Genomic DNA, 72,089 nt, shown 5'->3' with positions numbered 1-72,089 from the left:
TTAGCTGGAAACACCAAAACAATTTAGACAAGATATCCTTTATAGTGCAACAAAAAGAAACATTCTTCAGTGCATCATTACTGCATATGATGCTGAAAGGGAAGTGGACCTAGGACAAATCCTTAGCTGAACTGATTAATGTCCCTGTACTGTAGTTATTGCAGATAGCGATGGTTATTTGTGAAGTGGAAATAAGTCTATCCTCACTCAAGTGCTGTCTAGCAATGTGGAATGTCCAGTAGTGATCACTGCAAAAACTGCTCATTCAACACTGGTAATAGATGCTCAAGATCTAGTTATGTCTTTAGGACACCCATCTGACTGCAGCACATTTAAGAAGTATGCAGGAAAGTTTGTAAGAAACTTTTGTATTGTTATTTGGTATTTGTTATGTGGGAGCAAATTATGTTAACTATCAAAGAAATAGACCTAATGTAGGAATGCACACAGATATTGCAACAGATAATGGTGTAGGCCTATCTGATTAAGACCTGAGTGGTTGAAACATACTTATTAAATTACACTGGGAGCAAAGAAGACTATCTTCACTTTGCAACTGTCTAAGAAATCCCATAAACACAGGAAGGCCTAGGGTAGCCTACATCAGATGGCCTAAAGATTAGGCTCTTCTGCATAAGTGATTTGCATGCAGTAATTTGAACACTGACCTTGATCTAGCCTACTTTGGCTATTTAAAGGTAATTTATTGCCAAAACACCACACAATATAAATGAGCTATAACAAACAATAAAGGACTTAAAGGTGCCATGTGTAAGAATTGAGGTAAAAATATCTAAAAAATGAACTACACGCATCAAAAGAATGAGAAGAAATTAGGACGATGATGTCATTTAAAAAATGACAAGGTATAGTGCTGCAGAGATATCAACCTGAATTAGCATGCTAAATTACTAGCCACAGCCCGACAGGTGTCATAATACCAGTTTCGGCCATGGGAGGCGGTATGCGGGCAACATAACCACCAGCCAAACTGCAATACACGTGTCTCGGTTGTTACTCTAGGGTAGACCAACTCACTTTCTGGAGGTATACTGCCCCCATCTTTTATGGAATGTGGAGTATGAATTGATTTTTTGGCGGACATTACACATGGCACCTTTAATCACACACAAACTACTATTTTACTGACTACAAAAATAATAATTATGTAGGAAGTTTAGAAGTTTAAAACCTAGAATTGACCAAAAGTGCACCAAATTCAACACAAATGACTCAATACACTTGGAGGATTTTAGGATTTTGATATCGTTTCAGTATCGAGTATGAAGATGTTTATGGCAGGTAGTGTATTGAAGTTATAATTTTGGTGACATCGTGACAACACTATCGTGACAACACTATGCCAGAGCCACACTGAATTGCATTATGCACACTAAATTCACACTGCTCAATGGCATATTAGAAGAGCTCATTATCAAGCTCTAGTATGGAAGCAAGCACATACCAAATCCAGTGTTACTAGAAGTAAAATGTTTTTTACTTGTCGGTTGTTGCTGACGGTAGATGCAGTTCTGCATTAGGCTTATTCCCACTATCTAAGTTCATATGTAGGAGAGTTTATTACATGTTAACTGTAATCATGTTCCCATTAAATACATTAATAAACTATAGTATGGTTTCTTTAATGCTCAAACATGTATTTAGTGTATTTAGAGAACACTTTTATTTGGTTTTAGTGATTACTTTTGAAATTTAGGGAAAAATAAGCAAAGAAAATCGCTATTTTATGTTAAAATGCTGATTATGTGGCTTAGAACTCAGAATTAAGCTTGGTAAACAAAATATTCAGAATCAGCACCCTCAAATTAGGTAAGAAGGGTGGTTTACCAACTTTTCCTCAAATTTGCCGTCAGAAGTTCTCTTCTGTGAAGCTGCTCTCCCTCTACATAGGGCCTACATATGCACATACTGTTTGTACAACAGGGCAGGACCACGCAAAATACATCATTCAATCTCTCGAAATTCTCGCTTGACCCACAGGCAAACGCGCTGAGACCAGGTCGGGGGCCCCCTAGCGGCTCAGGGCTCCAAGCAGTTGCTTGGTTTGCCTGTTGACAAGGTGCGCCTCTGCCTATAAGGCTTTTTTCCTTATCAAAAGTGAGGGGGACGACTGATCTCTTCAACACTGCAGGGGATTTGGCCCTTGTCGCTGCAGTGTGTGACAGAAGCAGAATGGGAGAATGCGTGTAACAAAAAAAAAAGAAGCTTACGAGCGATTTACGCGTAAATGGGAGTATCCAATGAAAATGACAATGAAGCACTAAACAGATGCTGAAAACAGCACTGGTATTTCGCACGGCAAAAGTGGGGGGGTCCAAACTAACAATTTTAAAAAGTCGTGTAATGGCTCTGACGCCCATGGCTATGTGCCTCATCTTTTGCTTGTTTTATTTCTCCTAAGGCAAAATTAGGAGAAATTAACTGTGACAAAAGTAATACTTAAATGATCCTTAAAAGAGAATCACCATTTTGCCTCCTTAGCAACAGAAGGGATACAAATGAGAAGCAAAGGTTTCAAGCAGGTGGTGTACAAAGATGATCTGAGTGAGACTAATAAAGCTACATGCCACCAATTTTCAACTTTGTACTGACAGGAGGTACTGTAAAAGTGCCTTATCTCCATAGAGTATTGCTGTCATATTCCATGGTGATAATCAGTGTGAACTGAAGGTTCCATTATCATAGCACATACAAATGTTTCTGTTAATGATTAGTTACAATACACTATTACAGTGGTCCCTTAACTACAGCCCGCCACCTCATTTTGGGTGGTCCCCCAAAACATGTCCGTGGTATATAGCATCCGACCCACACAGGAGTACAACACTGTCAAACTATAACCTCCTTAATTCTCCCCATTCATCAATTCTGAAACAATTACCAGGTGTACCTATGTTACCCAGGAGACACACTGTAAAATTACTCTTATGTAAGATCAATACTTTCCAAGATACAGCCAGTTTTACAGGGGGAGGGGGGTGTCGATTTTGTTCGGCCTCTTTTTTTTGTCAAAGTTCACAAGCCCACAGCGCAAGAACTAAACCATGTAGGAGGCTCAAATTTTGCATGCTGGTACATAAATAGGAATAGTATGTAGCAAAATCATCTCGTTTGGTCTGGATGATCCTGCATGGTCATAGCTGTCCCTCAAAGTTGATACAAATTTTATTGGAGTTTTTGGCTGGGCTCTGTTTAGGCCTTCAGAAGACATTATTTGTACTCAACATAGGCTCTTGATTTATTTTCCTTACTGAGATCAGTAGAAACACTCTCACAAAAAGCAATGAACAGAAAATAAATTCCTTCAGGGTCTGAACAGCAGACCTTACAAGTCTGAAAAATCATTTTGGTTCTCATTTTCAGAGCACCCAAACACCTTGTGGGAATATGCAAATATTTTTTTAGATTTTTTTCTTTATTCTCCATGATCCCTTCTTTTTAAAAACACCAATTTGACTTGTCTTATGCAAATCTTTCTTCTTTACTTTCCACCCTGAACATGGGCAAAATACACCATTGAGATCAATATGTTTTGTATAGAGTCACCACAGGTTACTCTATACGTTACTCTATACAACCACAGGTGGCACTGTGGTAACTCTATATAAAACATATTGATATCAATGGGGCATTTTGCCCATGTTCAGGGTGGAAAATAAAAAAGAAAGATTTGTGTCTTCCACCAGTCGTAGAACCACGGTTACATATGTAACCAGCTCTACTTCCTTGTCTCCAGACCGCCAGATGGCGCAGTTTAGACTGTGTGGAAGACTTATGTCCAAGCTGTCACGAGGGCCCAAACACATGTACGGTGTCACTATTCACATGGCATAGGGCAAAGAACAATAAAAACAAGGAATACTTCAGTTTTGTACTTTTTGTTTTATTTACTTTTTTTGTAATTTTACATTACATTTGTAATAGTCTCTGTAATCCAGTGAGCTAATCTATCCTTTGACAAAGCTGCCCCTTTACATCGATCACTGAAACACACAAACAATTGGTCAGTGGCCCGCCAAGCTCCCGTGGCTGCCACATATCGCGTAAGTGCTCTGACAGGGCAAAGGTCTGTGTTTTGCGTATTGTCAAAAGAGCACAAAGCAGGAATCGTAACGGGTCGGTTGACATAATCTGGACCTAAGACTTTTGGCAGGAATGCAGGATTTGGCCACAATGTTACTCGCGAGTACTCTGGCCCCCACTGCAGACACTGTGGGCTGACAGAGAGAGCATGCAACTCACTAACTCTTTTTGCGGAAGCAACTGCAAGCAGGAAAGCTGTTTTCATTGAGAGTCATTACGTCTGCCTCTTCCAAAGGTTCATAGGGGAAGACAAGTAAGATGTTCAACACAGTATTGAGGTCCCACTGAGGAACAAAACATTTACGAGGTGGGTTCAAACGCCTTGCACCTTTCAGGAAGGCCACTATCATCCTATGCGTTCCTACTGTAGACCCTTCAATTGAGCCCCTGTAGGCCGACATTTTTGCCACATAACCTCTCAGGGTGGACGCAGAGCGACCAGCCTCCAATAGACCCTGCAGAAAATTTAAGATGTCTGCAAATGAGCATGTTTGTGGTACAATGTTACGCTCAGCGCACCAAGTTGAAAAGTACCTCCATCTATTACTATACAGTAAGCGCGTAGACGGGGCATGGGCATTTAGAATAGCATCCCTGACCCCTTGTGAATAGTCCAGTACGTTGCATGACCTCCCAAGGGCCAGACCCAAAGCTTCAGTTTCCGCGGTTGATGATGCCACAGACGGCCATTCAACTGGGTCAACAAGACTGCCCTGACTGGTAGTGGGCTGGGCGGCCCCGTCAGGAGCACTTTGAGAACGTAAAACCAAGGGCTGTGGACACGATATAGTGCAACTAGAAGTACTGGCTGGTTGGTCATCCGTATTCGCTGGAGCATCTGCCAAAGCAACGGAAACGGTGGAAATGCATACAGCCTCAGATTTGGCCAATGTTGGGCTAATGCATCTTGTCCCAGGGACCCTGGTTCGTCCCGCAGTGAGAACCACTTCAGACAGTGAGTCGTGTCGCTGGTGGCAAACAGATCTACCTCTGCTTACCCATAGGTGTTCCAGATCATCTGAACAACCTCCTCGTTCAGACGCCACTCCCCTATGAGCGGCCCGCCCCGGGACAAGACATCGGCCACACAGTTCTTTTTCCCGGGCACATAAATCGCCCTCAGCGACAGCAGGTGTGCATCTGCCCACAGCCAGATCTGTCTGGTCAAGCGGTTCAGCATTGGGGACCTCGTCCCCCCTTGGTGATTTACATGGTAGACTGTCGATGTGTTGTCGGACCGAACAAGAACATGTTTGTGTTCCAACTGTTCTTTGAAGTGCTGCAGTGTAAGCCATACTGCATGTAGATCCAGATAATTGATGTGGTAGGCCTGAAGCCTGCCCCGCCATACACCGTGTATTCCCTGATGGTTCCAAACCCCGCCCCAGCCGTGCTGGCTGGTGTCTGTGGTGATGACCTCCCTCCTTGCTGGAGGTGGCCCCAGCGGAACCCCCCTGAGGAGAAAAGACCTCAGCGCCCACTGGTCTAGAGAGGCAGCCCCCTTGGGGGTGATGCTTAGTAGCACCCGTTTTTGTGTTTGAGCTGAGAGTCTCCTGGTCTTTAGCCAGTATTGGAAGGGGCGGAGATGTAGCCTCCCCAGTGTCACAACAGGCGTTGCGGCAGCCAACATGCCTGCAAGGCATAGTAGCACGCAGTACCGCACAGTCCGGCTTGACCTGACATGCGTCACCAGCCCCATTATATTGCGAACTCTTTCCTGAGTAAGGCAAGTACGTTCGGTGGTCGAATCCAACCGGATACCTATGAAGTCTATAGGCTGGGAGGGATCCAGTTTGCTCTTTTCGAAGTTCACCGTCAGACCAAGAGCTAAGACATGGCGGAGTAGCGTCCGAGCATTCATACTGACCTGATTTGGGGACCCAGCGCAAAGCAGCCAGTCGTCCAGGTAAGGGAGGATACAAATGCCTTGGCGGTGTAAGGGTGCCAGGGCCTCGCGTATGCATTTTGTGTATATCCGGGGGGCTAATGATAGCCGAAAGGTAGTACCTTGAACTGGAACGAACGACCTTCGAAGTGAAAACGAAGGAAAAGACGGTGCTGAGGGGCGATGGGTATATGGAAGTAAGATCAGATCTATCGTAATGAACCAGTCTCCTGGTTCCACTAAATGAAGAACATCTGACGTGCGCAGCATACGAAAGGGCAGCTGCTTGAGGTAAGTGTCGCCGCAGGTCTAATATCGGTCGAAGACAGCGTCTTTCTTGGGCACAATAAAGTAGGTGGAGAACATTCCCCGTTGTTCTTGGGGGTCTATTTCCTCAATAGCGTCCTTGTAGGAGACACTGTATCTCCGAGTATAATGCGGAGCGTGTTTCCGGACTTGACGCCCGTGTGGGGCGTATGCCAGAGTTCAGAGGGGGCCGGCGGCGAAACTGAAGATGATAGCCATTTGCAAGTGTGTCGAGGACCCATGGGTTCGTTGTTGTGGAGCCCCAGCACTCCAGTTGTTGAGGAGTGAAACACCCTGCCGCTGGCCGCGCACCCTCAGTCTCGGTAAGAGGGGGCGCACCCTCATGTCGGCGGTAAGAGGGGGCGCCACGAAACGTAGGTGGTGGCGGCGGTGGACGCTTGAAATCTACTCTCGGTTTCACATGCTGAGAGCGAGTTTCAGATGCAAGTTTGCGGCGGTTCAAAGCCTCCTGCGCAGCTGGGCCGAACACCTGGCCGGGGGCCAGAAGCAGCTGGCGCAACACATTCCTAGCTGCATCTGGAAGAGGGGACCGTGCTACCCAAATCTGCCTGCGGGCTTGAAGTAGCAGCCCCATTGATTTCCCACACTGCTTAGCCAGGGCTCCCACACCCTGAAGTGCTGTATCAACTAACTCAGAAGCTGCTGCATCTGAGGATGGCTGCAGTGTTGTCTGCAGAGCAAGCAAGACATGGGCCATGGTGTCAAGGACCCGTCCAATCATCGCCTGTGTATTATACGCTCTGCACACTAAGGCAGCCTACATTCAGGGCTAGGGCACCGTGGGTCAGCGCGAAGAGCCTCGTCAGGTGAGACGACCAAGGAGACCACTGCCGCTTCCACTGGAGGCATAGGGCTCAGGCCTGCAGAGACCGGTTCTGTCATGGACGCTAATAGTCTAGTGGGGTGATCCATACTGCTAGCGTTCGCATCCTTCAAAGCCTCAGCAAACATCTTTATAAAGTCCTCACAGTGTGGAACAAACAGGTCATTGCTGCGCGCGGAGAGGTGGCAGAGGCGGTTCGTCTGTATCATAGCCTGGGGAAGAGGATCCACATTGAGCTTCGCCAGAGCCATACGGATGGCTCCTGTTGAAGTGGAGCTGAGCGCCGAAGCCTCCGCTTCATCCTCTGACTCCCTGCCACTCCCTGTTGCAGAAGAGTCAAAAGCATGATCCTCTGGAAGCGAAAACTCATCTGTGGCAGCAAGAGAAACCACATCCACCTCCCTGTTCAGAGGAGAGGTAGGAGGGTCCGGCTGCGATGCAAGTAGAGAGGCATCGTCACTTTTCTGAGAATTGGGCTGCAGATATGGTGGCTGCATGTTCAGAAGTAAGTCCTTAATTTGTGTAACACTCTCAGTGAGTTTGTCGACCCTACACGTCAGAATGTCTGAGTGTTTGGTTTTTTTTTGTTCTCACGAGGGCATGTGACACCGCTGTGCGTTTACCTCCACGCTCATGGACAGATTGAGAGGAAAGGAGGCAGTATTAGAGTCTACTTGGAGTGTCATTTGTCTCTCTGTCATACTCATATATATACACACACACACACACATACTGTACTACCACATTCTTCTGCATCCATCTACTTCCAGCCCTTGACATTTAGCAGCCCCCCTCCTCACACTCACACAAGCTAAAACCCCTGAAAAAGCACTGTTTTGCAGAGCTTCTTTCTTGTGCTCCCTTTCTGCAGTTCAAGAGAGGGGAGCTTGGCAATGTGGTGCAGCCTTATCTTGAGAAACACAGACACAACCAATGACAACAGGTCAGAATGATGGTTGTCAATGCCAAACTGTGTCTCCTCAATGTGTTCCCCAAGCAGAAAAACATCCTCCGTTCCAATCTCCTCCCGGACGATGTGTGTAACTGTCGACACCTTGGGAGCCTGCATTGCTGAAGCTTGGCAGATCACCCTCTCTGCAGCTCTCAGCACCTTATAATAATAACAATAATAATAATAATAATTAAAAAATAATAATACATTATATTTATAATTATATAGCACTTTACACAGTGCTTAAAGACACTTTATAGAACAGAGGAAATAAGAACAAATCAACCTTAATATACAAACATAAAAAAAACAAGATAATAAAATCAAACCTTCACTGTGCCTTGTGATGGAATCACTAGGCCGCCGTTGTTTTTCAGGGCTAGAAGGTGGTAGCTCTTGTCAAATGAAGATGGTACAGCCTCACCGACCAAGCTTACACGGCACACATCACAGGACAGATTTCGTAGAACCTGCCGGACTACAAACCCTGCTATGTAGACCAGAGCATTTTCCACCAGACCACCAAACCGAGTGGGGAGATAACTGTGGTCACACACAAGGGCTGAAATGTTAGCGAATGGAGATGGGTGCTCTTCAGCAGTTTCAGCAGATGACATCTCCACAGCAGACAGGGACACACTGCTGTCTTGGGCAGCCACATTGCCTGTCTCACCAGGTAAGACACCACACCGAACCATCAGACGGCGGAAGATGGCCTGGAACTGGCGTGCCAATGGATTGTTATTCCAGCCGCCTTGTATGGAAAACAGGCACACAAACATACATTACTCAAGATAAAACAAAGACATACAAGATATAACAAAGATATTCATTAGGTATATTTTCAGAATGTATTGTAATTAAACACCAACCCTACCTGACGCTCTGATTGAATTAAATAGGAGCTCCAAGTGATCCTGGCTGAACTTGTACGTGAGCACATACCGCTGAACTTGGAGCAGTTCAGGAATCATCAGCGTCAATGTGTCAATATTGATGACAAATCCGATGACCGACAAGTACCTGCAAAATTTTTTAAAATAAAATAAAAAAAAAGGTTTATTACTCTGATCATGGCGAAACAAGACACCCAGGGGTTGCAGGGTTCCCACTCTAAGTCAAATGTAAACTGCTACATTAAAATTCCCTGATATTCCATGACTTTGCTCCAAAAATGATAGAAATTACCTATATGCTCCGCATATCCATCTGGGAACTTTTCATTGAAGAACTTTTGGGAAGGGGCGGAAATACTGGTTAGCTGATTGGATAAACCATTATCGACGGGCCAAATCAACCAATTAGATGAACAAAGTGTTCTAATGCCTTCGTTTAACATACAATTAAGTTAGGTAACGTAACTAACGTTAAGATGTTTTAACTTACCATTTGTATGTGACATGAACCTAATCAACGACAATTCCCATCAAGTTTTCACGGTAGGCCCTACACTTCTGAAGAAAGTATATTCCTCCATTATGAACTGGAATCGGCCGTGGAGGATGTCTGTGTCATTCATTCCTCCCAGCTGCATGGCTGAGACTCATAGCTTCACAGCTTACCCAGGAATACTTTCTAATTTGAATAAAACTTGCGCGATAGCTATGCTCATCTCATCTGTGGATGCCGTCATGTTGTTCGTTGTTTCACACCTCAACCCGCCTCAAAGCCAACGCTGATTGGACATTCGTTTGGTGAACTGCTCCAAATTCTCTTTAACGAAAAGTTGCCAGACTGATCTGCGAGTGAAACCCTGAAGTTCGCGAGATCAGGATGGTCTCACGAGGCTACACTTTGACACCACCGCCAGCACTGTGTGTGTGTGTGTGTGTGTGAGTGGCAGCAAACAAGTGAGATTTTAATATGTCCAGGAACATTATGATGTTTAAAGTAGAATTATTCACATCATTAGGCTGAGGTTGTGGGTGTGAGGTTGCCATTTCTTGGTAATCCTGAGGGGCCATGGACAGGCTTTCTTCAGCTCTTCTGGAGGTAGACGTAGCCTGCCCTTTTCCAACTAAAATGAAGAAGCATAATACATAACACAATATAAAGGGATAGGTATCTCAACCTGCCCTGTGATTGATAATAGAATATTTACATTTATTAATGCTAATAGCCTTATGATGATGCACCTACTCTTTAGAGGTGAACCGGGAAGCTGAAGACTGATGGAATAATACCATCTCGGAGTCGGACAATCTGACCCGTCCTATCAAAATCGTCCTGCTTAAATTTTTCACTGCAAAGCACTGATGAAGTAGCCTGGCGGGCCATCCTATATCATTGAAATGTATAGTCTGGAATCGAATCATTCACCTGCTTAATCCAAGGGGCGGGCAGAGAATTGTCTTTCAAACTGCCTAGGCATGCAATAGGCCAGCGCTACGACCGTATCCGGTCGGCAAAACGCCAAATACATCCTTCTTCGAAAGGAATGACTTAAGTGCATTGTGTTGCTCTACTTTCAAAGAAAAGCACAAGTCCAACTCCTCCAAAGTAGCCTGGTAAACCAGACCCTGGAATCTTTCAGATTAAGGGTCTGGCCACGAGTAATGAAAATGGCCCAATTCGAGGGGCGGCACCAAGCATGCATTTGAAACTCTCACTGCACGCAGTTGGATAACGCTACGACCAATCACAACAATTCACGGTGTGACGTATCCAGTTCTTGCAAAGGAACGATTTGAGGGCGATTTTCTGCTCCTCTTTTAGTTGAAAAGCAAAATCTAAATCCTTTATTGTAGCGGCCAAAGCCGTTTCAAACAACTGGTGTTCATCGGTAGCTATCTTGCAATGTTTTCTAGATGATTCCGGACGTCGCAGCACCGTCGTCATCAGTGCAGCTCGCCTTTGTCCCGCCTACACCGATTTGATTGGTCCCTCTCGCTCGAGAGGTAGAAGAAATTTGGATCATTGCTCGTGGCCAGAGTATCTTGCGGGCACAATTCAAATTGTGCTCTCGCGAGAACTCTGGATTTCCAGGGTACCTCCAAAGTTGACGCTAACGCCGATTCAAACAACCGCTCTTCGTTCGCCATAGCCACCTTCCTTGTTGTTCACCGTCGCAGGATGTCGTTATCCTGTTAAGCCCGCCTTAAGACTCTCTAACGAAATAGAGCGCTGTGATTGGAGAACATCCACGGTGTTAAGCCAATAGAAATTCCTATGGTTCGATACTAGACGTACAGGCTGAGCAAATTAATTTGCCGCCGCTAGAGTGCGTCTAGATTTCTAGGCTACTGATGAAGCACTTGCAGTGAATCGGGAGGTTACTTAACGTAACTGTGGTTCTCTGAGAATATGAGTGAGGTATCTCACTATGGGAAGCGCCCTCTGGCGTGACCAACCACGGAAGCACCTATTGCACCACGTCTGTCTATAGACAGACCAATTGCAGCCCAGAGGCGGAGCCCTTACGTCACCCCTTTATAACCGGCTGCGCAACCCTCTTCACTCATTCTCTGGCATGCTTTCTCCCGTGCAGTAATGCAAAACGGGCGTATTGGTGAGATACCTCACTCATATTCTCAGACAACCACAGTTAAGTAACCTCCCGTTCTCTGTCGAACATTCGTTCGGTATCTCACTATGGGAAGATATAGACAACTCCCGTATTGCATGCCTTCCGAAGCAAATACGTTTGATATGATGAGCTCTGAGGGTTCATTTTACTCGTCTGCGGTCCCCACACTAAGCACTGTATGCGCCAGAGTCGGTGCCGTTACATCCAGCCTATAATAACGAATAAATGTGTCGGGGTTTGTCCAGCAGCCCGCTGCACATACGTCTTGAACAGAAATTCCTCGGAAAAATGCCCAAGAAGTGCCCATGCCCCGAGTAGAATGTGCTCTAAGTTGCTCGGGAGGCTGAACGCCCCTGGCTTCATACGCCAACGTAATTGCGTTAACTAGCCAGTGAGAGACACGTTGCGTAGATATGGGTTTCCCTGTGTGGGGAGGCGCCCATGACACAAAAAGCTGGTCACTTTTCCTAATATTTCTCGTTCTGTCTACGTACATCTTTAGTGCACGGACAGGGCACAAGCAATGCAGCCTCTGCTCCTCTGACGAGGAGAAAGGAGGAGGGTGAAAGGATCGTAACTCTATGGCCTTGCCAACATATTTCGAAACGATTACCTTTGGAATGAAAGCGGGATTCAGTCTCAACGTTACCGCTGTCAGATCCTCGTTAAACTTCATACACATCGGGTGAATCGAAAGTGCATGCAGTTCGCTCACTCTCTTTGCTGAGACCAAAGCCAAAAGCAAAGTCGTCTTCAGCGTGAGGTGTTTCATATCAATGCTACCCAAAGGCTCGAAAGGGGCTTCTGACAGAGCTTTCAGGACCATGGGCAGGTCCCAAGATGGCATTGTAGGCTTCGGTGGCGGACGTAAACGCCGTACACCTTTCATGAACTGCTTAACCAGTGGATGGCAACCCACCGAGAGTTTGCCGAACCCCACATGACAAGCAGATATAGCGGCCAAATAAACTTTAATAGTCGTGAAGGCTTTTCCTTTGTCTAAAAGTCCTTGCAAAAAACACAACACATCAGTAACTGAGCACTGGAAAGGGATGGCCTCCCTGTCCACACACCAATTTTCAAACACACGCCATTTACGGTCGTAAAGTGTTCGCGTCGATGGGGCTCTGGCATTTTGAATAGTTGCAATGACCTCGGGAGGAAGACCGGCAGCATTCAGGTTTAACCGCTGACGGGCCAAACCCAGAGTGCCAGGCGATCTGGCCTGGGATGTAGAATTTGTCCCTGGGCCTGAGATAGTAAGTCTCTGCGGAGAGGAAGAGGCCAGGGTTCTCCGGCTAGCATCTGGCTGATCTCCGCTAACCACAACCTCCCGGGCCAATTTGGGGCTATTAACAGGAGAGATAGTCCGTGCTCTCTTACTCTGGCGAGTGCCGGAGAAATTAGGCTTAGTGGTGGGAATGCGTAGAGGAGCGCATTCGGCCACGGTTGTGTCAGTGCATCCACACCCAGCGGTGCATCTGCGTCTTTGAGAGAAAAGAACAGTGGGCATTGAGCGTTTTCGTGTGAGGCGAAGAGATCTACGGTAGCCTTGCCGTATCTCTCCCAGATCTGATTGACAACTTGGGGATGGAGTCTCCATTCTCCGTAAAGGGGATTTCCCCTTGAGAGAAGGTCTGCCCCAGTGTTCATGATTCCTGGAACGTGCGTTGCTCGTAGCGAGCTGATCCGGGTGCTGCTCCAAAGAATCAGTCTGCGCGCAAGCTTGTGAAGTTGAAGGGAGCGAGTCCCTCCCTGGCGATTGATATAAGCCACTACGGTTGTATTGTCCGTCCTGATTAGGACATGGCAACCGTGCAGGTATTGGAGAAAATGTTCCAGCGCTAGGAACACTGCCAACAGTTCGAGAAAATGTATGTGTTTGTCTCGAAGCCATGCTGGCCAGGTCCCGTTGGCAGATCTGCCCTCGTGGACTGCACCCCATCCCGTGAGGGATGCATCCGTCGTGACTACCTTTCTCTCGTACACAACTCCCAGGGGAGAGCCTGTTCTGAGTGTCTGTGGGTTTTTCCACCAGTTGAGCGCTGTGAGGCACACTGGTGATATTCTCACTATGCGTCTGAGATGTCTCCGGGGACATAATCGCAGGGACGCTACCCACCTTTGAAATTCCCTCATTCTCAGGAGGGCGAACGGGATCATGGCCGTTGATGAGGCCATCAGTCCCAGTAAACGGAGGCATGTTCTGAAGGAAACTGTTTTGTTCCTGCGGAACAGGGAGAGGCATTGGTGAAACGCTTTGATTCGCTCCTCGGACAGCGTCGCACGAAAAGAAAGAGAGTCGATCTGAACGCCCAGATATTCTATTGTCTGAGAGGGAGATAGATGACTCTTGGTGTGATTGATGTTGAAGCCCAAGCTCGATAGATGGCCTATGAGCGCTGCAGTGTGAAGCTGCGCCTGTTCGCGCGTTGCAGCGCAAAGGAGATAGTCGTCCAGGAAAGCAGATATTCTGAGACCCGACTGTCTGAGGGGAATCAGTGCTGCTTCTATAACTTTGGTAAATGTGCGGGGGGCTAGACTTAACCCGTAGGGGACTGAGAGGTATTCGTAAACCCTGCCCTGAAAAGCAAATCTCAGGTATTTTCTGTGCGGGCTGAACACACCAATATGCAGATATGCGTCGCGAAGATCGCATGGTAAAACTGCCAGCAGATGTTTGGCAGGAGGCAGGCGCGAGGGAAGCCTCTTGCCATCATAGAGATCCCTTTCCGCCCCAGGGGCTCCTGGGGAAGCTGGCCATTCCACTCCTAGCTTAGCCGCGGCCCGCTTACAAATTTCAACGAAGGCAAAATCCGTCGAAGTTTGCGGTTCGCCACCCTGAGAGCTAGCTGGGCGGGAGGTTTCAGTACGGAGAAAAGCACCCTCCTCTTCCTCCTCTTGGTCATCGCGGAGGATGTTGGAGATCATGTCTTCATCGTCCTCCTCATCTACGTCGGTTGCAGCTGCACCGGCGTCCTCCAGTAGGTGGTCCTCGATTGCCAGAGGTGGCTGCGCGCTAAGAGGTTCCATCTCCATAAACTCGCCCCAGTCTCGAATTGGAGGCTGTTGGGTGGTCTTTCCAACGTTTTCTCCCGCTTGGAAGTGGGCATTAAGAGGAGGGTCGCCCTTTGAGGTAGCTGCAACACGGAGGCGACGTTCCAGAATTTTCGTGGACATGCCGCGGCAGTGGTCGCAACTGTCTGGATCTACCAGTGATGCCTGGGCATGTTTAGTGCCCATGCACACGATGCACATAGCATGCGGATCCCTTCCTGAAATCATGGCTCCGCAGGCGGCGAGGCAAGGGCGTGATGAAACATCCTTAGCCTGTTCCGCCATTCCACTGGTGGAGGCAGCCATATCTACCGAGCACCGTAATGATTTTTCTCGGTTCAAAATTTTTTTTTTTTCGTTTTGCTCGCCTTAACGCGTTAGCAAGTCCAGCAACAAAGCTGACTAGTAGGTGCTAATGAAAGCGCTCAGCAAGTAGCAATCCTACGCCCAGGGACCGAACCTTGACGGCCTATCGATGGACAGTTCAGTAGGAAGGAGATGCTGAGGAAGATTGTGGTCTTCACGGGGAAGAAAGCGAGAATGAGTGAAGAGGGTTGCGCAGCCGGTTATAAAGGGGTGACGTAGGGGCTCCACCTCTGGGCTGCAATTGGTCTGTCTATAGACAGACGTGGTGCAATAGGTGCTTCCGTGGTTGGTCACGCCAGAGGGCGCTTCCCATAGTGAGATACCGAACGACAGAGTGTTCGACAGAGAACCTTCTCTCCTCAAAGCCACTTCCCACTTCTTCCTCAAATCGTTGTCCTTGAGAAACCTTAAAAATGAAAATCTAAGTCAGTGTTATGGAATATGACTTATCAAATCTCAGTTCATAGCCGGGTGATCAGTAAACATAGCACTGTTAGAATAGCATTCTTGCGTAAGTTGTAATCTAAGTCAGTGTTATGGAATATGACTTATCAAATCTCAGTTCATAGCCGGGTGATCAATAAACATAGCTTAGCATTGTTTCAGTAACGTTACAGTAACGTTAATACTAGTGCTGTCAGTTAAACGTGTTATTAACGGCGTTAACGTAAACCTATTTTAACGGCGTCAATTTTTTTATTGCGAGATTAACGTTATTTTTTGTTGTAACAAACTTGGCAGTTTTTTCACATGCTGTTGCAACAACTAGTAACGTTAGAACAACTACAACATACACTGGATCTAGCTAGACCGTGCTGCATGTAGCCTACACGCCCCCTTTTAGGGGAAAGGGAGCTGTTTGGATAATGGAAACCTATGCTGCATCAAAGTCGGGAGCGAAAAGGGCTTATACTTACTAAATCTTGAAACAAACGTGAATAAAAGGCACAAAATAAGGTTGGTGTAAGAGTTATCTGTGTGTTTATGGAATTAATGTGACCATTATACTCTTTACAGTTTATAGCCTACTAACAGGAGTGTCACGAATGTAGGCACAGTCAAACTGCCCGTGGCTGACTATAAGTTCGGCAAGCTTACATGTCATTTACGTTACATGTCATAACATCAACTAAACACTAAACAAGTCACACATTCATTCTATCACTTGTAATATGAACGTAGCCTTTTTCCTACAACTAGGTGAGATAATTGGCTATGCCTGTTATACTGAAGTTCCACAGTTGGCTAGCTAGCAAGCTAACCATTTTACATGGGATATGTTAAGTGTAGCTACGTTCTGAATGGGTTGTAATGTACAGTTTAGACATGAGTAAGTTACATACACATAATTCTTCATAACTGCCCTGTTAGTAAAATGATTGAATGGCCTGTAAATTAATAACTAGATGTAACATCAAGGTGTGATTAGGCTAGCTGTCTTCAGTGAAAATCAATGATATAATGTTAACTTGTTTTCCGCTAAAATGGGGCGTGATGCTTGCCTGGCTAGCGCCACCACTTCTCAATGAGACGTGGTCTGGAAACCAAACGTTAATTTTCTCGTATTTGAAAAAAATGCCCAGATCCGTTTATTGGGTGCCACGGATGTCTATCAAATGCGTCTGTGCATAGCTCATCATAGACCTCTCCAGAATAAGTCCCGCCTCCGTAACTTCCGTATCCATCCAACTTCCGGGCGTGGATTGTCTATGGGGAATAACATGGCGTTTCGAAATATCATACCGGTAAAACATCTGTAGGTTGCGAAGTTGAAAAAGCTGGTGGGCAGATTGGCCTACACACTTCTGCCATATAGTTTCCACTGGATTTTTTGATTGTCGGTGCCGTTTAAGTAGTATACTATAGACTATACTTGTTGTTAAATCTTACTCCAAAGTTTTACAACGAATGGTTGGAAAGTTGGAAAAGCTGTTGGAAAGCATCTTTTGCAGCGATTTTTGTGTGAGCATATCAGTGAACACCCCTGACCACTCGGTGAGTTTCACGTCTTTGTAAATGAAAGTTTAATGCGTTTTAGGAAGGATTGTTCCATTGCACCTATGCAGCGTTGTGGAGGTGGGGGGGGGGGGTGCTACCACAGAAACCGAAAATTCACAGGACAGCAGCATGTGTCCAAATTTCAATCTTAAATGTTCTATTTAATCATAAACTATCTGAAAACAGGGCTTTAAGTGTAAAATACTGAACTTGTCCTTTAAACACCACAAAACAACACAATTATACTTAATCTTCCGTAAATATATTAATTTGCATACTTTTGTACAAAATTGGAATAATACACTCATATCATGACAATTAAGCAAATTAGATTTGAACACCATTACAGTGCACTGCAGAGTGTTGCTGGTATAAATATCACATGGTTCCTAGTTATATGTCAGTGGCGATTGCTGCTCTTTGGAACAGGGGAAGCTCTGATAAAAATGGTAAATTATTAAATTAATATTATTAAGGTGCTATATTGTTCTTTGAGGGCAAAAAGTATCCCAAACAGTAGGCTATAGAGTTGGCATGGCAGACATGGCATAATATAGCCTACACCGTTATATAGCGCGCTACCTAATTTAGCCTAAATACACAACTGGAACAAAAGCAAGTCACAAACTCTGTAACTCCACATTACGGTTTTATTTACAGTATGCTATTTACAAAGACTAATTGAAACCGACTGTATTGCTCCCAAATTATGAGAATTTGAGCTGCAACTTGCCTTGTCTCTCGACTTCACCTGCTAACACTAACGTTAACGCATCCCTGCCTTGAACTTGAACCACTTCCTGTCAGATCGCAACATATGCTGTCAATCAAAAAGAGTCCAGCCTCTATGGCGGTTCCTCCAATCATCATACAGAAGCTCGGCGTCCGGGCCATCCCACTGTCCCATTCACTCCCAGAGACGCCGGGCTTCCCTGGAAATGACGATTTTGTGGCGTTTGTCCAATAAACATGTAGCTTTTCTGCACTGAGATCAGCCCACTCTGTAGTGCCATTGAAAGTCCAGTGAAGCCGAGCGTCTATTTTTTGCATGGTTTTTTTTATGGATCGCGTCGTCACAGCAATGTATTACGGGTGCAAAATCACGATAAATGACCGGCAAAACCTTATTGCTGAACAAACTAGCCATGAAGATTAACATGTTTTCAGCATGTTCTAGTTGGAATAGTAGTGATATTTTAGAGGAGGCTGAGCTTCCCCTGTAGTCTCAGAGCAATCGCCTCTGTTATATGTATCTGTAAGTCCATATTATCCCATGGCATGATACTGAATTGAGGTGCGTGGCAAGGCTGAGATGATACTGTATATAGTTGACATTCATGGGATTGATGGTGAGACAAACTTACTAGGCTTGCAAGTATAAGGCCATAGAGAAGTGCGCTGGTCAATTGGGGTAATATTTTATATAATATATTTTTTTTTAGATCTTGTGGATCCTCACATTGGAGTCCCGAGTTCATGTACAAGGTTTGGTTTCAATACGTGACAGTGTTCCTGAGATAATACCTAACTTCCTGTTTTGCGGCTACGCCGCCGATTTCGTTTGGCTGTGACAGGCAAAGACTTCCGAAAATCCAAAATCCTTTCTGTAACTTTTGTGAGGCTTGGTCCAAGAATCATGTACGTCAATTTTTGTGAAGTTCGGACCAAATTTGTGAAACTTTAGTTTCGCTTTCTATTCAATCCAATATGGCAGAAGAATGACAAGGGTTAGTGACGTCATTTTCAATTTCCACACTACACCGGTTCCGGCCGGACGTTCCAGAGTTGGATCGGTGGCGATATCTCAAAAGATCTAGGAGCAGGAGCTGGCCAAAAATCGGGCTTACAGGAATAAGAAAACTTAAGAAGAACAATAAGTGTGCTGCTTTCAGCAAGCACACTTAATTAGAGGATATTTCAGAACTATTAACGTGGGCAGCTCCCCTTAAGAGCAGTGCACGCGCACTCACCCTACGAGCATGTTCGGGAAACAGTCGGAAAAACCAAACCAACGATCGTAAGATGAATCGTAGAAAACCCTCTTAAGAGCGTGTCTCCGTCGTTATCGGGAAACTGGGCCCAGTGAGACATTCGTTGCATTAAAAGGGTTCAGAGCGTGCTACTGTAGCCTACTGGCGCGAGACTGCTGAGATTCTCTGAAGGTTACGTCACGCAATGCGAATAAACCGTTTCCATCAACTTTATTCGCATCATACCTTATGTGCATCGAGAGTTAATCCACCCCCCTCTAGCGAATCAAATATAGATGGGCATAAGGATTTTTGATGCGCATTTCACGTGTTTCCAACCGGGATTTCTTATTTGAATAGATTAAATGCGCATTAGGAAGTTGGATGGAAACACGCTAACTGATGGAGGTCCCTGAAACCAAAGTTAATTAAACTATTAATTCCATAAAAAAGCTGGTAACACTTTACAGTAAGGGTACATGAATTAAATCATGATTTATGCATTACTTCATTCCTTGTCTTATGAATCATCAGGAAATGACATGAGTTCATAGTCTCTCATTCATGAACACATCAACTAAAGCATTAGGTATGATGGGTACATTATGATTGATGATTTCTTAAGCATGATCATCATGATTAAAATAAATGTTAAGGTTAATTGCTCATGATTTCATCATGTCTGTGGCCCCTCAACTAAAGTGGTGAATATTGACATGTGTTTAGAGAACTGCAAAGTTGTGTTCAAATCAGAATATGAGCAGTGATAACCACATTTTTGCCAGAAAAAGAAATAATCATTATCATGCTTAATAAATCATAATTCATAATGATGTGCCCACCATACTTAATGCTTTAGGTAATATGTTGTTCATGTACGAGGTCACGAATGACATGATACATAAATCATGAATTAATTCATGCATGAATTCTTGTACCCTTACTGTAAAGTGTTACCAAAAACTCAAAGTCAAAAGATCTATTGGGATTAGACACAATATTCTTAAAGAAGCATGCTGCTACACTCACAGGACCAATCACTTAGATTATTAATGCCCCCTTTAAAGAAGGACATTTGGCAAAAGACTGGAAGTCAGCTATTGATGTACCCGTTCACAAATCAGGAGACACAACCAATGTGAATAACTACAGGCCTATCAGTATTTTACTGGTAAAATAGTTGAGAAATTCTGGGCAGCTAACATCTTAACATCTTAATAGTAGCCCATAGAGCTAAGCATTCCACAGAGAGAGCAAACTGCTACTTTGTGGAAAGTATCAAATAAAGAATTGATAAAGCAGGCATTGTTGTAGCTGTGTTTTTGACCCAAAGAAGTCCTTTATACTGTCAGTCATCAAATACTCATTCACAAATTAGCTCATTTTAATTTTTCCCCTAATGTTTTAAATTGGATGGAACATCACTCTAATACCCGTTTTATGCTTCTGTGTCGAATCACACCCCCACAGACCCCTCTGTGTCGCCGCGAACCCCTCTCCGATCCCTCCGCCGTAGCTCGACGTCCACCTCCAAAAAACTGTAACTTCGCGTCGAGGTAACACAGACCGCAAGGACTGTGATTGGTCAACTCGTCCTGTGTGTTAAAAATAATTCTGTGGAAATTCATGGATTCCAGTTTCTTCCAGTAGCAGCAACTGGAATCCATGCATTTCCACGGAATTATTTTTAGAATCTGATTCCTTATCATACCTGTTCATTCATACTCGTCGCTCGACTTATCGTGACTAAATTCAAGATGGCTGCAAACGCTAAACTCCATGAAGATACTGTCTGTATAAATCGTCTTGTAAGTAAACTACCAGTGCTTTTTCAAAGTTCTCAATGTCTCGTTTTAAATGTCAAGGCCCTCGGAAGTCTACCAATGAAGTATGGAGCTATTTTATGCCTCGTAAATGGTGTAAAACAGTGATTTATTTGCATGGCTAGGCTCCCCTCCTCCTCAAGCGAGTAGGACGCATTTCACACTGCTCCTGCTTCACCTATCCTTTTAGCAATTTCCACTCTTTTTCATTCTTTTATTTCATTTACAAGCTAGTTTAGCAAAGACAGTGAAACCAGTACATTTAAATCTGAAACTTTAGTGGTTAGTTTTTTACTTTAAACGAGCCAGCCAAGTCAACGAGCAAAAACTGAACGGCAATTCACCTTGAAGTTAGATTAAAACAAAATGCGCTCCTCCGGCCAGAGACCCAGGAGATCATGCCGAAAATGTACTGAGCTAGAACAGAGGATTTCTACTTTGGAATCAAAGTTGCATGCCCTTCCATCAACGACAGATGAACTACGAGAGGCATCTCATGAAGTGAGTACAGCAACTACTGGAAATGCAGAGAATGTAACCCAGCAGTCTAATATCACTGCTAATAGAGCAGATGAATGCATCGACCTCACAAAGGGAAATGTGAGTACAGAGCCTTGGCACAGGCAAGGTGCCAGAACAAAAAACAAAAAACGTAATACAAGAACTGTAATTACCTCAACACCAGTAAATTCAGATGTTAACTTCAGGCCTCGTATCAGAAATACAGACAGATCAGCAAACTACTACAGGGCTTGTGGTCCTAAGGGAAGCCCACAGCCCCTAACGCTATGGAACAGATTTGAATGCCTCCGGGACGTGAGAGAGGAATTTCCCAGGGAACAGACCCAAAGCAGGCAAAATATGCAACTATCAAGCGCATCATTGTGCATGTTGGAGCAAATGACATCTACAGAGAACAGCTGTATGTCAAAAAAGATTTCAAGGAACTTTTCTCGGCCTTATATGAGCTTGGAATACAAATTTTCATCAGTGGCCCACTCCCAGCAGAGGGAAGCTTTGTATTTTCCAGACTATTCAGTTTAAACACCTGGCTCGCAAAAACATGCTTTTCAGTTGGGATGAATTTTATTGACAATTTTAACCTTTTTTGGAATCGCAGGGAATACTTCAGACCAAATAGCACAGAGCTGAGTTGGACTGGGGCCAAGATCTTAACCGAATACTATCACCTCTCTCTCCTGCACCCAACATTTTTTCTGCCAACCTTGAGCCGAGCCTCTGATAAGCGCTCAGTGGCCATACAGACGGAACAAGCGGATGACATCAACAACTCAGCTAAACCAAAACACTCTGCACAGGCTGAAACAGAGATATGCCCAACCCCCCCTGCTGTGGAGCCCTCTGGTAACCACCCGCTAGCCTCCACTGAAATGCAGACCTTGAAGAAACATAAACAACCAGCTCAACAATGCCCAGCCATGTCCACTGGACAAGATAAGATGGCTGCTGCTGAAATGACTCAAAGTCAATCACTGGCGTCAAACTCCCTGGAATCTCAGCAAACAAATGGATGTGATGAGCGTGATGAGCATGAGGAGATAGCACCTATCAAAGCTGCTGAGAGGCTATCAGAAAGGAAGGGTCATGTTGTAACACCAGTACCAATACCCCTCCCCACCTCTGTCGACTCCTTGTCACCACAAAGACACAACAACATGGAATACACTACTGGAATACATGCTGAAAGCGGAGCGTCTGCAACAAACTTCCCAGAACCTCAGCAGACAGATGGAGACTTTGGATCAATTTTCAACCCCAACCTCCTTGATTTCCCATCACCACCCACACCCAATCACGTCCCCACCCAATCAAACTCCCCAGGCCACACAAACCCCCCTAATCTCCCATCACCATCCCCACCCCGTCATCCCACCACCCACTCAAACTCCACAGGATCCCCTGAATACCCATCACCATCCCCACCCAAGCACATGATGTTCCCTGCAAGAATGGAGAGACTGCTACCAGTAGCCATGCAGAGTTTTACTAGCCCAAGATCATTAGCACCAAAGAAGCGAAGGGCACCTCCACCCCCTCGCCCTCCCCCTCCCCGTTTAGAAGGATCTCTTAAGCAGCAGCAACCTCTTAGTTCATTTTCTCAGCCGGCATATAGCATGGAATGTGCAGTGGAAAATACAGATGGCAGCAGCAGGGGACAATTATATGATGACTGTATTGCATGATATTCTCAGGGTCCCTGCAATATAAATGGTACTGACAGTAGTTTTGAGAACATGCCGGGACCCAGTAAGCCCATGACATTCTCTATTCCTGTATTGACAAGAAATAGAACACAAATGCATCGAGCTTATAGGGTAAACCAGTCCAATCTCCTACCCGTACCACATCAACCTCAGATTTCCCCCATGGATCATATTTCCCCAACACTTACAGCAAAACTAGCACTCCTAAATATCAGATCTCTTTCAAACAAATCATTCTTAATTTATGATCTAATTTGCACACACAACCTTGATTTTTTACTTTTAACTGAGACATGGTTAGATCAAGCAAACAGTGCTGCTACTCTCATCGAATCAGCTCCCCCAAATTTCAGTTTTTTGAGTGCTACCAGAGCAAATAAAAGAGGTGGGGGGGTAGCCACAATTTTCAAGACGTCTTTTCAGTGCAATCAGTCGTCATTCGGTGACTTTACTTCATTTGAATATCTGTGTGCATGCATTAAGTCTTCTCCTCAGATTTTATTACTGACAATTTACAGGCCTCCAAAACATTCAGCTAAAGTTTTTCTTGAAGAGCTAGGTGAACTGCTATCAGTTGTTTGCATAGAGTTTGACTGTCTTATTATATCAGGGGATCTAAACTTGCATGTGGATAATCCTGAAAACAATTATGCCAAGGAATTCATTGCACTAATCGATACTTTCTCCCTAACACAGCATGTACAGGGGCCAACACACTCTCTCGGCCATACCCTCGACCTTGTTATCACAAAGGGTCTCGATGTCTCTACAGCTGTTAAAGACCTGGCCTTATCTGATCATTTCTGCGTGTTCTTTGATGTGTCTATGTCCCCACACACTCAAAACACAGCTATGATGGTAAAAAGGAGAATCATAAATGATCAGACAAGTGCTCTCTTTGAGCAAGCACTTTCACTAAAGTCAAGTCAACTGTCAGACTCTGAAGACTTATTTGATCACTTTAATGCAAAAATGGCAAACATTATGGATGACATTGCTCCATTACAATTCAAGAAAGTTAAGGACAAACAGAAAGCACCATGGAGGCAAAATCCAGCAGTTAAACTTCTAAAAAGAGAGTGTAGGAAGACTGAAAGAAAATGGCGTAAATACAAACTTCAGATCCACTATGAAATCCATAAAGAGATGCTCCGCACATATAACTCTGAAATATGCAAAGCAAGACAGTCTTTCTTTTCTAACATTATCAATAGAAGTTCAAATAACACTCGTATTCTATTTTCAAATGTTGATAAGTTAACAAATCCCCCCTCACAATTAGCGCCTGAACTTCTCTCAACTAATAAATGCAATGAGTTTTCATCTTTTTTTAAAGGTAAAATTGACAAAATCAGACTCAACATATCTGCTCAATTACAAATTCAACAACCTGAACTTGCAGCAACAAACAGAGGGAAACTAAACTTGATGTCAGAGTTTAGCTTGATAGACTACGAAACACTTGAAAAAACGGTACAGAATCTCAGCTCTTCCACATGTGTCTTAGACACTCTGCCTACCAATTTCTTCAAAACTGTTTTTCACCTCATAGCGGCGGATGTCCTTCAAATTGTAGATGTATCACTGCTGTCTGGCACTTTTCACTTTTCACTTTTCACAAGTCACTGAAAACAGCTGTTATAAAGCCACTTCTCAAGAAGAATAACCTGGATGCCTCCATGCTAAACAATTACAGGCCCATATCCAATCTACCTTTTATTGGCAAAATTATTGAAAAAGTAGTCTTTAATCAATTAACCACCTTCCTAACATCAAATGGGTATTTTGATTACTTTCAGTCTGGTTTTCGGGCAAATCACAGCACTGAAACAGCTCTCATTAAAAGTTTCCAATGACATACGCCTCAACACAGATTCAGGTAAAACATCAGTCCTAGTGCTACTGGACCTTACTTAGTGCAGCATTTGACACTGTTGATCACAATATTTTACTACACAGACTAGAACACTGGGTTGGATTTACAGGCATAGTTATCAGCTGGCTAAAATCATATCTACAAGAAAGGAGCTTCTTTGTTGCCATCGGAAACTGTACCTCAACACCAACGTCCTTGACCTGTGGTGTTCCCCAGGGGTCGATCTTGGGGCCACTATTATTCAACCTCTATATGCTCCCACTTGGACAAATCATTCAAAATAATTTGATTTCATATCATAGCTATGCAGATGACACACAAATTTACTTAGCTCTATCACCAAACGACTATGGTCGTCTTGAATCTATGTGTCAGTGTATAGAACAAATCAACACCTGGATGTCTCAAAATTTTCTTCAGCTGAACAAAGAAAAAACTGAAGTAATTATATTTGGTAAAAATGAGGAAAGACTTAGGGTTGCCACTCTCCTTGGCACAAAAGGGTTGAAGGCAAAGGATACTGTTAAAAATCTTGGTGTATTAATTGGCAGTGATCTAAATTTCAACAGCCACATGAAAGCGATAACTAAATCAGCTTTTTACCACCTCAAAAATATTGCCAAACTCAGAGGGCTGATGTCAAAATATGACTTAGAAAAACTGATTACTGCAATGGACTGTTCACAGGCCTTCCTAAAAAGACTATTAAACAGCTTCAGGTGATACAAAATGCAGCAGCTAGGATTCTAACAAAAACTAAAAGAACTGACCACATTACTCCAATTCTTAAGTCCTTGCACTGGCTTCCAGTAAGTCACAGAATTGACTTTAAAGCACTATTGCTTGTTTATAAATCAGTAAATGGAGCAGGACCTAAATACTTGTCAGACATGCTTCAGCAGTACACACCTTCTCGTCCTCTCAGGTCCCAGGTGAAAAACCTGCTAGTAAAACCTACAGTTAGAACTAAACATGGTGAAGCAGCTTTTAGCTGCTATGCGGCTCAGCTGTGGAACCAACTTTCGGATGACATCAAAAAGGCCCCAACTGTAGCCAGTTTTAAATCTAGACTTAAGACCAAACTGTTCTTAGATGCTTTCTGCTAACTGTGCCGAGTTACAAATTCTGAATCTGCCTTGATAATTATTCTACTTTGTCTTTTATTACTTTTTTTACTACTTTTGCCTTTGTTTTGCTTACTAATTATTCTTTATTTTTAAATGATTTTACCTTGTTTTATGTTTTCTTTTTATTATGATCTTTACCTTTTAACTATTCTTTGACTATATTGCCCTTCTATGCTTTTATTTGTTATTATTGTTTTGTTTTGTTTATGTAAAGCACATTGAATGACCTCTGTGTATGAAATGCGCTATATAAATAAACATGACTTGACTTGACTTGACTTGATGCCCGAGGCACCCCCATCGAAAAACTGTTTGTAGCATCGGCTAACTAGCGCCAGATTTCTGAGTGCAGGGGACAAGCCAAGATAAGCTGAGACATATGTTCACACTCAGTATCATGTTTCAACACACTTTAGGTCAATATCACACCGGAATTCTCCTTTAAACAGTTGAGTTTTACCTTTTCCCAGTTCATCCAGCCGTTCTCTGAGTCTGACAGTAGAACTTTTAGCTCCAGCTCATTGAATCAGATTAGACCGTTAGCATCTCTGCTATAAGCTAATGGTACAGTGATAGCACCCCTGCTTGGAGACAGAAGATTGTCCATTTTGCTTTTAAGGATTTCATCTGCAATGGGAAAAAATGGACACTAAACTCATGCATGAGCTGTCATCTACCAATCAGCATGTAAAAACTGTTGCCGGAAGTTGCAGCCATGTAACGCCATGTTTTCAAAAATGTTGGCGGCCAAATGCCAAGCTTATTGGCTGAAGCTAATCCTCCAAATCCTGACCCTGATTTTCACAGGTCACAAATATTTGGTCCGATTTTCACGAAACTTGGTATAGATGATCTTCAGACCAAGCCTCAGAAAAGATAGTTATAGGCATTTCGATATTCGAAAGTGTCAGCCGCCAAACTCAGTATAGCCGCCAAACAGGAAGTGAGCTCATATCTCAGGAAGGCTTGTTCGAGATGAACTGCGTCTGACTTTGGCTGACTTTCTACGTCAACGTGAACTTCAGAGGCTAGCCGGGAGGAGCTACAACAGACGGCAATACAGGAAGTGAACTCAGCAATGCTTTACTGTATGAAGTCCAAATTTGGTACAGGGACCTGGTACTCGATTGTGAGGACGTACAAGGAAACTTACATCATTTGGCCTCTAGGGGTGCTGCAACCAGGAAGTGAGGTCATATCTCAGCAACGCTTTGTCCGAAGTCTGAACTTGGTAGAGTGACTTTGTAGTTGTTTATGAGGATGCACAAGTAAAGCGGCGTCATTTGGCCTCTAGGGGTGCTGTAATAAAGGGAGTGAGCTCCTGTTCACCTGAACATCTCATCCAAAATGATAAAATATATAGTTGTCATTTAAATTCGATTATATTTTACACCTGCAGATATGATGAAAATGCAATAACCACTATGTGTGTAAGACTGCTCTTAAGTGTTCTCAACACCAACAGTCGCCAATTGAAATTCACAATGGAATAGGACAAGCACAGGATGAACTTTTTAGACATCCTTGGGTATAGAGACTCTAACAGACTTGGTTCTAACTTGTACCGCAAAAGCACTGACAGAAAGTCTATTCTTCACGGACAATCTTTTCCCCCTATTCCACTCAAGAGGAGTCTGCCATCTCCCACCATTGACTCCACCGCATTTTTTACAGACTATTCCATTTGGGAATTACAGATGTGGTAACTGCCCCCAATGCAACTTCACACATAAAACCAGCACCTTTAATCACCCACGCCAGGGACGGATTAAACAGATATGGCCCCCTGTGCACAATATCAAAAAAGGCCCCCCCCTCCCCCTGACCGCGACGTGCGCGTTTGCGCAGACGCGTGCACGTGACGTGCGCATGCAGCCAGCGCGTCTCTTTTTGCTGTCGCTGCGCAGGCTGGTGCACAATTTCACACAATGTAAATGTAGTACATTATGTCATATATTATAACTCAGGCCCACACAGAAATTAATTCCTGCAGCTGTTTTTATTATTAGGCTGTAATCGCCCTTTTGCTGTCCAAACAGTCTACAGCAGGGGTTCCCAAACTTTTTCATTAAATGGACCGGACAACAGTTGTCATATTTCTGACGGATTGGTAGCAGGGACGTTGATAGTATTTTGTGAGAGGTGGTGCTGATCATATTACGGGGGGTTCGGGGGTGTCTCCCCCGGGAAAATGTAGAAATTCTGGCTATTAAATACACCCTTTTAGCGCAGTTTGGAAGGGCCATACAAACTTTAACAAAGCAAGCAGGGCCCGTTTTCTGTCTGACTCAGGTGACGTGAACATTGGCTACCTGCATGATAAGGTTTTCACTTCACTGCTGCTTGACACTACCTTGCATGGAGACATATTTCACGTTAACAGTGGAGATGTTAGCAAAACTATAGCGTTTGGTAAAAGGAGATGCAGATCATCTCCCTAATTGATTTCTTTGCGCAACAGCCCACATTATGCGCTCACTCCAGCGAGACGAGTGAAATAAATGTAGGCTTATCTGTCATCGGCATCGCCATAGGCTATTTGCTACGATATAAGCTACTGTTAGCCTACAACAAGTCGCGATTTATTAGGCTATCCAATCGCTATGTTGTTTTCAACATTGCGGGAATCCAATTCATTCACCTACCCACGAGTGGTTCAGTTTGTCAGTTTCACTTTCGCAACCACGCATGCACATTGAACGAGCACGCATAGCCTACCACTTCCACCTAATGTTATGCCTCTATATTTTATGAATTAAGAAGTATTTATTGATCAGGAAAACATTTAGTTTTTTTTTTCTTTCGGTCCGCGGTTCCATAACACCATTCAGTTGTGCCGCAAATTAACAGACAGAAGCACCGGGCATAATCTAGCCTAAATTCATGGCAATTTTTTTTATTTTATATCTGAGGGCCCCCATTGGCTCAGGGCCCCTGTGCACGTGCACACTTGGCACAAGCCATGATCCGTCCCTGACCCACGCACAGGAAAACCTTATGACATCAAAGGTGTGATCACCTGCAACATCAAGAACGTCATCTATTTGCTTAAGTGCCCGTGCGGGTTGGCCTATGTTGGTAAAATGACTAGACCACTGAAAACAAGAATCTCAGAACACAGATCAAATATTCGCAACCATGACACCAAAAGCCCAGTAGCGGTGCACTTCACAAAAGCCTCTCACAATGCATCCACTCTCAGATATTGCGGCATTGAACTGGTTTTAAACAGCCCTTCCGTGAATGAAATGTTAATTGTCTGTTACTTGAGAGAAGCATTTTAGATCTACACCCTGGACACTTTAGCTCCAAAAGGGTTGAATGAAGACTTTGATTTAAGGCCATTCTTGTAAATGAATGCATAAATAACTGTATAAATATTGTAGATACTGTGGTAATGTTTTGCTGACTTTATATGTGTTATGTTCCGATTGTACTTGTCCATTGCTGTGGGATTGATTCTCACAAAATTGTCCTGAACTGCTGTAACACACCTTAGTGGTTTTCCTTACTATCTCTCTATTGCTTTATTGGTGTTTTTCATTTATATTTTTCTTTCATGTCATCTATTATCACTACTTTCTATAGTGGTTGAGGTGTCTTAAAACATTTCAAACTAGGCCTTAGGCATTGCAGGCTTGTCCTTACCTAACTGATTTGAAATATTTTGTAAATGTTTGTATACATACATTTTGATGTTTACATTTATATCTGTATTTATATCTGTCCAACCATGATGGAATTGCACTTTAACGTGATTGATCACATGACCTATCATGGATGTATATATGGAGGTGTGTCTCCCCACTTGTTTCATGTCTGGTGAAGGGCTGGGGCCCGAAACGTCACATGTGGTGATATAGCCTACCAATAAAAAAAATGCTAAGGAGCAGATTCTGGTGTGCGGACCCAACGTTCTTCTACAAATTATTTCAGAGAAAAATTGATTTTTCCATTCACACATTATGGCTCATTTTTGGGACCATGCATTTGAACTTTTGCAGCTTCTGGGCCTTAAAAATTGTCGCTCTTAGACAATATTTGTTGCCGATTTCTGCCCCCTTTTCGAATCATAACATAGATAGATCCATTTAGGTAAACAGACAACACATCCATTTTATGAAAAACCAAAAAGGACTGCAGTCCCACTGTTCCCATGAAGTACCATGATGCCTCTGATGAATTTCACAATACTCTTCCTTTTATTGCAGGTTACTGCAAAAAGCGTTATATGATTAATATTACAAAAAAAACATTCAGGGGAATGTCCAGGTCAACCAAGTCCATTACCGACCAATAAAAATGCCCCTCTTACAGCATGAAACAACAGGTCAGTTACAATACATTAAAAAGCAAGAACTGGGAACAGGCTTTCCGTAGATGCTCCTCATGGCAATAAAAATAAATGATCTCTCCATGATCTCTTCTGAAGTCCATAAATGATTTGCCTACAGACAATTAAACTTTCTTTCCAAATTTTCCTTTTTTGTCAAACTTTTTCATGTTCTTCTTCTTCTTTCCATGGAATTCCTCTTTTTGAACTCCCCCTTCAAACTTCCTCTTCTTGTCACTAGAAGAAATACAAACACACATCAGATATCCCAAAGCTACTTGTATAACCCATGCTGGAGATTAGGCCATCCTGTTAAACTATGGAATCAGAACAACGCCATAAAGATTGTGTGGCAAGTGTTGGCATGTAAATATCCAGTGCAAAACTAACATTGGCAGAATGATTGATACTGGACTTGAACCAAAGATCCTTAGATCAAAGCTCGCTCCTCTAACCACTGTGCTACAGCACATCTTGTAGGCCTACTGAAACTGCAATCATTTTTAACACTTAAAGCCTCGGTTGCTAGGTTACGATAAACAAACTCAAAGATCGTAATTCTTGATTCTTCTTGCTTAGCAAAAAACTGACGGTTTTATGTGTTCACTAAACAAAGATTACGGAAATTAAACACCACAGTTCCATCAAAAACCTTGTTGTAAAAGGCATAACTTGTTAGATTTACGACCTAAGTTCGCTAGCTCTGTGCCTGCCGACCAGCTCTGTTCTAGAATCTTTGCTGCCGACCCTGAGAGAGAGAGCTGTGACGCAGGACCGTCCCCTGATTGGCTAGTCAGTAGGCGATGCAATGTGTTGATTGGCTCTGCAGAAACTGTCAAGACAGTGCCAAAATTAGCTGATTGGCTCTTCAGAAACGACGACAAAACACTGCCAAAATTCGTGTCTGTAAAAAACTTTTTGTAGCTTCGTAGATCCAGTTTGCACACGAAAGATAGATGTCGCACTTCTCCCATGCCTGTAGCTATAAAGCTGTTCCACACACATTCAAACTAAATCCCTGTGGACAAATGTTTTTCACAAGTGCACAAAATATTTCTGCAGATACGCATTTTTTTGCACACAGACAAATTAATTCCACAGTTACAAAACGGTTCTACACTTGTGCAAATCATATTCTCGAAGACAAAACTCTATCACACATGTGAATATCTTTTCACGGGCACACAATCTTTATGGCATTGTTCTGATTCCATATTAAACCTAATCCAACTTCAGAATTTGCTGATGCCGACGACAATTTAAAGAATATACATATTGTTTAGCTACGTGTGGGTTTGTGGCTCAATACTTGAGTACATTGCTTTAGTCAGTGGACTATGAGAAGCTTAGCTGGTCAGACACAGCAGGGAGACCATTTACAGAACTCAGCACAGCATCATCAGCCCATGTCTCAAACATCAGCTCACAGTTCTGTGTTTGAAATGTAGCAATTTAATAAGAGAAGTGGATAGGGATAGGATAGTTTAGTCTGAAGTGACCTTTAGCCAATTTTTGCATGATAGCTCATTCTAACGTCTCACGCCTTACAGTAATGCTTACTTTTCACATTACAAGACTGTCTATATGAGCTCTTTTGTTCTCATTCTTACCTTTTGATGCTGACAATGGCCGTTTTCCCCGCCTTCTTCAACACCTGGTCCCATTCTTCATCTTCTCCACGGATCATGTACCTATAGATTTAATTGTCAATTGAAGTTTAGAACAGAAACATCATTGAGCATCACTGAGTACTTTGTAATAACAATACTTAAATTTGCACGTTGCACGTCAATTTTTTTATTTATTTTTTTCGTGCCATTCTGAGTACTCTAGTGACTGAAAACACTAGATGGATTTACACAGGCATATTTAATCCAATTACATTAGGATTCATGCCTTAATTGGAATAAAAATACTCATATAAACCCCTTGACCAGAATAAAATGTGGCAGTCCAATCCAACTTGTAATTTAATTCGGATTGAATGAGGTGGTGTATTTCTTTTAGAATACGATTGAACAGGCATGCAAATGCTCAATCAGACTGCAGAATTTTTGTGCATGCTCATTACTTGTCATATAAACAATTACGTGAAAGCAGTTGGCTTTATAACACGTACATTATCATACAGATTATCTAAACATCTCATCCACAGCCTAGCTGATGCTGCCTACTAAGACCTAAAACCAACATGCCATATGATTCATTATTGAGACAACTGACAACAAAAAGGCAGCTGCTTGTGCTCGCCTCTCTTCCTTACTTTCAGTATGAATAATCATGCGTTAGCTTCATGCTGTTGCTTCATAGCTGGACTGAACAGGTGATAAATTTGTATTTTCAGCAGATTTTAAACCCTGCACCAAACAGAATGTAACGTGTGCATGTCATGCGGCTATTCCAAATTAAATGCATATGTGTATACCTGATACCGGATTGGATTAAATAATTGTGCCATGTAAACAGTTGGCCCGACATCTGAAATCGGAATAATTTCAAACCATCTGAGAAAAAAGTGGGCATGTAAACGAGGCGGGGATCACATTAGACAGCGGCAAGCGGCAGGTTTCCTATTGTTCTCTATGGTTCGGCAGCTGAACAGTGGCAACGCTGGCGTAACGCTAGCATTGAACAAGCTGAGCGTTGAACTTGGTTCAACTTTCAAAGCGCAACAGGAGCATATTCAATTGACGAACGGTTTGTGTTGCTTAGGAACGAGATAAAACGTATTATGGTCTGAGCGTTGTGTTACGTTTGCCAATTCCGCTTGCCGCTGGCTGATGTGATTCCCGCCTAACTGAAGCTCAGGAACCATACTGACAACTTCATGCATTGCACTGCTGCCATATACCATTGGGGGATTACATAATTGCACAATTAAGTAGGCGTACAGATGTTCCTAATAAAGTGCTCAGTGAGTTTAGTAACACCGGTAAAAATGTCCTTTTGGCTATTCGATTTTCAATTAGACTTTCTCCCTTAATATGGGTAAAATGTCTCCATATCGTCATAACACTCACTGTGAAAGATCCATATTCTTTATTTTGTCCAAGTCTTGTTTATGCCTGTCCTGAAACTCTTTTGCTGCTTCATCCTAGTGAATAAAACAAAACAGTTTATTAAAAGAAATCACCAGCTTGGTCTCCAGTTTTTAGCTGACCTACTACAAGCATTCAAAACAGTAATTGTTTCAAGATATTTTAGTCATCGGCAATTTCATATCTGAACAGTGCTGTCAAAGCGGGTCGTACCAAGTCTTCATTCAATGTCCGACTAGTTGGCTCCATAGCAATGTCTTTCGTAGCAACCATTTCAGCTTCAACTGCTTTCTCCTGGATGCTTCTACAGTACTGCATTGTGAAATACAGTAAAAAAGTGCAAAAATTATGAAAAAATGCTGTATTTCAATGTGACATTCAATGTGACATTTCATTTTAAGTTTTTGCCTAAAATGGTAGAAATCCACATACTGTCCAGCCAACATCCACCTCACTAAGAACAAAAGGGTCATAACGGCAGACTTGACCTCACCTGCACTACTTTCCGAATGAGACGGTTGAACAGACCCAAGAGCTGAGAACCTGGCAACTCGATCTCCTTCTCCAAATCATCCACAGACTTATGCTGGAGGCCAATACCTAGCAGCAGAGCCTAAACACACACACACAGTTATTAATACTTCAGTTAAAATATCAATGAGATTTTTTACTGTACTGTCCTCCATATTGTATTTGCCACCTCTAACTCACACTCTGGGCAGCAGAAAGGGACACATCCCCCAGCTGTTTGAGGAAGTACATGCGGGCTATGGCCGGGATCATGTCCATGATGAGGTGGTAGTCCACCATGCTCTGGGAGTACATCTCCAGGCGCTTCAGATCATACGGACTGAAGTGGGCAGTCAGCTCTGCAGTGGTGAGGGCTACAGAGATCAGAAAGCTGGAATTAGGGCCAGATACATGGACAATAAGGGTGTAAAGGTACACATATTCATACCATAACTGTAGGTGCAGAATGTTAGGTTGAATATCAGGGCTCAACGTTAACGGTAAGTGGTTAAAAGTGGTTAAAGGTAAGTGGTTAAAAGTGGTCGTCATCTTGGCAACCAAGCATGAGCCAGGGAAGTGGCGGACCATATGCCAGCTAATTAACGCTAGTTCAAAATACTAATCCGGCTTATACGTGTTGATCATCTGCAATATTGTCAATCAACATTAGGCTAGCAGCACTTAAAATGGCTTACTGTACCAAAAAAATGAACGGAATTGTAACTTCAACAGCGAGGTACGTACCGAATCCAGATTTTTTTTTTACTGTTACACCTTTAAATGACAAACAACAGCTGAAGGGTGAAGAGATAGCGAGTGCTCACCTGACTGAGCACCCTCTTTGCCGTTCTTATTCTGCAGGATGTTAAGAGCCAGGCTGGGGGAGAAGTTCCGGAACTGGTAAGAGAGCAGGGAGAGGAAACGTCTGCGGAAATCTAAACATGGGAGACACGGAAGAGGACAACGTATTCTTAATATATAAGATAAGTAATGTGTGGGTGGGTGTGTGTGTGTGTGTGTAGGTGTCTGTCCATCTTTGTAAGTATAAGCACAAAGGTTCCCACTCTTTTCTCAATGTCAAATTCAAGGACTTCTCAAGGACTTTCTAGGTCTTTGTTCCTCAAATTTAAGGGACCTTACATGGCCTCAGATCAAGATAGATTTTTATAAATGTGCCACTAATTCAGTTTGTAGTACAGTAGTTAGCTTTTGAACATTTTTAAAATTGTAGTGGCTAAAATACCGGTTTAGACAGAAAATTATCATACTTTTTGAATATTAGAAAATACAATCCAGCTACACTTAGCCCATCATGCACCAGTCAGTAGTTCATTGCCCCAATGCTGATTCTGCACTGCACTGTAGTTTGTGCATGTAGGCTGTCGATAAGTGTTTGTAAATATGTGGCGTAAATAGCAGTGGCAGTAGAAATAGTGGTAACACTTTACTTGACGGGTGAGTTCATAGCACATTCATAGCAGCTGTCATAAACTGCACATAAAGCATTCATGACTGTTTCATGAGACATGACTCAACATTCATACCAAACTTTTCATGAATATGGAAGATAGAACAACGACAACTTGTCAAAATAAAAGTCCAACATCGTATTTGTGTATCTTTGTAAATATTTCATGTATGCATATTACATCGAATGTCACTTTACTATACAAGTTGTGAAGTATTTGTAATCACTTAGTTTAACACTGGGAGGTAAACTAGCCTACATTCAGCTGACCCGTATTTGTGTAACCTGGAACGGTTCGACACTCCCAGTAGCAAAAGATGATAAATCATCTGCAAAGGTTACATCATAAAACAAATATATTTTTATGAAACAAAAATTATTTGCTTGACCATGTTCTGTCTTTTTGGCACTGGAGTAGCCCATTGACTCAGATGTGACATGATTAGGTAAGAGGTTTGGACCAAAAACAGCAATGCTGCTTTGCAACTTTGGACTTTTATTTTGACAAGCTCTCGTCGTTCTTCTTCCACATTCATGAAAGGTTTGGTATGAATGTTGAGTCATGTCTCATGAAACAGTCATGAATGCTTTATGTGCAGTTTATGACAGCTGCTATGAATGTGTTATGAACTCACCCGTCAATTAAAGTGTTACCGAAATAGTAATGGCACACGTCACCTTTCCAGAAAGCTGAGAGCCACAGGCCCTGTTCAGGAGACTCCTCTGAGTTGAGCTCCTTCAGCATCACGCACGAGTGCTCCCCTGTCAGGTCATTCTAGGAATTACACAACAGTGCCACATGAAAACCAGCACCAGAATACTTCACTACTGTCTTTTCTGGTTCAAATCAGAAAGTATCTATCCCAAAAAAAATAATGTTGTAGCAAGTGAAAACATTTTTCCCTCCCAAATATACACAGTTAAAAATGTATAAAGTTCCACACTTACCGGTGTTTGTCTTAAATAAACAGGAACGAAACCTGCTTTCTTCCAGAACCTGAAAGCAGAATAATACTTGTGAGAAGGCTGCATGAAATATAGAAACAGCCCAAAATGACACTCACAAAAAAAATAGTTTTCTGCCCCTCTTCCAGCAGTGTCCCTCACTTGAGCAGTTGAGATGTGAGGCCATAGGATACCCCGAGGTAGTCCAGTCGCTCCGCCGGCCTCTCACTCAGCTTCAGCAGCAGCGGAGGCAGGTTCTTACGGGGGGAAACCACCTCTTCGAGCAGACTGACAGCCTGTGTGGGTTGTTTAAAATGTCAAACCTCATCATGTTATCCACAAAAGGACTATCTATATATTATAGAGACAGTGGATCTGTTTGAAACGGAAGCTGCCTACCTCCTCTCTCCCTACATAGAGAGCTGTCTCACTAGACATGACTTTGGATTAAATGCATCTTTTAAAAATGAGCGTAGCACTCTAGAATCTTTGTTAACACTACGGTATGACGTTAGCAAACGCCTGACGTTAAACTAAATTAGCTTACGTAAGCTAGCAGGCTAACGGTATAAATTAGTTTTACGGCCGGCAGATATATCAGACCAGACGCTATTAATGGTTACAACAATGGCATAATCAGATAGTAAATTATTTATTTCTCATCTCAAATCTAAGAAAAATAAGGTCACACAAATTATATTTTAAACAGATCCAGCAGCCATCACCGATGTCATCCGCCATGTCACAGCTGTTTCAGACGTTGCCGCAAGGGATTATGGATAGGAAGGAGCATGAAGTGTGCATCGAAGCTGCCTCCAAAAATGACCGTTATTTGGTAATTCTAAGATACCTTAGAAGGCAGCAGAATTAGTTTTTTCGGTTTCGAACCGCACTTGCTCCCCAGTTAGATATCTTAAAAGGCAGCAACTTTACCCGTTTCAAACATACCCAGTGTGTGAGGGACACCTTACCTCACTGCTGACTGAGGTGATCCCACTGCTGCTGGTGTTCTCCTTCTCGTCCAGCAGGGGGAACTGTCCCTCATAATACTGCTGCAGTAGCTGCAGAGCACGTGAGCCATAGCCCATCTGCGTGTGTGCGAGCAGACACACACACACACACACACACACACACACACACACACACACACACACACACACACACACACACACACACACACACACACACACACACACACACACACACACACACACACACACACACACACACACACACACACACACACACACACACACACACACACACACACACCACACACACACACACACACACACACACACACACACACAGAGCGAGAGAGAGAGAGAGAGAATAGGCAGTCAGAGAATACTGATTAGGATGGTATGCTGAATCCTGCTCAAAAGTCCAGGCACGAGCACACCATGTTAACCCATGGCCAGATCAGGCCAAACACATGAAGTGGCCATGAAATAACGCTTACTCCATGATAGGTAAACAGACACACACACACCCACCCCATGATATGCACACACACACCATGTTATGCACACACACACACCATGATATGTACACCCACACACACACGCACGCTTACCCCCTGATAGTCCGGGTTCACAGCAATTCGCACCACTCGTCCCCCAGAGAGGCTGCCAAACTCTGGGTCTTGGAACTAAAGACACAAATAAGACACAAAAAGGATTTAAAAGCAAAGACAAACAAAGATTATTTCATCCATTTCTATCAGTCAGGGTTTGACAGTATCCATCGGTCCGACCCTCAGCCCCTCACATCAATACAAAACCTAATTTTCATTTCATCAATAATTCTCTCACCAAACTCTCATTTTCGGTGTTACAGCCCAGCTACATCAGGTCTAGAACTGAAGTGCTCTGTTTGCAGAACGTAAAAATAGTTTTAGAAGACTAGACTTTAGAAGGTCTAATTTTTTCAAACATACGTGCCACTATCATGTCTGGTGTAGCCGGTTCCATTGATGACAGTGGAAGCTAATTGTTGCCGACACAACGTGAACGGAACACTTCAGTTACGTGCCCGGTACTGCCTCCCTGTTAGTTTTAGTTTTTGGAGATGCGTTACCTGCTCTGACACAGTCCATGGGATTAGGTCACCGGAGGCTTTCCTGCCGCGAGACAGGCTGTGGAGAATGGACTGCTTGGATATCTCTCCCTCCAGACACACCTGTGGTGAAACAGATTGGAGAGTCAGTGGACACTGAGCACTGGTGCAGCCAAAGCAGGCTTGGGCGAGACAGACAGACAGACACAGAGCCTGAGCGCCGCTGCAGCCAAAGCGGGCGAGCTCTAACACCTCACCTGTACCACAGCCAGGACTTCTGGCAGGGAGTTCTGAGTGGGAGGAACAGGAGGCAGCAGGCAGAAGAGGTGGTGGGCCGGGGCGTCCGACAGCAACTGGAGATCGTTGGGTGAATTCTGGAGGTGGGGAAAAAACAAAGAGTTTAACGGATTAGTTTAAGCTATAACTGATTTGTAAATGAGTAATGTTGGGCTTAACTGTGTATCTGTATGACTGACACCGAGACCCCCCACCCCCCCCGCCCCTCCTCACCTTGTAGTGGGATGCGACATATAGAGCCATAAGTCTCTGTAGGAAGGACTCTGATGCTTTATGGTAGCAAAATAAAGTGTCTCTGTTCACGTAATACCTGCAAAAACATGTTAAGGAAAACTACGAGACCTCCACTCCAGAGAAGTGGAGAATCAGGGGCACTGCTTCCAGAATTCAACTCCGTGCACTCATATGGAACACAAAAGCAACAGCTGAACAGCAAAAACAACAGCACTGCTCAAAGGGAGATTTAGGCAGTCTTCACATAGATATAGAGACTCAAATTAATTTGTTGCTTCATGGAACCATCCGACCTGACCATTGGAACCATGCGACCTGACCATTGAAATGTGCTCGCATTTTTAAGAGCCTCAAAGTTTTTCCAGATTGCCCATAGCACATATAAACGTGAGGCACTTAAAAACGTATGGCGCTTAAAGTAAAAAAAAAAAACCTGAGGTTACGTTTTTTTCAACAATGGGTCGTTGTATAGATACCCGTCTTAGCCAAGTCAAGGAGCTAGCTATTTATAATCATAGCAAGAATCTGTACTCAATCAATTTCCACCTTGTTTTTTTTTTAGAAATTTTGGAAAGCTGGTGTTTTGGAGGTGAAAAAAAAGCATGTCTATGTGAACTCCACCTTAGGCTGTATTCATACTGCTAGATATATGCTAACCTGACTCCGCCAGATGGATTTGCTCCGCATATCCATCTGGGAACTTTTCATTGAAGACCTTTTGGGAAGGGGCGGATATACTGATTGGATAAACCATCTGTCTATCACCACCTTTGTTGGTTATCGACGGGCCAAATCAACCAATTAGATGAACAAAGTGTTCTTCTAATGCCTTCGTTTAACATAGGCTACAATTAAGTTAGGTAACGTAACTAACGTTAAGATGTTTTACCATTTGTATGTGACATGAACCTAATCAACGACAATTCCCGACAATTCCCGTTTTCACGGTAGGCCCTACACTTCTGAAGAAAGTAGGCCTATATTCCTCCATTATGAACTGGAATCGGCCGTGGAGGATGTCTGTGTCGTTCATTCCTCCCAGCTGCATGGCTGAGACTCAAAGCTTCACAGTTTACCCAGGAATACTTTCTAATTTGAATAAAACTTGCGCGATAGCTATGCTCATCTCATCTGTGGATGCAGTCATGTTGTTTGTTGCGTCACACCTTAACCCGCCTCAAAGCCAACACTGATTGGACGTTCGTTTGGTGAACTGCTCCAAATTCTCTTTAACGAAAAAATGGTTGCCAGACTGATCTGCGAGTGAAATCCTGAATCTCGCGAGATCAGGATGGTCTCACGAGGCTAGATATATGCATATTTATAGTCTGTAACGTCCGAACAGACTGAAGGATACAGATCACAGGTCTGGGGCAGCGGGCAGCCCGATATGATGCGGGGGATGGTCAGGCAGTCCAGACACAGCAGCTCGTTCAGCCACTTCTCCACGGCGTCACCGGGCGCGTAGCGGATGGACTCCTGCAGGGTGACCTCATGCAGCGAACGAGCTGGGGGAGACGACAGGGAGAGTTGTGTGAAAATCAAGCCGCTTCCGTGCCGACAAACAAATTCATTACATGTTTATGGTATTTGGCAGATGCTTTTGTCTAATGTCTAACTACACTAGTTACAAATAATACTTACAAATAAAGTTGAGAAGCCTACTATACATCTGAAAGCCCTGGCAAAGCCACAGCAGGATATAGGCTTGTTTTACAAAATCTGTCAGAATGGTATTTCATTTGTCTGTACTCTGGACTGAATATGGATTATTGTTATCCACTCGCTAGCTGCAGAAATTGCAAGCGCACAACCAATATCAATTTTATACGTGACAATTTAATCCATGCAGCAGAGGACATTTGTAGAAAAGCATCCAAAGTTTATTATAGTATTTAGTTTTGAAAAAATATTTCTATTCTAAAAACATGTAGCTTCAGGGAGCTTTTGAAAGCGTGTGGAATTCTACCACGACTGGTGAGTTTGGGATGGTTGGGGTGCAGTGATTCCTGTGATGTGGCGGTCCAGCGGTGGGTTACCTGCGGCCAGTCTGGCTGTGTTGGTGCTTCTGTTCTCGGCCGACAAGCTCAGCTGACTGGATGCACTCTGCTGCCTCAGCTGCTGGATCAGCTTCAGAGACAGAGAACGGCCAGTGCCTTCATACCTGCAGGGTGCACACAGGGAGGGAGGAAAAAACATGAAGGAGAGAGAGAGAGAGAGAGAGAGAGCAAGATAGAAAGAGAGATCAAGAGAGGAAGAGAGCAAGAGAGGAAAAACGCAAGATGGGTATGGGCAAAAGCAGCTGGGAAGAGGGGATGAACAGTTTGACAGCAGAACATAGGAACAGTGAAAGGAGTAAAGGACAGCATGATATCCAAAGGAGCAGAGAAGGAAAGAAAGAGAGAATGTGTGTGTGTGTGGCTGGTATTAGTGGTGTTTGTAACACACAGGCGCTCTACTGACCCGTTGATGGTGGAGGCCATGAAGATGAGGTAGGGCCCCAGCAGTTTCTTGACCAGCGGAAGCGGGATGGCTGCCGCCTCGTCAATCACCAGCAGCTCGGCCTGGCCTAGTTTCACCGCGTCCGCTGGGTGGATGTACTGTGGGTGAGAGTGCTGGGTCTCAGAAACAGAGCCTTCATAGAACAGGTGCACACTGGGACTTTCTCTCTACTGTACAAAATATTAAACACTTTCATCTGATCAGAGCTGGCTGGAAATCCATACTGGATGATGTTGTAAGAAAGATAAAAATAACTAACATTAAAAGGTCTTTAAAAGATAAGACTTAAAACAAAAGATCCCTCCCATCCTCTGTACTGTGAATTTTAGCTCCTTTTGCTTTAGGCGTTTTAGGGTGCCCAACGCTATTAAAAACATCTTTAAGAATTCCTTTGTCCCTAAAGGAATAAGGGAAATTAATAATACAGGATTCTACACTTAATCCACCCCTAGTCCTTTATTGGTCTTATTACTTATTTTATTTATTATTGTATTGTATTGTGTTATATTTACTACTCCTCAGCTACTTTATTAATCTAAAAACTCTACTGAGTGCTAATGTACTTTTATATTAACTTAGTAGGCTATTTTAAATTTATTTTTTATCATAACTTAGTGTTCTCCTCTTCTGCTTTGTACAAGTGCAGAGCTTGAATGCTTGATTGTGTATTGTGGGATTATTGTTTATGTTTATATGTCTGTGGTGAAACTGAAGACAAATTTCCACTTTGTGGACAATAAAGTATTCGTATTCGTATGCAACACAGAATGTATCCTCTTACTTTTATAGCATACGTTTTAAGATATTCAAGAACCTGTTTTTCCATTTCATAATTGCATGTAGTATAACAACTTAATAAAATAAATAAAAAATCTAATTCTACTCATCCTTTGCCAGTGCACATTTGTTTTTATTTCAAATGTAAACAGTTACTTGAATAGTCTGTCGATGCTCCTTGAAGATGTTGACACGGACCACGGCTTTGTTGAACTCTGGGTTGAGGGACTGAATAATTTCATAATCCAAATGTTCCTATACATTTAAGGGGAAAAAAATGCCATCTGAATCTCCATCCAAAAACCTTTTATTTATAACATGAAAACAAAAGCATCCTCAAAGAATACCTGATACTGGAGGGCGTCAAAGCCTTTGAAGATAAACTCAAACAGAGTGTGCAAGTTGTCAGGGCTTGGGGATGTCACAAAAATGTTGGAGTAACTGGAGAAAAGGGAAAAAAGTTAATTTGTGGCAATTTAAGAGTAAATCATGGGCAGATCAATTAAGCTAGTGTCACAAAATAATTTTTAAATTCTACATACTACACATAATATTACTTTTATAATAACAATAACAATAATAGTTTTTGTTGTTATTATTTTATTACATGTAACACCAATGAGAGAGGGAGTGCAGTGTGAAGTCTGTCTATAAGCAGAGTATGAAGAATGTGACTAGTACCCAAAAGCGACAGCCCCGGCTACAGCCAATCCGAGAGCCGCTGATTTGCCCCGACCTCGAGCCGCAGTAAGGGCCACTGTGCTGCGGAGGGTCTTCTCTGAGATGGCCTCAATGAACTTCAGCACAGCCTTGGCCTACGGAAAAAACACATCCCAAAGATTTTACTCCTGCAGTGTTAAATAGATGTATTTGCTAGTTTTCACTCATCAACATTCAATCATCAACATACAATCACTTCAAGGTATTTGTTCCACTAAGTCTAAATAGTACAACTACATAGACACTTTGAGTTATGTCAAAGAAAACAGAGAACATTTTGTATTTCTTTTCAAGAATGGAAGTAGCGGAGTTGACTGACCTGGTCCATGGTCTTACAGCTGTCCACAAGCACGCCCACGGGCTGCGTGTCCTGAAGAGACTCTTTTAAGTCCTTCAGCTCTTGTTCCCTAGGTGACGGAGGGTCATCCTGTGGAGAAAAACACAATTTTCACATATCTTTCCAGAACGGCATGTGCCATAAACCATTTCTACAAATCAAACCATTTGTGTACATCTTAATATTGCAGAGTGTTAGCCTATAGCTCCCTTTTAGCTATAGGCTAACTGGTGTAGCTGGTGTATGTATCCTGTTCTCTAATTTTGAAGTAGTCTGCAAAGGAGTCGATTTCCACAAAAGTTGCCATGTTCATTTAAGAGGAAGCTTGGTGTATAGCTGCACTGAGTGCTTCAGCGTGAGCTTACCTGAGTTTTTGGTGGAATTGGCTTAATGTTGGCGATGTGGCTGGAGATTGGTAAAATGTTGAGCTGGTCATCAATGGCTACACATGTCTTACACGATGATAGTGACAAGATAAACCTGCATTGAGACATTGGGCCGGAGAGATCATTTAGTATGTATTCACACACTGAATTTGAGGTTTGATTATTTATAGTACACACCTGTGTGACATATAATAGCAAACGTTATATCCCAACATAGTCAAGATCACAAGAACACAATACATCATGTACAAAAAATGGGAAAAAAACTGAACCATCACCTACAATGTAAACCAGTATAAATCCAAGACATCTCTCTAATTATGTTGCAATGTAATACTCTAATGCTTGCAAGACACGTCACTCACCTCTCGTTGAATCTTCCCACCACATCTTGATGAGCCTCTGTCCTGTAGCGAGAATGGACATCCTGAGGAAAATCCACAGAATTATTAGAAGAAGTTTTTGAGACTAAAAAAAATTAAAAAAATAAAACACCTGGAAATGCATTTTAAAACAGGACTAAAAGTTTTGGGGAAAATATTGAATTGTGATTGAGGTTTGATTTGAGTTATAAGTCAGGCATCAGTTAAAGATTCACTATAATTAATTTAAATCAAGTGATTACCAATTAAGATAACACTTTTTAATCCAAGGATATAAAAGAAAATATACAAATGACTTCTAGCTTCTAAATATACAAATTACTTCTAGCTATAAATATAGCTTTAAGATGGGCCACATCTGATTAATAAGCATGCAGACCATGATTCCTCTGAATGATGACCATGACTGTCACACAATAATGACACAAGAATTTAAAAAACATATGTGACAATATTAACCATTGGGTCAGAGTCACTAGCTCCACAATTCATTGCAGCCTTTGCAATTTGCCAATTGCATTAATTTAGACCATGGTAATGTATAAACCATATTTCAAAGGTTGAAATACATCGTTATGTCCACAAAAGGACCATGTATCCAACATTAAAAACAATTAGACAAGTGGTGTTCCAACTTTTTTTCTTAAAACTTCACATGGAATACAAAGACATAGCCATGCTGCCTACCATTGTCATTGTATAAAGCTGCTTCAGCGAGTTCATGGTCCTCAGAAGAATGACCACAATACCTCCACCCTCTACTGTCTCAACCGTTCGTGCCAAGAGATTAGGCGTTAGGGCCTCAAAGTCCTGCAAAGGAGGGAAGACAACATGAAGAAACTCTGAAGTGAGAAGATGATACAAGTCTGTGACAATGATTATCTTTTTATCCTGCCATTAGTGTGTAGACATCTCCATCATGTATGTGCATACTGAAAGCGAAGACTAGTTGTTAATTTTAAAAAGCAGCATTTAGTGATTTACCTGCAAGACACACATGCCAAAAGTGTTGCCCAGAATTTTATGAGTCTCATTGTAGTAGCAGTAACGGATGTTGGTTGCAGCAACAAAAAGCTCAAATGGGTCGTCCTGATTCAAGTTCAGAGTCCCTGTCTTGATCTTTTTCTGCAGCTGCCGCATTCGCTTCTTTCGGTTACTGTAACAAAAGCATCATATGTACAACATCTTACCTACAACAATGTACAGTAGAATACACAGTTCCTGATTCATACACAGCTGATATGGCATAGGCTTAAAACTGCAGTCATAAACACCAGACATATTATGGTTTAATGCAGTCACTAATTTACATCGCAATAAAATTAATCTAAGCCGCTGTCCATACCTGCTGAATCCGAGTTCCTTCTTGTAACACCACAACACCGATGGCCTTGCCCGCACCGTAGCTTTTGACAACATGTGATGCAAAATAACAACCTAAGCGCAGACAAGATGGAAACTGAGCTGGGGCTGATTTAACAGTTACCAATTTACAGAACAAACTGACCAACTGAAGTGTTGCTGAATATTATAAAAGTTAACTGTACCTGGTCTCTGCCATGGTCACCGACAATGACAAACATTGTACGATGCTGTTGCAAAACTCCATTTTCAATCTGAACTCGAATGCGATTGTCCACCTTTTTCCGAAAGGTTGCCATGATGAATTAACTCCTTGTACAATTACTCTTTACCTACAAACAAATCAGTTTAATTATTAAATAACACATTTCACTCGGAGTCATGATATCGCTAAATGAAATAATCTATATCAAAGGGTGAACAACCTATCTTGGAATGTGCTACAACTAACATTAAAACGAGCTACGTTAACCTAGCTATAGCTAATGGTAAGTTTGCAGACTCGTGCGAATTAGTTCAGTTATACATGCACAATTAAAACGCTGAGATTTCCACACATCCAGTAACACCCTGTTGAATAATAAATATAAGCCGTGGGACATTGTTGATTACCTTATCAAATAAGGATACCGCACCATGCTTAATTTCACGTGGGTAAATCGGGAGAGCAACACATGCATTTCCGCTGTTTGGCACTGTGGGCGTGCCTCTACGTTCTCACTTCCGTCGCAGCTATGTTGCTGCAGCATTGTATTGGCTGAAACGACAAAGCTTATCCAATCTGATCCAATCATATTATTTGATAACGACAGCGAAAACACGAAGGTTTCCCATGTTGAAGTTGGTCACTGGTAAAAAAAAAAAAGAAGAAAAAAGTTGGTCAATTGGTCACTGGTTGGTCAGATGGCAGATCTTGATCTTGTAAATGACTACTTTTCAAGCTTCGACTTCAAATAACTTACTGCACGAAAAAAATACTAAACATGTGACTCATAAGAGTCCTAAAGCTTATTATTGGTAGGCTACAGCTATTTTCTTTAAATAGAATAAGCTTACATTAACAGTAGAACCAAATCTAAAAATACCAATATAGACTTAACAGAATAATAACCATACACATATAAAAAAACACGTTTTTTGGCTCATTCTTGAATACCCCAAAAATCCATAGTCTTCATTCATGGTGACATGAAGCAAGCAGTGTGGTCCTAGAACACCGGATGAATGCAGAAATGGAGATTGAAATTGAGTAGCCCAGCTGCCCATATCATCTATAGACGTTATGCTGCATCAAGGAGTCAGGCTGAAAACTTCAGTTCTATTGATGGAGTTGAGCAATAGTATAGCTGCTCATCATGACCAGAAAGAGTCTTTCTTCAGTTCGTCAGACTGAAGAACTGTCTCTCTGACACTGTGATCAGCAGCACCGGAGCTCCACAGGGAACTGTGCTCTCTCCAGTCCTGTTCACCCTGTACACATCTGACTTCTGCTATACACTGAGTCATGCCACATGCAGAAGTTCTCTGACGATACTGCAATTGTGGGGTGTATCAGGGACGAGCAAGAGGAGGGGTACAGGAGTCTGGTGGAGGACTTTGTGCAATGGTGCAAACTCAACCACCTTCAACTCAACACTTAGACCAAGACCAAGGAGGTCTAAGCCCGCTCTGCTACCAGTCTCCATTGATGGGGTCAATGTGGAGGTGGTAAACACCTACAAGTATCTGGGCTTACACCTGGACAATAAACTGGACTGGTCAGCCAATACTAAAGCACTCTACAAGAAAGAGCAGAGCAGGCTGTACTTCCTGAGGAGGCTGCGGTCTTTCAATGTCTGCAGTATAAGCTCCTCAGGATGTTTTACCTGGATTACCAGGATGTCTGTTGTTGCCATGTCCTCTTCTATGCTGGGGAGGAAGCACAAAGAAGAAGGATGCTGGACGACTAGACAGGCTGGTAAGGAAAGCTGGCTCTGTTGTGGGAGCCAAACTGGAGTGCATCACTACAATATCAGACAAAAGGACCCTGAACAAACTGATCTTGGACAATGAACGTCATCCACTCCACTATTACAAAGCAAGAGCTTGATCAGCTGGATACTTCGCTCACTGTCATGCACAACTGACAGACTGAGGAAGTCATTTGTCTCCATGGGCCATTGAACTGTTCAATGCTTCACTTAAGGGTAGAGGAGAGATAGACTTCTCTGAATAGTCTGTCTGCCTTTCCACCTTCTCCGTGTTTGTGTACATAGTCCACTAGCCTACTGTTTTACTGCTACACTGTTTGCATGCTATATTAGCACATATGCATATCCCCTCCCTCTCCCACAGCCTGGATTGTGGCCGTACTTACAGTAATACTTAATACTTTTTATTTAATACTTGACCAATGGCTGTAACCCTATTACTTCAACCTATTCTTGCACTGATATAGTTTTTATATTACCTGTCTACATTGTTCTCTTATATGTCCATATTTATTTTATGCTGGTCTCTAGACTTTATTCTTGCACTGTTGCACTGTTGGACTTACTTATTTGCACCATCACCATGACACTCACTCTCATAGAGCACCTTACCATGCATACGGAACTACTCAGTCCCTGCTTTATCACTGCAAGCGCCTCATGCTTGATCATCCTTAAGCACACTATGTGGATATTTTATTACTTTTTTTTTGTATATTTAGTATTTAGCATTTTTGTATTTTTTTTAAACTTCTACTGTCTCTATTGTGCAGTGAAGTGTTTTTTTATATTTATATTTATATACTTATATTACTTTTTCTGCTGTAAGTGCATGTTGTGTGTGACGTCTGTATGCTACTGAGACCTTGAATTTCCCCTTGGGGATCAATAAAGGGGGGAGCCGTGGCCTACTGATTAGTGCCTCAGACTTGTAACCGGAGGGTTGCCGGCTCGAACCCCGACCAGTGCCCTTGAGCAAGGCACCCAACCCCCCACCACTCCCCAAGCGCCGCTGTTGTTGCAGGCAGCTCCCTGCGCCGGGATTAGTGTGTGCTTCACCACACTGTGTGCTGAGTGTTTCACTAATTCACAGATTGGGATAAATGCAGAGACCAATTTGCATGCATTTCCCTCACGGGATCAAAAGGGTATATATATACTACTAGGCTATATCCATCCATCTACCGATATCTGTCTAGGTTAAGATATGCAGACATGCAGCCAATAGGGGGCGATAAGATTACTTTCCCTCCAGAGACGTATGTTTCCCTCCCTGTTGGCCTACCTACAGAAAGAAAGCCAAGTAGCGGCTATTCCATATCAATTCAACACTAAAATATTCGATTCGACATTATTATCTCAGATTTGGCTGTTTTTTGAACAAACATCCCCCCCTATGTCTGATGATATGATAGGTACGTATGAACATTTCAGCCCGATCTCTTGTTTCATTGCTAGATATAACGGTAGCTTCCTGGTAGGCCGCTACGCTATACTTTAAAGACGTGATAATAAGGAAGTTAACTGCCTGGGCTTTTAGCTCAATTGTTAGCGCGCTCAACCTATGATCCGGGGTGATGCATATGGTGCGGGTTCAAGCACGGGCTGAACCGCGCATGAGGCTAGGGGAAGAGTGTAACTGCAGCCAGCTGGTACGTAGCTGTGCAGTATGTACGTTGTGTAAACCTCCCTCCCGACGCCTTAAGGAGTTGTGCTAGTGAGAGAGCTAGCAGCTTGGGCTTTTGGATATTTAGATGCAGTATGTCATCTTAATTTATTTTATAGGCGTACAGCTCTTCAGAATGCTGAAGAAAGTTCCAATATAAAAAAGCCTTCGCAAGGTTTGGAGGTTCAAAGCGGGTAATACATTATAGATTAGGATATATTATCTAGACTAGAATATATTATCCCTACTTCATAATTAGGATTATTTGATTTGTGAAAATCCGGTACATGCTGCAAATTGTTTGCTGTTTAATATATATGGTGCATTGCCACTTTAATCCATAATCTCCTTGTTTGTTTGTGCCACATTGATAACATAGGCTAATATGAACAAACTATGCATAATATTACAGTTTTTCTCAGTTGCTTTGGTACATTTCTCAGATCAGAATTGAAATTAGGCCTAATATTAATTATCTGGGACAGTCACTCAAAAAAGAGTCAGTAGGCTACGTGCAACTTACAGTATAATGCAAAATAAAAAATAAAAAAAAACAGAAGGCAGTTATAGGTATTCAGCTTAAATAAAATGTATTTGCAAAGCTTTTTATATTTATAGCAAACTCTTTCCATTTTAACATAAGAAATATGATTACTAATCACAAGTTGTAACCCATTAGGAATTCTGAAGTATTGCCCCCTCTTTTGTGTGTGCCTGGCCTTGGTTGCTTCCTTTCAGCATGCTCTGGTGCAGGCTCATCAGAGACGTCCAGCTCCACAAGGGGCGGGTGCTGAAACAGAGCCGGGTGGCAGAAGGTCTCGGTAATCTTGACCCGGCCGTCGGCCTGCACCTCCTCGTGCAGCTGAGGGCAGAAGAGCCTCTCCCAGAGGCGCTGCTTAATGGTGCGGCCCAGCTCCAGGCTGTAGCGCCGCGGGTTGCCGGAGGCTGTGAGTAGCATGGGATCTACCACGGAATGATAAACGCCCCGATACTCCTCCAGAGTCAGGCCATGGATCAGGAGGGGCTCCTCTGTGGGCTCTGGCTGCCCAGTGGTGCTTGGGCTGGTTTGAGAAGAGGCCAGGGGGTGAGTTGGCTCTGGGAGAGCTGGTGGGATTTTGATGGCCTTGTCATCCTTTGACTGTGGCACACTTTTTTTTCTCTCTGAAATCTTAGGGGAGAAGGGCAAATTAAATGCAACTCATATTATGCTAAGGTGATTAAGTGCTTCCCAATTCTCTGCTCAATTTTAAAGCAATTTCATTCTACTCAATGGATTAATGCACCGGTATGGTTTTGGCTTGGTGATATCCTGTATATTGAAATGATAGTTATTGTACAGTAGCTCTATTTATACAGTATTACTATGTCAAATTGTAAAAAAAGAACAAGAAAAGCCGGAAATTAATTCACCACCGAATGAACCGAGGGGCTCTCTGGCTGAAAGAGGATAGGTGTGCCATTATTTAGTGATGTCCAGTTACAAGGTGCCACTCTTTTTCTCTGCAGATGACCACATGTTTTTCCTCTCCCTGTCTTAGACGGGATTTGAATGAGGGGGACAGCAGAACGTCCTGTCCTCTTGATCTCTTTGCAGGGCAGAGTGTGCCGGCTTGAGGTGGGTGGTTTAAGTTTGCTCACTAGAGCACCTTGAGAAATTGTTGGGTTGCCCTCAGCTTGGGTCTCTTCATTAGACACCTTACGAGGCTTCAGCAACTTCCTGCTCCTGCCCACTTTGACTTTATGGCATATCGCTGCAGCAGAGACAGCAGGCTCAGAGGTACTCTTGGCATCATTTGTTGGGGTTGCGGGGGGTGCTGCAGAAATCTGAGGACAGGAGTTGTTTACTATTGGTTTTAGAACATGGATAAAGACGTTCAATTGACACTAGTCTGGATTAGGTCTTTATCTAACATTACATGCCTTTGTGATTTAGAGCTGTATCTAACATTACATCTAACATTACTTGCCCTACTGGAGGGAACAACTATGAAATATAGAAGTGAACCATTACAGCAGAACTGGCATTTCTGCAGCAGTCACACAATTTCATATCACATGTTAATGCCTATTGATAGCTAAATGTACAGGGCATGCAGAAGTCAGGTCTAGCTGAAAACTGGTTGGTAGTCATGTTTCTAGTCCACAAGTCCTAACATTACTTCTCAAAATGGTGGTGTCTAGTTGAACAGCGATCACCTTGAGCAGCTGGTCAGATGTCCTTTCTGTCTGCAGATGTTCACTGTGTGGATGTTTTTCTCCATGCTCCCAGTGGCCAGCCAAGCTCTTTGGTAGCCCAGTCGTTGTTGTAGGACCATAGTGGTCATCAGTGGTGTGCTTCACACGATCCTGTACATATAAACAGGTGTTGGCAGAAAGTAGAGATGAAGAAAGCTACATCAAATCACTTTTGTTTTCCTTTAATCCTGTAGAGACTTAATATCAAAGCCTTCAAACAAAATGCACACTGTCACCCTAATACTGCAGATAACCTTACCTTTTCCATGCCGTTCACAGATGGTAGAAGATTTTGAAAAACAGAATGTTTTTGTCTGCATGGGAATCTTGTTTATTTTGATGCTATTTTCATAGTATTCATTTGAGATTGGTTGCCACTGGTTGTCAGGGCCAAAGATTCTATAGAACGTTTACTGAAGATGGATTCTAGAATTTAGAATATATCCTGTGTAAATAACCAATGAATTTATGTGCACATATAATTTGTTTGTCGAGTCAGGAATTGTTAATTGATCTTAAAATAATTTAAATATCTGTTTGATAAATAGAATTGAACAATAAACTATTTAGACATTAAAAACATTATCGGTTACATTTAACAACAGTGACTTGCTCACCCTAAACTCTCTTTTCATACACTGATCATGAGGAATTCATCTAGAATTCCATTCATCAATACTCCAAGACTTAGGAACTTAAAGGTTGTATCAGCGATTGACTGTTGATGTTCAAACAAAACAGAGAGCTAGCTCGCTACTCCCTCCCCCTCCCTCCCGTGCAAGTGAAACTCTCCTAAACGCGCATCTCGTCGGTTATTGGTTGGAACACTTTATTTTGCCTTTGAGTGGTTGCCAACACTTGTTAATAGCAATTGTTTTTGTGTAGGCCTACAGATCTCGGAGCCTAGGCTGCCTACAGAGACGTGTTTTTTGACGGCCTGCTTATGGGGCAGGCAGCTAGAGGATCGTTAGGAAAGATTAGATGAATGGGTAACACTCCATAATTACCTAACCCTTTGTTAATATTTGTTAATTGTTACTAAAATATCTATTTGGCACAAGTTAATAGTTTTTTTTATCATTAATTAAATATTAGTTGTTGCATAAAATCTGGATGTTAATGTTTTAACAAATCTATTAACTAATATTGTAATAATATTTGTTAATAGTTTATGTAATACTAAATGTCTTTTTGGCTCTAATTAACATTTATTTCTTACATCATTTGAATGTTAAATGTTTATTTACAAACTCTATGTTAATATCAAAGTTAATGACATATTATTATTTATCTATTTGTTATTAAACTGTGCTTCTGCATATCCCATTATGAACCACTCCTCATAGGACCCTTACAATAAAGTTGGTTGCTTAATTAATATATTAGTAATATATAGCTATCAGTGTGAGGCCCCTTATAATAAAGTTGGTTAAGATTAATGAATATATTAGTAATATAGTAATATACACAGACAGATTATAATATTATATCTACACAGATTAGTAATATACACAGACAGACAAAGCTAATGACATGAACAATGTTGATACAGTAGCTTATGCCTCACAGTCTGAAAATAGTACATCCGCACAGGTGAGGTCTAGATTTGGTCGCATTTTCAAGCCAGTTGACAGACTGATTCAAACTATGTCAAGACAAGATATTCACACACATCCGTCTATGCAGGCTATCTGCAGGTCAGTGTTTCAGGTTTTTCATGATTAGACATAGTAAGTGTTGAGGTCACAAGGTACACGTTTGGTAACATGGTTATGCATGGGCGGATTATGAACTTTTGGGCCCCTGGGCCCAGATGTATTAAGGGCCCCCCAACTTATTGTCGTATATGTGGGAGGGTGGGTTTGGGGGTCCTCCCCCTGAAATTTTTTAATTTGTTTGATGTGATTTCCTGTATTCTGGTGCATTTTGGGGATGGCCATTTTGGGGAATTTATGGTTTATGGCTTTATGATCTTGTGGGGTGTATAAGGCACCCTACTGCCAGTGGTTGGTTGTGTGAGAGTATGCGCACCTCTTCTTCCACTTCATCCTAGTGTTTGAAAGTAGTGTACTTTTTGCCTTTGGAAGTACTATTTGGTTGCTGCTCGAATTTGTTGAAATTCAGGGGAGGTGGGAGTAACAGAGTTAGAAATGTAGTTTAGTGTTTGTATGTGATTTTCGCTAGCCTGACGAGCCAGACCCACATAAAAATGTAGGGTCTGGGCACTCACCGTTCGCAGTGCTCAGTCCGAGAGGTGGGATAATCGGTTGTCTTTCAAAGGGTATAGGGTAGGGTATACAGGATCCTAGGTTCCTGGCTGACTGGTGGGTGGGGGGGGGCTGTCAGTGATGGGAGAGTGGGTAGAGTGTTCAGCATCCTGATTGCTTGGTGGATGAAGCTACTTGCAAGTCTGCTGGTGCGGGAGCGGAGGCTCCTGTACCTCTTTCCAGAGGGCAGGAGGCTGAACAGTTCGTGTGCAGGGTGGGTTGTACCTTGACAATCATTAGTGCTTTGCAGGTGAGGCGGATGGTGTAAATGTCCTGCAGGGAGGGGAGTGGTGCTCCAATGATCCTCTTAGCTGTGTTAACAATGCGCTGGAGGGTCTTCCTGTTCTGATCTGTGCAGCTTCCGCCCCACACTGTGATGCAGCTGGACACAATGCTCTCTATGGTCCCGCTGTTGAATGTTGTCATGACGGGAGGCGTGGCACTTGCCTTCTTCAATTTGCGCAAGAAGTAGAGGCGCTGCTGGGCTTTCTTTGCCAGTGATGCTGTGTTGGTGGTCCAGGAGAGGTCGTCGCTGATGTGCACCCCCAGGAATTTTGTGCTGCTCACTCTCTCCACAGCATCTCCGTCGATGGACAGTGGTGGCAGTTGTTTGTGGCCTCTCTGAAAGTTGACAACAATCTCCTTGGTCTTGCTGACATTCAGCAGGAGGTTGTTTTTGCACCATTTGGCCAGCAGGTCTACTTCTTCTCTGTAGTGAGCCTCATCGCCCTTAGTGATGAGGCCCACCAGTGTTGTGTCGTCCGCAAACTTCACCAGATGGTTGGAGCTGTGAGTGGTTGTACAGTCATGTGTTAGCAGCGTGAAGAGCAGGGGGCTGAGCACACACCCTTGCGGGGCCCCCGTGCTCAGGGTCAGAGTGCTTGAGGTGTTGTTCCCGACACGTACCGCTTGTGGTCTCTGCAACAGGAAGTCCAGCAGCCAGTTGCAGAGGGAGGTGCTGAATCCTAGCTTGTCCAGTTTGCTGATGAGTTGTTGTGGTATTATGGTATTAAATGCTGAACTGAAGTCTATGAACAGCATTCTCACATATGAGTCTTTATTGTCCAAGTAGGTGAGGGCTGGATGGAGGGCAGAGCAGATTGCATCCTCCGTGGATCGTTTGGCTCGGTATGCAAACTGGAAGGGGTCCAGGGTGGGGGGTAGGGTGGCTTTGATGTGTGACATGACTAGCCGTTCGAAGCACTTCATTATTATGGGCGTGAGTGCTACAGGACGGTAGTCATTGAAGCATGATGGTGATGATTTCTTTGGAACGGGTATGATGGTGGCAGCTTTGAAAAGTGATGGGATGACTGCTTGCTCCAGAGAGGTGTTGAAAATGTCTGTAAAAACATCCTTCAGCTCTTCTGCACAGTCCTTCAACACTCGGCCTGGTATGTTGTCTGGGCCTGCTGCTTTGCGTGAGTTAATGGTGGCTAGTGTCCTCTTCACGCTGGCAAAGGACAGGTACAGGGGTTGGTCGTGGGGGGGGGGGTTCTGTGGGTGAGTGTCATTTTGTGCTTCAAAACGGGCGAAAAAACTGTTCAGGTCATTTAGCAGAGAGGTGTTGTTCTCACAGCTCCGTGGTGCAGGCTTGTAGTCAGTGATGGCCTGTATGCCCTGCCACAGGCTCTGTGCGTCTCTGCTGTCTTTGAAGTGTGTTGTTATTTTGTCTGTGTAATCCTTTTTTGCCTTCCTGATGCCCTGGGACAGGTTAGCCCTCGCTGTTCTTAGGCCAGCTACATCTCCAGCTCTGAATGCTTTGTCTCTGGCCCTCAGCAGTCTGTGGACGTCTCCTGTCAGCCATGGCTTCTGGTTGGCCCGAGTGGTGATGTGTTTTATTTCTGTAACATCATCGATGCATTTGGTGATGTAGGAGGTCACAGTGTCTGTGTATTCCTCAATGTCAATGTGGTTGTTGTGGGTGGCAGCTGTTTTGAAAATATCCCAGTCTGTTGTTTCAAAGCAGTCCTGAAGTTGTGAGACGGCCCCCTCCGGCCACACTCTCACCTCCTTCAGAACTGGTTTGGTGACTTTTGCTCTTTGTCTGTATCGGGGCAGCAGCAGGATGCTATGGTCTGACTGTCCGATGTGGGGGAGGGGTTTGGCTTTGTAGGCTTCTTTCTGTAGGGTGTAACAAGGTCCAGGGTGTTTTTTCCTCTTGTTAGGAAGTTTACATGTTAGTGAAATTTTGGTAGTACAGTTTTGAGATTGCCGTGATTGAAATCTCCAGCGATGATTGTGAAGGCATCCGGGTGTTCACTTTGTTGTTCACTGACGGCCCGATACAGTTCATTCAGTGCCATGCTCCTATCACTGTTTTTGTTGCTGGGTGGGATGTACACCACGACCAGCAGAATCGCGGTGAATTCCCTGGGGAGGTAGAAGGGTCGGCACTTAATGATCATAAACTCCGCCAGTGGAGAGCAGTGTCTGTGTACTACCGTAGTGTCTCGGCACCAAGCATCATGTGTGTAAACACAAACTCCTCCACCACGTTTTTTGTCTGCTAAAAATTAATACTAATTAATATATTAATTAAGCTTAACCAAGTTTATTATAAGGGGCCCCACGCTGATAGCTATATACTACTAATATATTAATTAAGCTTAACCAACTTTATTATAAGGGTCCCTCATACTGATAGTTATATATTACTAATATATTAATTAAGCTTAACCGACTATTTCCTTGTCTAGTTAGAGCAGCTGATGGATCTTTAGGTGAAGTCATGCTGTCTCTCCCTTGATGCGCATCATTGTAAATAAACTCTGTTCCTGATTTTTCATACTATTGGTCTGACTGGGTCTCTATTAAATCTGTGGTATCAAAATTACCATCAAAGTGTATCTCAGAATATAATGCTGTTGGCCTTAATCAACTCATTATTTCCACATGAAGGAGTCTGTGAAACGAGTTTTGCCCCTTCCACACATATGCTTAACAGCAGGGGTTGTTGTGCTGACATTCTGTCTTTGGATTGAAAATACTGTAGCCTGGACTTGCATGGATGCATGTTCTCTAGGGGATGGTGTTTACCACAACAGAATGTATGTAATCCACTACACAACAGACCCAAGCCTCAGGGCAGCCTAGCAAAAGCAGACACATTTAATGAGGGTCAAACAAACCACAGTGTGAAGACACGGCGTATGGCTGAATCTATGGAGATGAATCAAAAGTGCTTACAAGGCTTCATGGCAATGGCAACATGGCAACTGTTATCTTGAGGTCAGGTCAGTGTTTACTTATTCAATAGCTGTGGGTATAGACTGTGATTCTAGTGAGAGCCATACTGAAACTCAGCTGTCAATCAAATACACATGACCTCTCAGCCGTGGGTACCTGTCATCTCCTGTCCTGAGTGACTGGTTCTGTTACATTTTCTATGTTCTTCTGTTGTGTACTTTTATTACAGTTATTCTGTCAGTCTCAATAAGAATATCATAACAAAAAATGCTCAAATTCAGCATCTCTGAACATACGCTTGATAAAGAATACGCCAGTTTAGCAGGAACACACAGCTTTAAGTTCAAATGGCCTGTAAACTTCTGTTTCGTGTAGTACCCTTCATAATCAGTATTCTAAGAATCGGTTCATATTTTTGACCTGGGTGCCCCCTTGTGGCTGCTTGATAGAACCAATTATTGGAACCAATGATATATACAGTCAATGATTGGAACAGTTTAAAAAGGACACACACAGAATCTTATGTTTGAATTCTGGACAATTAATCCAATTCTGAAATGCATTTTTCCCTCTCTCATTTCATTGCTCTGATTGGTTAGGTCTATCCAATTGAGTGCAGAGGCATTCCCCCCCTGTATCAGTTGAAACACGCCCCATAATTAGTAGTAGTATAGTATAGTATATATACTTTTTTGACCCCGTGAGGGAAATTTGGTCTCTGCATTTTAGCCCAATCGGTGAATTAGTGAAACACAAACAGCACACAGTGAACACACAGTGAGGTGAAGCACACACTAATCCCGGCGCAGTAGCTGCCTGCTTCAACGGCGGCGCTCGGCTAAATATGTAGTGTAATATTGTACATTTCAGGTGAGTGATGATGTTTTGATACAGGCCTCTATACCAACCCTTGGTAAAACATGTTAGAGGAACAAAAAAAACTGAGTGGCCCAATCACGCACAAGCCTCACGTGTGACTCAAGCATGTTCCCATCAGATTGTCCCAGCTGTGCATTCAGTGATGCACAACAGGAAATTGTGCATCAGCAACATATTGCTTTTCACTGAGTACATACAGTAGCCATCTTATAGACACTGGGATTAAAAGCAAGGCAATGTGTGTAACCAAAATGGGGAATAAAAAAAACACCAGCAACCAGAAGAAGGTTGAGAAAACCTTGTCCATTTTACACCTTTAAATAAAAGGCGACAAGAAGAAGAATCCTCAATTAGAGTCTTGTAGTAAGCAGTTGAAATATCCAGGCGACACCATTCCCCACCCCTCTACCGAACCAGGAGGGCTCCAGCTTCTTGATTCATTATAGGCATCAGAGGCAGGTTGCTAGGCAATTATTTTCAACGAAGCGCCTGCACTCACATAAAGAGGCTTCTGGAGGAATGGCCATGTGCTTTGATGCATTATCTCAGTCGGGTCTGGACTCCAGGGGTGGTGGCTGATGTGGACACAGGGATAACAGAGGTTTACTGTGCATCCTGCTTTGATGGATTTTCTATACTTTCCTGAGAAAATAAGTAAGTGTAGCTTCAGCTCCTAGACCCCCCCCCCGACACACACACACACACACTACTAAGCTGAGTTCTTTTTTTCTCCTGACATGTCTGTGACAGCGGTGCGCTGTGATGTACGGAAGTGTATTAGGGCCACATGAAGAGAAAATATTTTAGAAAATTCTGAGATAAAAGTCAAAATATTCGAGATAAAAATCAACATTTTCAAGATGACTTTAAAGTCAAAATTTCTGACTAATCTCAGAAATTATTTTTGACTTTGTTTCTCGAAAATTTTGACTTTTATCTCAGAATTTGCAAAAATATTTTCTCTTCATGTGGCCCTAATACGCTTCCGTAGTGATGTTACATTCCGTCTGCAGTGAAGTGGCCATTGTTTTGAAGACATTGAGTGTAGGTTTATTTGGTGAGCTATGAATTTTATTAGGTGGATTTATTGACCAGGAAGAGGAACTGGTTGTGTGGTTGTGTACTGTAAAACGGACATCTGACAGTCTTTCTGACTGCCCCGGACATCTTTCGGTCTTTCTGACTGCCCACACAGATGTGGAACGCTCAGAAGCAGGGCTGTGTCTTTCATTGTTCCATGTACACGAGTCTCTGTGTCATTTCAACACTTAAGAGTCTTGAATAGCCTGACACCTCTGTATTTTAAACACACACACCCACACACACACATGCATCCTTGATGCCTTTTCTTGCCCTTATTGCCTCATTTCCTGCTTTGAGCATGACTGTAGTTGTGTGTGCCCATAAGAGTCGGTAGAAATTTGAGAATGTGCATGTCTGTCTGATTTGTGTGTGTGTGTGTGTCTCTGTGTGGGTTTGTGTGTGTTTTGTGTGTGTGTATAACAGGTCGATGTGGAATAGAGCTTCCTTGACCCCTTCATGAGTTTGCCGCACGCACGCACCTGGAAACCAAGTCTGTTTTTCTCTGGGGCGGTTGGCCAACATGGATCTTTTATGTGGAGACCTTGCTCACAGGCAACCTTGCACACAGCTCGACTAGCAGGAGTAAAGGCATCTGGATCCATTGTCTGAAGGTCAAGTCCACATCAAAAGGGACGGCGCTCACTGACGTCCATGAATACTGAAGACAGGAAGTTGGCTCCTGCTGCAGATGTGTCATGCTTGCTGAACATGGCCAGGGGCAAAGAAGTTGAATCTTGCAGCAGGACTGGAATCAGAAATGCCGTAATTGAACAGCGTGCCGAGCAAATCGCTTCGGGTTGGCAATAACATCGCTGGTTTCTGAAATAATGCACTTAAGGCGGTTGGGATGGTAATGAGGGTTTCTTTCGCGGTCACATTTCCTTCCTTCTCTTCTGCCACTTTCAGGTTATTTGTATGGGAACACACAAACACACAAATGTGCACAAAAATAAATACTTCAACAATTTTCTCTTTTTTTAAGGTGTATATTTCAAGGTTGAGTTGTTTCCGGTACACAGCCTGCTTGTTGGAGAACTTGGCGGAGAGGCCCAGAAATGATTTAGCACCTTCTTCCTCCCGGGCAAGAAGACACATCATATATCTTCCCTCATACAGTGCTCCCTGTACTTCTCAGAGAACGACAGCACAGTTTTTCTGCACAACACAAGCAGCGCCATGCCCTTCAAAAAACAATTTTGTCGGCACGTCTGGCCTGACATCCAAAGATGTTATCTTCATCACATTAAACTGATTTCTCTCCCTTCCTCCTCCACCGTCTCTTCTCTCTCCTCCCTTTTGCCTGTTATCCTGATTGTTTCTCTCCCTTTCTCTCTCTCTCTCTCTTTTGCCTGTTATCCTGTTTGTTTGTTTCTCTCCCCCTTTTTCTCTCTCTCTCTCCTTTCGTCTGTTATCCTGTTTGTTTGTTTCTCTCCCTCTCTCTCCCTCCATTCAGTCTGTCTGTCTCACCCCCTTCACTCTTCCCCGCTGCCACATTATTTGCTTCAGATGTAGGCATGACAACACTGACTGGAGACATGGGATGGGGCCATCAGACTTCTCTGGCTCTATTTTAGTTGCAGGGGTTTGGACCATCCTGTCTGCCTGAGCACTTGTATGTATGCACCAAACCTTGGGATGATACACATTAGAAAACAGCAGTGGGCAGACGACAGGACGGCCTTGTCAGTGGCCCTAAATTGAGGAGGAAGGAGAGGAAGGAGCTGGTAAAAAATAGCATTTTGTAAAGAGGGGGAAAGGAGAGAAATGAGAGAACTGTTTTCAGATGGAAAAGAGGACAAAAAAAGGAGAGAGAGAGAGAGAAAGAAGAGTGAGGGATATGATGACTACACTGATCTTCTTTGACATTGTGAGAGTGGAAATCCTAGCCTCCAGTCGGATTGGTGCTCTTCATTAATCTGTACACAGTAAAGGATTTCTTGGGATATTAGCTCAACTCTATGGGGCATCACATAAAAGCAGCCATAAACTTTCCTCCAACTTTCAACTCCATGTTAGTGATGCTCATTTGCATCTGCTGCACCATATTCAGGGTGCTCCCAAGACCTGTCCCTTTCTTAAAGGGGTAGAGGCAAGAGTGTGATGAGATAACTCCTCTGTGCCTTCTTAAAGGGGTAGAGGCATGGATAGGGTCACGTCGCTATTTTTATTTCATTTAATTGTACTTTAGTTATGACAATTATTGGGATTTTCATCAACCTGGCATCACTATTTAACCATGTTTCAGTCATGCGAGTCCACAGTAAAAATATCGGACATTATAATGGTGTTGTATTGAAACACATTAATCGCACACACATACAGTACTGTTCCTATTCTTGTTTAAGCAGTTTGCCCCATTATCATGAAATGCAGTATATACATTTACAGACATCTTGGTCCGTTGAATACCACGAAGGAAGGAAGAAAACGGCTCATTACCAGGCAAGAATGGCTGTAGCTCTCTCTGAGCCAGCTCGTGCGGGCAAACGAGCTCCACGCTGCTCTCCAGAAGTCCCTGCTAGTGCCTCTAATTTCACTTACCACCGACAAATTCAGTGGAATTGCAAACAAGACAATTTTATTATTTTTGACTGTTTCACATTTGTGCGCAATGAATTGAGACAAGAGACACTTGGAGGTTGTAATTTCATGCAAAACAAATGCATATTGGTGGGGAGATAGTTGCTGCCGCAGAGGCGAAGACAGACAGGAATATTCAGGTTCAGCACTGTGCAACCTGCCATAATTGCTTTTCTGTCAGCGTTCGGCTTGCTGTCTGCGAGGGCATGGGAAAGACTGTAATTAATTCATGTGGTCTTAGGGAACATTTTAATGATGTCTTCAGAAACAAACACCCCACATCCACAACCCCAACCTCAACCCCACTTCTCTCTCTCTCACTGCCATGTTCCCTGAGAAAATCCTCTATCGTTAAAAAAACAGGTAGACTTGGGGATATGGTAAGTGGCTAGATAAATGTGCATGATCTGGGTAACAAACAGAACCTGTGGTTCTGAAAATACGCAGCAGTGAATAGAGACAAAAGACACTCCCCCCCCCCCCACCAAGCTCCTCTGTATGTCAGCAAGAAGTATGAAGGACACTCTGATTGAACCGAACAAAAACGGCAGTAACAGCCATAGTACAGTAGGCATGTGCTCTTGATGAACATGGCTGCCACACTCCAATAGCTTTAATTGGTGGTGGAGTGGGGGAAGGGGGATGGTGCTTAAGTGAAGTGAATGGGCCCTAACTCTCTGAGTGATGAAGTGGAGCAGAACAGAAGCTCCCCGGCTGGCTCGCCTAGCTGCTTCCTCCCAGACTCCGCTCCATTTCTGTCAGGCTGTGGTGTGGTGCTGGGAGGGCAACGTGTCACCAGCCTAATCCCTCATGTTTATAGCCCTAATCTCAGCCGCTAGAGTTCCCTACAAACATGCACATTATCCGGGAGGAGACAGTCAAGCGAGACGATTGTGAGCCCTGATTGTGAACATTAGGTTACTATAGGTGGTGTAGGCTACTGATTGTCTGTGTGAACAAACCACTATGGCTACCCCATGGTGTAAGTGTCTGATGTAGGAGATAGGAGTTTCTTTGTCTAAAAAAAAAAAAGCCCTTTTAGCAGGGCTGTACAGTGCTACAAATATGTTGCACATGCTACAAAACAAAGCTAAAGTGTATGCTATACCGATGCTAGAGATTTTGTGGATTGTGCTACAAAACTATGAACCTCCTTAGCACCAGTGCCATGAGCAAAAAAAGTTAACGTACAGCCCTGCTTTTTAGTGAAAATCATCAGCCACTCACTGACGTGATGTTCCGACGCTGCCGGTGCCTGTGCCTGACTGTGGACCCAGAGTGGCAGGGATAAAAGGGGCTGCAGCGGAGTTGGCGAGGATGGGGTGGGTTGTGTGCTGTGCGTCTGAAGAGTGCAAGTGGGCAGCTGTCACTTGCCATCACGGCAGCCGCTTGCACTGTGACTGCTGGGAATAGCCAGGGCTAATACATATATGATGTCTGCCCACTCCCTCGTGGTCCTGGACTGATCTCCCATCACACCACCCCTGCGAATGCTTGCCAGAAAGAGAGAGAAAGCCAGAGAGAGGGAGATGGAAGAAGAGAGAGGGAGGGAGATAGAGAGAGAGTGATGGAGTGAAAGAGAGGGAGGGAAAGAGAGAGAGAAGGAGATAGAGAGATAGAGATGGAGGAAGAGAGAGAGAGGAAGGGTGACTCATCGGTTTCCTTCCAACGCAGTCAGGCTAATGGAATGGCGTGTGTATGAACCGTGGTGACTCTTCTGACAAGTGTTGCTGCGCTGTCAGGTTGTGCTGCTCCTCTACCAGGGGCCCTGGCTCTCTCTCTTTCTCCTTCTTTCCCTCTCATCCATCCCTCTTTTGCCTCACAAAGAAAGGAAAAGGCCCCCCCCCCCCCCCCACCCTCTCCGTGCTGGCTGGGCCGTGGTGTGTCGTGTCGGCAGGCTGTGCGTGTAGGAAGGAGGCCTGGCACATGCCCATCGCCGCGGTGAGGCTGGCCGACTGGCTGGAGATTTAATTAGCAGTCAGGCGATAAATTACAGATGCAATTAAACGAGAGGAAAAGTGCCCCCCCTCCCTCTTCACTCCTCACCCCCGCCGCTGTTTTTTTTTTTTTTGTTTATGCCCAAGGATGTGCTAAACACAGTGACCACGAGGCGGCAACAGCCGTTTACTGGCGATTGCGCCGGCTTTTATGCCAGCCATGGGGGCTCCCTTAAAAGCGACACTAAATACAGTTGTGAGCCTCCACTTCACTCGCTGCACCATCGCCATCACCACCCACAACCCCCCCCCCCCCCTCGCCTCCGATGAGACAAGCTCCATTTCCTCTGTCTTAAAGACGGGGGCGAGGTTTATCTCCCATTACAGTGCTTTATTCTGGCCCGCACCCAGGAAGCAGCAAAGGCACCCCGGGAAACAAGTAGCACCAACTCCACATGGCTCTGCAGCAGCAGCAGCAGACTCTCTCTAGTACCGTCATCCCCACCAAGCGGAGAGAGAGAGAGAAACAGAGGGAGAGAGAGAGAGAGCGATAGAGAGAGAGGGAGAAACTGAGAGAGCGAGGGAGAGAGAGATACTGTATGTAGAAAAAGACAGAGAGAGAGAGAGAGAGGAGAAACACAGAGAGAGAAAGATGGAGAAAATGACTGAGAGACAGTGAGGGAGAAATAGAGAGAGGGAGAGAGTGAGTTAGAGAGAGAGGGAGAGAGTGAGAGCCTGTCCTGGGGGCTGGGGCTCGGGTCTGCTCCTCACGCTGGGTTTTTGCTGTGTAGCAGATACCAACAAGCCAGGCGTGTTTGCTGAGGAGCCCTCTTTGAATGTGATGAGGCAGGGGTTCATCTCAGCATTGTCCATAGGGGGAGTGGGAGTTAAGGCAAGGGGTGTGTGTGTGTGTGTGCATGCGTGCGTGCAGGCGTGTGTGTGCATGCGTGTGTGTGTGTGCGTGCGTGTTTGTGTGTGTGTGCATGCGTGTGTGTGTGTGTGTATGACAGAGAGAGTGAGGAGTGTGAGAGTGAGACACCCCCCTGACGAGGACAGTGTGCTCGTGTCTGCTGATGCAGCACAATCCACACAGGAGCAGAGCTCAGGCCCCTCTGATTAATAACCAAACTGATTTATTATTGCAGCGCAAATGAGTGCAGGAATAAATTCCCATCTGAACGAGACAAATGATTAAAGCAAGTGGCATTTAAAACAGCTCTGGCCTTTGTTGGACTAACCAAGTATTTGAATAGAGGAGGATGGGGGCTCAGGTTGAGGGTGGAGAAGTAGTGTGAGTTTGGGTGGTGTGAGTTTGGGTGGGGTTTGTGGTGGTGAAGGAGGAGGCAGGAAAAGAGGAAGAGAGGCAGAGGAGAGAGAAAAGAGAGGACACAAACGAGGGGGGGGGAAAGTGGGGGGGAAATGGGCCAGTCTTTGTGGAATGAATCTGGGTAATCCATCAGACGACAGTCCTCATTATCGCCGTGGATACAGCATGAAAAGAGCTCCTTTATCCAGACTTCCTCCTCCCATTAGCGCGGGCTCATGCGCGGAGCCCCGCACCGCCGCCTCCTCCTCCTGCTGAGGAAAGGCTGCACCACGCACCGACTCCCACAGCAATTTACATCCTCCTCATGTGCACAGCCGAATAATTAGAGGGGCAGTGCAGCTGTATTTGCCCCCCCACGCACACACACACTCACGGGCACACACACACACACACAGTCACTCACACACGGGCACACGCACACACGCACACACACACACACACACAGTCACTCACTTCTGCCCTCTTGCCAGACACCTTGGTGCTCTACTCCCTGACGGGAGCCAGTTTCAAGCGCCTAACTATGTGCCATTAGACTTCACTTAAAAACCAACAAAGATCATTTGGAGTGCTCGCATTGATCTTGTGCCTTCGAAGATTCAGCACCTACTATCCTATCTACTACAAGGAGCATCGTTATCCTTCCCCAGAAGCTTGGAGGTCGGCTACACGTGTGTCAATGCAAACGCTATTTGAATGTATGAATGTATGATGAATGTATGTGATTGAAGAGCGGTGTTTGCACTGAAGGGTTGTTTTGACTTTTTGGCTGCATGTGTCAGAGGCTGTCCTCCTTACAGTGCACTGAGTGGCCTGCCTTGTTGTGGTGAACTTTAACCGATATTATAGTGGAGGACGGCTTTCTATAACAGCACAAGAGCAGCGTGCTTCACTGAGGTGCATGGGCTCTAGCATGCTGGGTGATGAAGTAGAGCAGAAACTCTCCAGCATGCCTCCTCACAGTACAATATGGACAGTCTGTCGTGAGTTAGCCAAGCCTGGCATGATGCTGTGAAGACAACATGTCACCGTACATGTCTAATCCCATTGCTCTGATCAGTTAATAAAAAACATTGCTCATCCAAGACAAACAATAGCTAAATATAACCAACCGTCTGACTAGCGAACAGCAGGATAGGGGAAGGTGGCTGCAGTGCTACTTCCGTCCAGCAGATGGAGACATAGAGCTGAGTTGAACAGGCTCAGTCCCAGCCCCAGCCTCAGCCCAGTGTGGGGAGAGAGGGCGAGGCTTCTGCGTAAAATAAGAATTGCAGGTGAATGCGAGTGATGTTCTGAAAGGAAGAGAAGCACAAAGGGAGCACAAAGGGAGTAAATGAGGTGGAGGGACGGAGTGATGAGTGGCATCAATTATCTCAGCCTGGCCGGCAGCTGGCATGGCGGGAGTCGGAGGGGCTGAACTTTTCACATCAGCCAGGGCACAGCGTGGAGGGACCTCTTAATAAAGGGGCTGGGGAGAATTCCGGCAAATAGGACAGACAGGGGCCCGCACGCTTCTGTCTAATGGCTTCACATCACAATGGGGGGCCACAGGTTCAAAAAAAAAAAACAAGGAGAGGAAGGAAAAAGGGGGGACACGGCGGTAGTGACGGCGGCAGCTCACTGTAGTCCGTGGCATCACCACTAGGCAGGTGCTTGTCTCTCTGATGCCACTCCGTCACATGTTACGTCTCCCTTTGGCTCTGAGTCATGTAGCTACAACAGTGGTGGACTTGATTCGACTCGACTGGAGCGAAGTGTTGTGTACCCCCCCCGCCCCCCCCCCCCCACCCACTTCCCCTTTTTTGATTCGTCTCATCTCTCTTCAGTGGCCCTCACAGGTGGATTTCATCCAAGAGGATTTCTTCAGCCGCCGGCTAGACGTGGAAAAAAAAAGACAAACACGACACACACACACGCATACACACACACACACGCATACACATACACAAACACAACACACAAACAGCATGCCTGGCAAATGCAGTGGGCGTACGCCAAAGAGAAAAGCAAGACTTTCTGCCAGGTGCACACATACCTCAGTGTGTGAGTGTGTCTGTGTGTGGGTGTGGGAGAGAGAGAGAGAGAGAGAGAAAGAAAGAAAGAGTGAGAGAAAGAAAGTGTAGAGGGTTAATAGTGGCGAGTGTGGTGGAGCAGACTGCGGAGATCAAACAGTGCAGAGGGGAGCGCAGCGGTTCACTTTTCAGCAGGAAAATGGCTCCTGACAGCTGCCTGGAACGCGGGCTGAGCACACACACACACACACACACACACACACACACATGAAGACAAGAGCGTGGAGCGCGGCAGGAGCGGAATCAGAGGCCTGACACCATCACTTCTGCCACTACACATCCCGCTAATTGAGGGACTGATGAAGTGAGGCCAGTCGCATTCACAGATGAGGGACGACGGCAGCCGGGGCCCTCTGTCACACACACATACACACACACACACAGAAATATACACACACGCACATACAATCACACACACACACACACACATGCACACACACAAGCACACACACACACACACACACACACACACACACACTGACACACAATCTCAAAAAAACATGTACCCACATTGCAAACACACTACCCTAAGAAATGGAGACCAGGATAGTGGACCCCCCCCCCCCCAGTCTAACATGTTTTTTTTTTCCTCAATAAAAAAGTCCCCACACCCACATACACACACACACACATGTGAGCACGCGCATGCACTCACACACACTCCCCACGCCTGGGGTGCACACACTGACACACACACACACACACACACACACACTGACGCACATGCACACACTGACACACACACATGTGCGCACATGCACACACTGACACACACACACACACATGTGAGCACACACATGCACTCACACACACTCCCCACGCCTGGGGTGCACACACTGACACACACACACTGACACACACACGTGTGCGCACATGCACACACTGACACACTCCCCACGCCTGGGCTGCAGCACTCTCATTTCACCCGGCAGAGAGGGGCCTAATTAAGGGTCATTTCCACAGGGACAAAGGGGACTTGGGTGACACCACTGCCCCGGCCTGCATTTCCTATTAACTCAGGTAAAGGGCCCCAGGCAGTCTCTTCCACCCCTCTCTTTCCTTTCTCTCTCTCTCTTTCTCTCTCTCCCCCCCCCCCCTCTACAACTCTCTCTCCCACCTCTCGTTTCTCATTTTCACTCTGACCTATCTTCCTCTCTCTCTCTAGTTTACATATAGGGCTAGATGCACCACCACAGTTTAAATAACAGAGCAATGGTCCTCCGCTGAAATGTAAAACTTTGAAGTAAGTTTCAAGCGAGTTTTTCTTTTCGGTAGGTGTTAACAATAAATGATAGTGTTAGGTAAGTCCTTCAGTAGTTTTTTGAGTCAAAGAAAAACTGTGCCCAGTGGAGGCATGTAGAAAAAACAACAATGAAAAATAACAAGTTAGAAAATTGCCTTTTAGTGATAGCTGCTGTTTGAAAAAATGTTTTGCTCTCAAGGTTGCTCAACGTGTTATCTAGTCAGGGAATACCTCAGTTCAGGGAATTCCTGCCAACCATGAACCCAGCTTTGCACGGGCAAATTCAAGTTACTTCATTTTAACCCAGCGCCGAATCAGCTGCCCTTATTTAATTAAGTCCCTTTTGTGCCTTTCAAGGCTAGAATTTATCTTTTCCAAATGTGAAGAAAAAATGGGTGCACGTGTGGTGTGCAAATGCTTTCAACATGGTGGTAGCATCCCCGCTAAAATAATCCCAGCATCAACTTTTCCTCATGGTGTATTCTTCCCACACATTCTCTCTTATCAGTCCCTACACTAATACATGAGTGCTGGCGGACGGCCACTGTGTGAGTAAGCATTTACATAAGCCCGTGTACGCCATTGTGATGTTAATAGGCATGTATGGTAAGGAGTCAAACGGCGGGCAGCGAGAGCATCCAATCCATCCGCTGTTTCCGTCAAAGACAAGTCAACTGTAATTGGCCATAGAGGTCATCACGCAGAAAACAGCCAAGAGCTTAATGTGACACTGTGTTTCTGGTGTTTGTTCCACACACACACACACACAAACATAAACAAAAACACCCACTAACCCTAACCCTAATATATAAACCAGCTGTAATGTGACACTTGGCGATTCTGTGCCGGCTGAGTCCTTGTTTAGTGGCAGTGCCTTCTCTGTGCAGCTCCTTTAATGGCTTCCTGGCCTGAGTGGCCAAGCACACCCTCCTCTTGCGGCATTGTTGTTGTTGTCTGTTTGTCTGTCTGCTCCCTTAGCAGGAGACTGAGAATGCAAGTAATCACCCTGCAGACCCCCCCCCCCCCCCACACACACACACACACACACAACCCCAGAGAGCCCTCTCAATTGTCTGCCAATTCTCTGTCTTCCCAGCACCCTGAGATGTGAGATGTTGGTGTGTCGCTCTAAGACCCGAGCTGCCACGACCACAACCACGGTCGCCATCTCCACCAAAGCCATCACACATCTGTGCATGCCGCTTATGCGGAAAGCGGAAGCTTCTTCACATGACAGCAGTAGGCGAAGGCCTGCCGGCACATGCACATGCACAGGGGAGACTGGGGAGAAGCACGAACAAAGCGCTGAGGCCAGATGTTTTTTCAAGTCGCACCACTCCTCCAGGCGTGGCTGTCGGCACAATTGTGTTATAAGTGCCTGACAATAAGGGGAACAGCAACGCGATGAAGAGAACAGCAACAACAACAACAACCAACCGAGAAACCTAAACATGAAATACAAAGGCTGTTATGTAAATACATTCCATATAGTCACCCCATCTCGTCTCATTCCTCCCTTCCCTCCTTATTCAAATTATGTTTCATCTTGACGCCACAGGCCCCGACAGTATGAGCACTTAAACCCAGTCTCCTCTCAAGCATGCACGCACGCACGCGCACATTGTCACTCAAATACGCACAAACACTCTTACGCATACGCATACGCACACGCACAGCCTCGAGAGGCAGGATAAACAAATTACAGCTGGCCAGCCCACGCGAGCGCGAGCGTGTGTGTGTGTGTGTAGCTCTCTCCCGTGGCACACTGACATCATTTACACCCTCTTCCAACCTGCCCTCTGTAACCCCCCCTATCACCCCTCCCACCTACACCACTCTTCCCTGCAGTGGTCCACACCTCTACACCGATGTGGTGGCTTCCCCATCATGCCCCCAGGCAATACTCCTCTCTATGGCATCCTCCTTCAGGCGCATGAGATGAGCTTTCAGGCCTAGCCTGAAAGCCACCATTAGCAACTATTAGCCACCGTGCGCTCCCCTGCACAGCAAGTCAGTAAGTAAGTACCGGTAAGTAGGCAAGCTCCTCAGTGGCGCTCATGCTAACGGCCGCTATCGCTGCAGCCAAAGACAGTGGCTGTGAAGTGGCTGTGAATATGGGGAGCAACTTCACATCCCCTGCCACCACCACCACCAGCACTAGCAGCAGCTAAGCCATCCCCATTCCCCTTAAGTGGGGCCACGGACAGCACGTGCCAGGCGAGTGTCGCACCACGTCACATTCAATACGAATCGCAATGGCCTACATTGCCACAATGGCCACATGACCTGCATGCTTTCTTGATATGTATCTATAATGCAGGTTCATATGCGTGCTGATGTGCTAATGTATGTGGACCCATCAGTAGGGGGGAGGCAGGCAGGCAGATAGCTGAGAGAGATGGTACTGGCGGCGGCGGTGGTGGTGGTGGGGATGAATCGCACTGTGGGGTGGTGCGAACAAAAGACCACCCATCACACGGCAGCTTTTGCACTCTCTATCTCTTATCTCTCTTCCTCCCTCCCTCCCTCCCTCCATCCCTTTCACTCTCTCTGACTTGTCTTTTAACGCAATCACAGACGACGCGTGAAGCCTGGCTGTGGCGTCTGGGGTGGTGTCGCCATCCTGCCTGCCTGCCTGCCGTGTGGCCCCAGAGCTGTGCATCACAGAGCAGAGGAGAGGTGGCAGTAGCTTCTGATGACAGCTGGCACGCCGCAGTGGCAGTAAATCCGGCAGCCCGGTGGAATGAAACACCAAACCCAACCCCACCCCCTCTTCTTTTTTGTCACCGTAACGTACAGTGATACAAATTTGGCACGATGGCTATTTCTCCTCTGTGTGCATAGACTCCCCCCGCGCACACTTCTCAAGATCACTGTGACGGCAGCCAAACAAACATGCCCTGTCATTGTTTCAAGGCAATAATAAAATCCATATTAACGCATTTCACTCCATAATTGAGACTGACTATGGCTAAGAGGTAACAAGAGTGAGGAGGAAGACAGGGAACAGAGAAAAAGCAGAGAGAGAGAGAGATAGAACAGAGTGATAGAACAGAGGAAAGGAATAGATGACACCAGTGTTCACTTCAGGGAACGACACAGTGATTCCATCTGAATGAGAGGAGGCCTGCTGCAGCTGAGAGTTTCTGGGCTGTAATTGGTTATTCTGTCTGTGTGGGCCAACGCCGGCTCCCTCCCATGCCCCATGAGGTGTGCTCATGTCATCAAAGGGTGACTTGATTAAATCTCTCTGCCGTTTCAACACACAAGGCTTAAATGCCAGGGGATTAGTTGGTGAAAAAAGCAGGCTAAATATAGAAATGGCCATTAAATGGGCATTATTTATTCATATGTTTACATTCCAATACACCAAGTAACACACAGCCATGCAAATGGTCATTTCTCTCTCTCTCACACACACACACATGCACACAAATGGACATGTAAGAAGTCCTACTCAGTCCTAAATCTCTGGCTATTTGTTTTTTGTTACATAATTGAGGACTACGTAGCTATTGGAGGTCAGACCCACACAAAAAGCTGGCCGCAGATAGAACCAGAGCCAGACTAGAGTTGGCCTCCTCTCTTCTCCCTTCCTCTCGTTCAGCCAATTGCTTGACCACATGAGGTCCCTAGGCTGGCCAGTCACAGTTAAAATCAATTGTTATTTGAGGAGCCGTGCTGTTTCCCCATCACACAGACACTGTGGGGACTTGGGAGGGGGCACTTCCATTGGTTTCTCTCTCTGCATCCATACCTTCCTTCCCTCTTCTGCTCTCTCTGATTGGAGACTGGGTGGTCTGTTTCCTTCCTTTAGCTTTTGGCTCAGCCCCCAGCTTCCCATCTAGTGACTCACTTTCTCACTCCCTCTTTCTCTGCATCTTACTTACTACCTATAGACGTTATTTTTCGATAATTTTTGTCTTCGTCCTAATAATGTTCTGCCATAATGTTCTACCTGTCTGCAATGTTAAAGTTAATACTATTACATTGGGCTGAAGAACTACACCTTGGATGGACCCATATCACTAGATCTGTTCAGGGATCCATCTATCTGTGATCAATGTGCAAGCTGCACTTCCAGCGTCTGGTCAGAGAGATCGCTCAGGACTGCTGTAGGTCTGCTCTGTGAGAGGCCTGTCACCGAGCTGCTGCTGAGCTGCCATGCTATGCTAGCCACCTGGTGTCTGGATTGAGAGAACCCTGGACTGATAATAAACTAGATCTGTGGCTGT

At 44.2% G+C, this 72,089-nt stretch overlaps 2 protein-coding genes and 1 long non-coding RNA gene across 4 annotated transcripts; 1 reads left to right on the top strand and 2 right to left on the bottom strand.

The window, feature by feature from the left end:
• Nucleotides 1-12,799: 12,799 nt before the first annotated feature.
• Nucleotides 12,800-14,980, bottom strand: LOC143138537 (uncharacterized). Its single transcript, XM_076298984.1, has one exon. The coding sequence runs from the start codon at nt 14,978-14,980 to the stop codon at nt 12,800-12,802; it is 2,181 nt and encodes a 726-aa protein (XP_076155099.1).
• A 15,330-nt stretch (nt 14,981-30,310) lies between these two features.
• On the bottom strand, nt 30,311-46,107 carry nat10 (N-acetyltransferase 10). Its single transcript, XM_076269395.1, has 29 exons — nt 46,022-46,107; nt 45,595-45,741; nt 45,393-45,484; nt 45,032-45,203; nt 44,735-44,857; nt 44,030-44,091; nt 43,644-43,758; nt 43,261-43,368; nt 42,903-43,036; nt 42,569-42,662; nt 42,378-42,476; nt 41,406-41,542; nt 40,982-41,106; nt 40,300-40,450; nt 38,922-39,018; nt 38,669-38,785; nt 38,433-38,534; nt 37,930-38,004; nt 37,325-37,441; nt 36,516-36,649; nt 36,357-36,405; nt 36,087-36,183; nt 34,765-34,875; nt 34,142-34,314; nt 33,924-34,043; nt 33,644-33,742; nt 33,413-33,486; nt 32,003-32,083; nt 30,311-30,629 (listed from the first exon to the last, which is right to left on the bottom strand). The coding sequence occupies exons 2-29, from the start codon at nt 45,706-45,708 to the stop codon at nt 30,518-30,520; spliced, it is 3,084 nt and encodes a 1,027-aa protein (XP_076125510.1). The 5' UTR covers nt 45,709-45,741; nt 46,022-46,107; the 3' UTR covers nt 30,311-30,517.
• A 2,539-nt stretch (nt 46,108-48,646) lies between these two features.
• On the top strand, nt 48,647-59,665 carry LOC143140642 (uncharacterized). 2 transcript variants are annotated; one of them, XR_012990674.1, is made up of 4 exons: nt 48,647-48,794; nt 49,784-50,129; nt 50,552-50,660; nt 59,122-59,665. It is a non-coding gene; the product is annotated as an uncharacterized LOC143140642 (long non-coding RNA). The 2 variants fall into 2 exon arrangements; XR_012990675.1 differs by lacking the exons at nt 49,784-50,129; nt 50,552-50,660.
• The last annotated feature ends 12,424 nt before the right edge of the window (nt 59,666-72,089 follow it).

This window comes from Alosa pseudoharengus, unplaced genomic scaffold (genome assembly GCF_046254945.1).
Source record: "Alosa pseudoharengus isolate Yale_2024_CS ecotype anadromous, Long Island Sound unplaced genomic scaffold, YU_APseudo_1.1 YU_APseudo_1.1_scf_10, whole genome shotgun sequence".
In the NCBI taxonomy this organism is placed as follows: domain Eukaryota; kingdom Metazoa; phylum Chordata; class Actinopteri; order Clupeiformes; family Clupeidae; genus Alosa; species Alosa pseudoharengus.
This window is presented reverse-complemented; position numbering and strand designations above follow the sequence as displayed.

Bases quoted from the DNA above. Each gene is read 5' to 3' on its own strand.
- LOC143138537 (XM_076298984.1), bottom strand. From the start codon at position 14,980: ATGGCTGCCTCCACCAGTGGAATGGCGGAACAGGCTAAGGATGTTTCA.
- nat10 (XM_076269395.1), bottom strand. From the start codon at position 45,708: ATGGCAACCTTTCGGAAAAAGGTGGACAATCGCATTCGAGTTCAGATT. The intron at 38,005-38,432 runs GTAACGCATCTC...TTGTGTCTTTAG, and splicing joins CATGGACTGTGTCAGAGCAG to TTCCAAGACCCAGAGTTTGG. The intron at 30,630-32,002 runs GTAAGAATGAGA...TATTTCTTCTAG, and splicing joins GCCATTGTCAGCATCAAAAG to TGACAAGAAGAGGAAGTTTG.